The 70,927-nt window shown below is 50.6% G+C and overlaps 1 protein-coding gene across 1 annotated transcript; it reads left to right on the forward strand.

The window, feature by feature from the left end:
• The first annotated feature begins 13,850 nt into the window (after positions 1-13,850).
• On the forward strand, positions 13,851-34,135 carry SPARC (secreted protein acidic and cysteine rich). The gene is made up of 10 exons (XM_070414558.1): positions 13,851-13,952; positions 23,442-23,511; positions 24,926-24,988; positions 25,592-25,679; positions 27,055-27,176; positions 27,837-27,957; positions 29,657-29,790; positions 30,381-30,529; positions 32,483-32,631; positions 33,073-34,135. Exons 2-10 carry the CDS (start codon positions 23,455-23,457, stop codon positions 33,099-33,101), a joined length of 912 nt encoding a protein of 303 aa, XP_070270659.1. The 5' UTR covers positions 13,851-13,952; positions 23,442-23,454; the 3' UTR covers positions 33,102-34,135.
• The last annotated feature ends 36,792 nt before the right edge of the window (positions 34,136-70,927 follow it).

Genomic DNA, 70,927 nt, shown 5'->3' on the forward strand with positions numbered 1-70,927 from the left:
ATTTAGAACTTAGTAGCATACTTTGATTAGCACTGTGTCAATTCCTTTCTATTTGTGACAAGTATATCGGTCAAGGTCCTGGCTGGAAGCAGATGGCATTTTCAAAATGGGCAACCTAAGAATTCAATCAAGGGGCTGTTTACGCAGACGTGGCCCCATGTGGGGAAGCCAGAGGAAGGGCGCAGTCCTCAGGGCCGGCACTGCAAGGGGCCTGAGGGGCATGGAAGCTGTGGTACTAGAACCAGAGAGGGCCTGGGGAGTAAATACTCCAACCTCGCTCTTCTTCCCCCTCTTCCCAATCTCCTACTGATGCGCCCACTGCCAATCCCAATGGAAACAGAGGCTGAAGGTCAGCCCTGGTGCCCAGAACAGATGGGGAGGGTGGAGAGTGGATCCCAGGGGCCAAAAAGACACACTGGCATGGCAAGGGATGTTCTTTTTCATGTACTAGTGACCTATGTTTTCCTTTAAATTAAATGTACTTATGTTTTAGCCCAGCCCTTATGGCTCCATGGATTGAGCGTTGTCCCATGCACCAACAGGTCACCAGCCCGGGTAGTGGGCTGGTCCCCAGTAGGGGCATGCGGGAGGCAGGCCATTCATCTCATCCATGTTTCTATCTCTCCCTCTCTCTTCCTCTTTCTAAAAAATCAAGAAGGACATATTCTAAAAGCTGTATTTATGTCTTAAAAAATAAGTTTATATAGTACTAGGGATATGAGGATATGACGAAATGGAGAGGGTGGTGTGAGATGAGTGAGGCCTGGAGGCCCCCGAGCAGGACCACACTGCCGCCTTGTCTTTAGGTAATGGGCTCTCCCGCCGGCCCCTCTGGACCCGGGAGAGTCGCTAAGAACCATTAGGCAAATGGTTTAATTGGAAAGAGCAGGAGAGGCCCTGGCAAGTCGCTGTGGGAAGGGGTTGGAGAGCCCCTGAAATGGAACCATCTCTCCTGGGGCACCTCTCCCCACCCAGACCACTGCCTTGGCCTCCCTCCCGGGGAGCACAGGGCCCTCTTTCTTAGTCCTTGGCCAGCTGAGCAGCGGAGGGAAGCTGGACACTGCCTGTCCTTAGGGCTGAAAGTCTGGGTTGGAAACTAGAGAAGGACCTTAAGGGGTGGAAGGACCCCAGGCCTGTATTCCATCCAAGACCCACCTGGCCCCGGCTCACAGCCAGCCATTCCTAAGGGCGAGGTTATGACCTCCAGATGCTCCCCTTTCTCTCCGAGGACCCGGGACCTGGGGAGTCAGGAAGCTGTGCGACTGGGAGGTGAGTGGAATAAAGGAGACAGTTTTAGCAGGAGGCATCCCTTCTGCCTTTCCTTGCCTCCATCTCTCGAGCTAATGGCTCACTGGGCTGAGTGATTGAGCCCCTCCTCTGGGCTGGGCCCTGTGCAAACACTAGAGCAGGGGTGGGCAACCTTTTTGTGAGTGTGTGCCAAAACCAGCAAAATCTCTGACTCAAAATTCTTCTGCATGCCAACCCTAATTTTTTGAGAACATGTTACGCCTACTTGATATCTCTTAAGGTGTACGTATGTGAAGAACCTTGAAGAAATAATAAAATTCATCCGAGCGACAAAAACACAGTATATGATGATGAAAAATACATTTATTTTTGAATGTATACATGTACACTGATAGTCCGACAGAAAACTTTATGACTCTGTTTGATATTATCAGTGGGACTTTTGCTGCTGCATCACTGATGACAGAGATTTTACATCAGGTTTATATTTCGTGACCTTCAGAGATATGCACGAGCTACTACTTTCATCCGTCAGGCTACTCCTATTACGAGACTAAACAAAATTCATCACTGAGAACAAAGATTCACAAGTGTATGTGAATGAAACCAAAACACTGGTCGGATCTAGGAAGGCAGGGAGAGTTAAGGCAGAGGCATAGAAATTGCTCTTCCCCTCTCTCATCAATCCATGTCTATGGTCTTTAAGATAACTTGTTATGTAAAATTATTTATTTATCTAAGATGCACCTACACTGAATTTATCTGAAAAATAAAAAAGTCAATATTAAGAAAAAAATTGTAAATGGAAGATTATAAGAGAGGGTTTCGTGTGCCAGCAAAAGTTACTGGCGTGCCATGTTTGGCACGCGTGCCAGGGGTTGCTCACCCCTGCACTAGGGACACAAGGGAGACAGGTACCACTTCTCCTTGCACGACACTCCCAGTGCAGTGAAGACAGATGAGAAAACAGTGTGGGGCCTCCAGGGCAGGTACCTAACCCAGAGCTGGAGTCAGAGAAGCTTTCCAAAGGAAGTGATGTCTCGGCCGAGAACGGAAGGATGGTAGGAGAGAGCAGTTTAAGTCCCCAGGGGAACTGCTTTCAGGCAGGGAAAACAAAGGTAGCGGGAGCATCCCCAACTGGCGTGGCTCAGTGGTTGAGCATCGACCTATGAACCAAGAGGTCACGGTTCAATTCTCGGTCAGGACACATGTCAGGGCTGTAGGCTCAATCTCCAGTGTGGGGTGTGCAGGAGGCAGCCAATCAATGATTCTCTCTCATCATTGATGTTTCTCTCTCTTCCCTTCTCCCTTCCTCTCTGAAATCAATAAAAATATATTTTTTAAAAACCAAGGTAACAGGAAGGTCAAGAGATTCTGGTCTGACAGAGCAATTACAAGTGGGTCAGGTTAATAGAATGTGTTGGTGGGGGGAGGGGGAGGCAAGGGTTGGGGGAGTGGCGAGGAGGCTGGAGGGGTTGGCAGAGGCCAGGCTATGCAGGGACTCCTAAGCCACCTGAAGGAGCTTGGAGGGTATGAGGCTAAGGAACCAGAGGTTGTTGCCTGTGGGCCTAGCAGTTTTCAGAGCTGGAGAAACCCTTCAAGACATGGACCCACAACCCGTGGTGCCCAGAACATGGAGGGCGGTTTCAGACATCAACATGCCCCCAGTCCCCAAATGTCTATGAGTGGCTCCCCTGCCCTCTATCCTTGACCCCACATCTGTGAAAGGCACCGGCCTCAGGCCCGAGAGCTCAGGTGGGAAGGAGGGAGAAGGCCCATCCCGGCTCCTGGCTCTGTTCCTGCTGTCTTCCCCCCACTTGTTCCCTCAATGTTTGCCTCCTCTCTGTTCCTCCTGCTCCACGTGAACAGTTCCTGGTCCCTGCCCTCCAGGGCCTGCCTTCCGAATCTTGCTTTCTCTGCACGGCGCTCCTGATCCATCTTTCTTTGGTGGTTTCCTCGCGCCCAATCTCTCTTTTCCTTACACTCTATATCTGCTTCTCTGTTAGAAAAGCATAGACGGCCAGGTGGTTATATGCTCATAAGAAATTCAATAGAGAAGTATAAAGAAGTAAATATAAAGGTCCTCACTCCATTTCCACCCCACTCCACCCCCTCTCCAGCAGCTTCCACTGTTTATGCTTTTGTATGTATGTATGGCTCACGCTGGTCTCTACTTCGAGCTCTCTCTCTCTCTCTCTCCCTCTCTCATTTGACTGGGTCTCAGTCCCTCTGCCTTCATCTCTTTCTGTTTCTCTGTGTCTCTTTCTTCTGCCTCTCTCTCTCAATGTCTCTATCTCTTTCCCTTTCTCTCTCTGTCTCTGCCTCTCACCCACTTCCTCTATCTCATCCCTGTCTCATTCTATTTCTGCCTCTTGTCAAAATACAGTTCTTTAGAAGTTAAAATCACCCTGGCCGGGTAGCTCAGTTGGTTAGAGCATCGCCCCGATATACCAAGGTTTCAGGTTCAATCCCTAGTCAGGGCACATACAAGAATTAACCAATGAATGCGTAAGTAAGTGGAACAACAAATCAATGTTTTTCTCATTCTCCCTTCCTCTCTCTTTCAAATCAATTGAGAAAACATTTAAAGTTAAAATCACAGCTCTCATACAAATAAAACATGAGTGCATGTCAGTCAGTGATTTCTTTACGCCATGAGGAATTGAGCAGAATGGTAAAACTGATTCAGAGAAGTCAAAGAGAGATCGTATATAATAGGGTGTCCCCCCAAATATATATACACACCTTCAATAATTATAAAGACAGTGTTTATTAAAATACATTTCATTTTAAAAATTAAGCTATGAGCTGTTAGAGTGTGTATACATTTTTTGGGGCAAGCTGTAAAGAGGCTGAAAGAATGCTGGGGAAAGACTGCAAGGTCAAATGCAAACCTGGTTAATGTCCTACACAGCATTACAACTAACCTCTGGGGTTCTTCTTCAACTGGACAGAAACCTATGAGTTAATGTGTGCTAATAACTTTAGCTTCAGTTCCCTAATCAACAGTAAGCAGAAGCCAAACAAGAATAAGAATGCATCCCTAGAGAAGAAGCTCATCCTCAGATGGGCCTGTAGGCCAGGCTCTAGGCTGATGTCGGAGGACAGGCAACTTTTGTCCGATTGCTAAGATCTGGGAACGTTCTCTCCATATCTGATTCTGTGTGTCTGTCTCTTCCTTTCGGTATCTCCTCACCTGTCTCTCTCTTGACCATGCCGGGCTGTCAGTGTCTCTGTCTTGATTTGACAAATGCACTTTAGTACCTTTTCCTGGGAGTCAACCGTGTGCCAGGACGTGGGCTCGGAGCTATGGGAAAAAGACAGCCTGATCCGACATGCCCTTGCCACTCTGTCTGCATTTCTTTCCAGGACTGGAAGGAATTCAGATGGAAATTCTGAGCCCTTGGAGGAGAGGAGCTGAGGGTGTGGACGTGGCAGGGTGAGGGAGGGCCAGCAGCTGCTGCTCCCGAGCTCCTGAGCTCCCGGCTTCAGCTGGCTGGGGCGGAGGTGACTTCACACCACAAGAATGTCTGAATCAGGAGTGTAACTCAACTTAGAATGGGGCTGGGAAGCAGGCAGCCTAGTGGGGGAGGGGAGAATTGGAGATCTGTGTTGGGACCAGGGACCAAGATGGCTGGCTGGCTATGATCTATTGTGGCTCTTGGGTATCCCTCTCTGTTCTTGGATTTCGGGAAAGAAAGTTTTCTCCTCCTATGTTGCAAGTGAAAGGGCAGAGCCCGGCGGGATAGCAGGACAGGCTCAGGACTCATAAGGCTCCGCTGGCAAACCTGAGGATCGGAGTGGGGAATCCGAGGGAGGGAGAGAAGCAGGAGACAGAGAGGAAGAAAGAGGAAACCCTGGATTTGAAGGCTTTAAGTTAAATGACTTAGTGGTTTGGAAGTGGTTTGTTATTAGCGGCAGAACCCTTTGTTTACATGGGAGAGACCATTATTATTAAAATAGCCAAACAGCTGCCTCTGAGGGTCCAAGGGGCACCCTGAGCCCTCTCATCTCGGTCCTTGGGAATTATGACCTAACCCAACACCCTCATCTTACAAATGAGCAGAGGCCCAGAGAGGGGAAGCAATTTGCCCAAGTCACTTATGGGGTGGGTGTGGAGCCCAGGTCTCGTCCAGTGTTCTTTTCAAAAGGATGGGGAAGACAGAAAGAACAGGTTCCAAGCAAAAAGGATGGAGAGAAGAGAAATGAGAAGATGGAGAAGGAGAGGAAAGATTAGGAGAGAGAAGGAAGCAAGGGACTGTGTCTCAAGGGGCTGTGTGTCTTTAAAGTTTTCTAAACTGGGAGGTTGGACATTAGCCTTTCTTTCAGAAGAATACAGAAGAGAGAGGGTCAGTGCCTTTAAAGAAAGATGACTCCAACCCCTATCAGTAAAGGTACCAAACTGGTGGCTTGAGGAGAGATTTCCCCAGCAGGTGGGTTTTGTGTAGAGAAGGGACCCAAGCCTCAGGTGGGCACGCCCTCCCCAGCTTGGCACAGGCCCCATGAGTCCTCGTGTATCGCCTTCTGTCACCTGCCGGCCCCTGAAGACGCTGAGTTTGCCTCCCTGGGAACCCTGGTCTCTCCTCCAGGGATGTACCAGGCTGGTGGTGCAGCCCCTTCCTTTGGCCTGGGGAGGAAGCAGGGACTGCTGGCTGCTGGCCAGGCTGAGCAGACTGCACGCTCCCAAGGAGTGGGCCTCACATCCTCCGAGACTCCCACTTGGTTCCTTCCCCTTTCCCATGGTGCCCGAGACGGTTTTCAAGTCTGTGATACTCCATGTCCTTGAACAGATCGCCCTCCCTCTCCAGGGTCATTTTGTTTCACTAGTAAAGCCAGTGGCCTGAACATAACTTTGTGCACTTAAAAAAAAAAACAGTCATTTTTAAAAGTAGTAAAACCATTGTAATAAACAAAATCTTGCCCGGCAGGTGTGGCTCAGGGGTTGAGCATCAACCTATGAACCAGGAGGTCACAGTTTGATTTCCGGTCAGGTCACGTGCCTGGATTGTGGGTTTGATCCCCAGTAGGGGGCTTGTAGTAGGCGGTCAATCAATGATTCTCTCTCATCATTGATGTTTCTATCTCTCCTTCTCCCTTCCTTTCTGAAATCAATAAAAATATATTTTAAAAACATTTACAAAAAAAAAGAAACGAAATCTTCAGCAAAGCCCAATATGTCAGACAGATAAATGTAGTTCTGCTCTGGTTGAAGGAGATGTGGGCTGGGGGCCTGGAGACTGCCCTCTTGGCCTTCCTGCTGCCCCCTCAGGGCTCCTACAAGGAACTCCTAGAACTCGAGAGGGCCGCCTACAAACCACTGACATGAAGAATCTCAAAGATTCATTACAAGAAGCTCCTGTCTTCATTCTCTTATCATTAATGTTTCTCTTTCTCTCTCCTTCTCCCTCCTCTCTGAAATAAAAATATCCTATATAATAAAAGCCTAATATGCTAAGTGTCTGACCGTTCAACCGTTCGACCAGACACTATGATGCACACTGACCACCAGGGGGCAGACGCTCTACCAGTAGGTTAGTTTGCTGCTGGGGTATGGCCATTTGGGACTGGGCGAGAAGTCCTGGACACACCCTGGAGCCCTCCCGCAGTCCCTCCCTGGCCCGATCGTACACTGGTGGGGTCCCTCAGCCTGGCCTGTGCCCTCTCACAATCCAGGACCTCTCAGGGAGGAGGCCCTATCCCCACAGGCCAGGCTGAGGGACCCCACTGGTGCACGAATCCATGCACCGGGTCTCTAGTATATATATAAAAAGAAGAGGGCATTGAGGCCTGGCTTGTCTAAGAAATGGTGCAGAAAAAGACTTGGGTTGGAGAAGGAGGTAGAGGATCAGCTGTTTAATCCAGGTCTCCCTTCTCATTCCCCACCTACCCCAGCCTGGGGACCTGGAGGAGACCAATGGACTGTCCAGGCTGCCTCCCAGATCGGCTCAGTCACAGCGCCAGCTGCCACGTCGCTGGACTGGCAGGCTGTCATGATTTCTGGTTCCACAGCTGCTAAAACTGAAGAGAGGTTTGGTTTGTGGGCCACGTCAGGGGACAAGTAAGAGCTGCCACATCGTAGGGGTGGGTCATTGGGCTTTCCCCTCCTTCAGAGAAGATATCCGGGCGTGTGGGGTTTCAGAAGAAAATTGGTGCCTGCGCGTGAGTGTTCCCTGGACCAGGACCAGCAGCTGCAGTATTACAGAGCCAGGATGAGAGGAGACAGAACCAATCCATCGCTGAGCTCCTCCAACCCTGCCCAGGGCTGCGAGAGACAGCTCAGGCCAGGGCGGAGGGAGCGCTGCACCCTCAGTCAGAGATATAGAACCCCAGAGAAAGGCTAAAGGCTATGAAGCCTGCAATATAAACCTTCAACACTTAGGAGTGTGTTTCCACACCAACAGCAGAAGGTGTTTTCTCAGAGCAATAGGCCAAAGAATTCATTATCTTGGTCAAATCTCAGCTCTGCCACTAAGGTCCCAGGTGACCCAGGACAAGTCACCTCACCTTCCTAGACAAGGGAGTTGGATCAAGTAAACATTTCCCAAAGAGTTTTTCACGGAATGCAGGTTATGTAGGATGAATGCAGAAGCTCATAAAATGGAGGGTCGGTAACAGTTAATTGGGGTTAATCAAGTCTCTTTTCTACAGAACTTCTCTGAGCCTTTAGTGTTTTCATATCCCTCAGGAATATATATCCATGAGGAAGGTGATGAACGCCACATTAACCGGACTCACTTGAACCTAGGGTCCCCCTTTTTTTCTGAGGACTCATATTTGTGGAATACGCTTTGAGAAACATCCAATGATTTAATGATCTAATGATAAGATAGCTAACATTGATAGATTATGTCATAATATGCAACAGTAAGCCAAATGCATTATACGTATGATCTCATTTAATCCTCTCAAGAACCTAAAGTGGAAGGTTACACTTTATACTTGAGGAAACTGAGGCTGGAGGTTCAATGAGATGCCCCGAGTTTTCCAGAATTAAATAACTCGCTGCAGGACCCATTCCCAGAAATCAGATTCCAAAGCTGAGCCTTTGAACTTTGGTCTTGTGTTTACTGATTCTCTAAAACGCATGCTCACTTGAATTTTACACTGGCTTTATACCCAGGAGGGTCAAGTATGATAATCATGCTCATTATATAGATAAGGAAGCAGGTGGAAGGGAGAGGTGAGCTGCTAACAACAGACTATAGGCAGGGCCTATGTGCACAGACCCTACTGAGGGCAGAACTGAACTCAGAACTCAAACCAAAGCATCGCTTTGGGTAGGTTTGTGTCAACACGAGAAAGAGCGACCAACACATTATAAACCAATCGCCACCTCAGTGCAGAAGGGGGCTCCGTGAGAAGACGCCTTGGCGAACTCTCACTGGAACCTGGATGGAGGAAGCGAATACAGTGGGAAGAGTCTTGGACTAAATGTTGAGTTTGGACTTTCCATTTCCGATCCACGTGGGCCAGCTGGGTGACCTTGGGCAAGTTCCCCGGGGACACTGTCGACTCAGCCCAAAATGCACTCGGTGAATCCTGACTTTTCTACCTGATGGACTAACTGTGCCATTCAATAAGATTATGGGTCTAAAAGTCCTTTGTGAACTGTAACAAGCTGAGGGCACAATCTGAAGCTACTCAATGGGAGAACTGCGAGTGGGAGGGAACTGCAGTGAAATTTCATCCTCCTCTCTGTTTGGCCTTGCCCTGGTCAGTGGCCACTCTGCCCAGGGGACCAACGGCCAGAAGACAATGAGGTCTTTGTGCCCTTCAGCGAATGGGAGGGCCCCCCTGGGGAAAGATACAGTAATAAGACAACAGGCTGAGCCAGTCTCTATACCCCAGCCTTCTTAGCTTGGCAGCCTTGACTTTGAGCCAGATATACAAAGGGTACATTTCAGAGTTTTGATACATAATCGTCAGCCTAAAGGGACCAGCCAGTCCAGTTCCTGCCTCCACAGGCTAGGGGAAGCTAGAGCTGGAGCTGGGAGACCAGGGCTCCAGGCCTAGCTGTCCACACTGTGACCTTGGCTCTAAGATCCTCAATTTTCCCAGCCATACAAAAAAGGTGTATAACTGGGTAGGGCCCAAGGGCCCTATCAGCTCTAAGCTTTGAGAGGATAGAAATTCAGCCTGGATTGAAGGATGGGTAGAGTTGGGGCCTTATCAAGAGTGTGGCAGAAGCAGAGGTATGCACAGGGAAGCAATAGAGAGTGTGTGTGGGGGTGTGTGTGTGTGGAGCTGAGCTACTCGTGTGGATTCCTGGCTTCACCAATACGGGACTTTGAGCAAGTTATTTAGTTCTCTGAACCTCTGTATTCTCTTTAAAATGGGAATGGGACTCAGCTGGTATGACTCAGTGGTTAAGCATCGACCTATGAACCAGAAGGTCATGGTTTGATTCCTGGTCACGGCATGTGCCTGGGTTGCGGGCTTGATCCTTAGTGTGGGGCATACAGGAAGCAACCGATCAATGATTCTCTCTCATCATTGATCTCTCTCTCTCTCTCTCTCTCTCTCTCTCTCTCTCTCTTTTCCTCTGTGAAATCAATAAAAATATATTTAAAAAAATAATAAAATGGGCTCTAACCCATTTTGGCTCAGTGGATAGAGTGTCAGCCTGTGGACTCAAGGGTCCCAGATTCGATTCCAGCCAAGGGCATGTACCTTCCTCTCTGTAAAAAATCAATAAAAAAAATATATTTTTTAAAATAATAATAATAAAATGGGAATGGGCCCGGCCGGCATGACTCAGTGATTGAGCATCGACCTATGAACCAGGAGGTCACAGTTTGATTCCCATTTAGGGTATATGCCCTGGTTGTGGGCTCGATCCCCAGTGTGAGACATTCAGGAGGCAGCCGATCAATGATTCTCTCTCATCATTGATGTTTCTGTCGCTCTCTCTCCCTTCCTCTCTGAAATCAATAAAAATATTTTAAAAAAATTTTTAATGGGAATGGGAATTGTACCTACCTATGGTAGACCCAAAAAAGCCACCCCCCCCCCCCACCAAGATGTCTGCATCCTAAACCCTCATAACCACAAATATATTACCTTAGATGGCAAAGAGAACTTTGCAGATTAAGTTAAGGAATCTTTTTTTTTTTTTTTTTAATCCTCACCCAAGGATATTTGTCCATTGATTTTTAGATAGTGGAAGGGAGGGGGAGAGACACAGAGAGAGAAACATCAATGTGAGAGAGACACATCAATTGGTTGCCTCCCATGGAATTGAGCTTGCAAGCGAGGTACATGCCCTTGACCGGAATTAAACCTGGAACCCTTCAGTCTGCAGTGAGATGCTCTATCCACTGAGCCAAACTGGCCGGGGCAAGTTAAGGATTTTGAGATGGGAAGATTCCCCCAGATTATCCAGATGGGTCCGTATACAAGAGTATAAGAGGGAGGCAAGAGGGTAAAGTGGACAAGATGTGATGATGGAAGCAGAGGCTGGAGTGACGTGCTTAGAAGACGGAGGAAGAGGCCGTGAACCAAGGAATACAGGTGGCCTCGGAAAGCAAAAAAAAAAAGGCCAGGAAACCGATTCTCCCTTCAAGCCTCCTGAAGGAGCACAGTCTGCCAACACCTTCATGTGCGGACGTCTGACCTCCAGAACTAAAGGAATAAATGTCCACTTTCAGTCACCAAGTTTGTGGTAATTTATTATAGCAATAATGGGAAGCTAACATACTATCTACGTTTACATAGTAAGTGAAGATTAATTAAGATAATAAGTATACTGTGTTTTGCCCAGTGTCTGCTCAATAATATTGGATATTATTTCTCTTCCCAGCTTAGTCATAATCCGTTTCAACAGGCCATCAAGTTTCCACATGCAAAATTTGTTGTTGTTTTTAACCTGTGAGGCCCACTCAGGATTTATGGCCTGGAGAGCTGCACCAATGAGCTCATGACAGTTTCTAATGTATGGCCTTAGGGGATGGTTCCTGGCACTGCTTTATTTATTTAACTTTCTGCCTGGTTGCTTTCTTTTTTGCCAGAAGCCAAATCAACAGCTTTCCAGAGTTCAGATGTCTCGCTCCCTGTCCAGGTATTCCTGCTCTCACAGGGAAACTGGTGGCCCACCTGGCCCCAGTCCAGCTCCCAGAGACGGTCCTCCATCTCTCTGGGGGTCCAGGTGACAGACTCGAGTCACCCAGCAGAAAGACAAGCAGGTTCCCAGTGGGGTTGAGACTCTGCCTCTTAGCCAGAAGTGAGGAGATCTGGTGTTGTACCCTGGATGATTGGGGCCTCAGTTTCCCCATATCTACAATAGAGGTTCTAAGCCCCACCCTGGCTCCCTCACAGACTGCTCTGTCATTCACTGAGACAGTAGACAAGGAAGCACTTTGGGATGGCCAAAGGGTGTAAAAATGGTAGGACTAAAGAGGAAGGAGAAAAGGAAGAGGAGAGGCAGGAGTCGCCATGTCCCTTCCCGGGTTAAAGTCGCCCATGCTTCAGAGGCTCCTGTTCCCCCAGGGGTGCTCTGACCCCGAGATATAAACCTACCAGGTTTTCCTCTGAGGGATCCCGGCCCAGGTGTCCCCACAGGGGCCTGGAAGTGGTCCCAGATGGGATCACTGTCCCAGAGCTTTAGCTTAGCCCCAACCAGCTTTCCAATTCCTGAACCAAAGGCCCCCTCGGCACTCCAGCCACACATTAGAAATAGTTCTGTCGGCTCATTTTCAACAGAATCATTATCTTAGTTTATGCAGAAAACACAAAGTTTCAGTTAATTTTAGTCCCCGCGATGCCTGGAAGCTATAGCAACCAATCCTATAAAAATATAAATCTGTTCAGATGGCAAAACAGATCTCTGAGGAATCTGCCAGCACCCTGTGTGGACAGCCGAGCAGAGCATCATTAGCTCTGGCTTTGGACCAGGGAGGGGCCTTGGTGGTCACCCAGAGCAGATCCTTCCTGGGATTTCTGACTAGTCCCTTTGAGGACCTGGAAAAAGCCAGGGACCTTCTCTGCAGAAAAACGCACAGATGCCCAAAATTTCCATCCAATTTTTGTAGGTTTGAGGATCTCTGAAGACCAGCGTTCAGCACGATTCCAGGCTGGAGCCTTATCAGAAGACAATGCCCTCATTGATTCGAGCCAACCTTGTGTCGGCCACTGTTCTGGACACCGGAGCACTGCTGTGAGCAAGGCACGTGTAGCCCCTGCTCTCATGGAGCTTCCGTCTCTCGGGGAGCGTTTCTCATCGGGACAAGTTCGAGGAAGCAGATAAAACAGTGTCAGGTGATGCACTGTGCCAGTGAGAGAGGGAAGGAGGCTGATTTAAGTTGGGTGGTCAGGAAGGCCCTCTCTTAGATGATATCAGGACAGAGGCTGGAAGGATGAGAAAACTGGAGGCACAGGAAAGTCAGATGGAAGAATGCTCTTGCTAGAGGTGAGAGCAAGTGCAAAGATCCTGGGGTGGGAGTAACGTTGGGGCTGCTGAGGAACTAAAAGGAAGCTAGTGGGACTGAAGTAGAGTGAGCAAGGAGGACAGTGAGGAGGCGAGGAGTCTCTTATGAGAATGTTCTCCGCCTTCTCCCTTTGTATGTTATTCAAACCCAGTCCATGATTCAAGATCCACCTCTTCCAGGAAGCCTTCTCTGCCTGCTCCTCCCTGGCATCCTTGCCATGAGCCCCATGGATCCGCCTCAGAGTCTGTCCCACTCATGTATCCATAGGGCATGTCCTCTCAGCAAGACCCAAAGCATCTGGAGGACAAGGACCAGATAGTAAATCTGGTTCTTCCACCCAGGACCGAAAGCACTGAGAAGTTCATGGAGCATCAGTCTGAATCACGCTGAATGTGGAACCAGCCTGCCAGGTGGTCTTGGGCAAGTGACCTACCCTCTTTGAGCCTCTGTTTCCTTATCAGTAAAACAGGCATCATCACAATATCCAGGTCAAAGAGTTGCTGTGAAGATCATTCAGGCCTCAGAGAACCTTGGCTACTGTTACTTCTCTGGTTATTTTCAATACCATTGATCACCTTACCTGTTCTATACTGATGACACAGATCTCCCAGCTAGAAAGCCAACCTCTCATGTGTCTATTTGTGATGTAACTAGAGTTAACAGTGATTTTTTTTTTAGACCATATACCAAATCCTCAGCGAGGATGCCATCAGTGGCAGCTTCTCTTGTCAGTACAGAGGCCAGTCCTCCTGGCCTTGCCTTTGTCGCAGATACAAGGCCTTTAAATCGCTTTGCCCTTCTCGGCATGGCCTGATGTTGGGCTTATGTGAACATTATTGTCATAAAATCAAGACACTTGGCCTTGGCTCTGCCCCTGGGGGCCCTTGGGCAATCCCTTGCCCCCTCCCGGCCTCGGTTCCCCTTTGAACAACGGGGAGGCTGTTCTGGGTGACTCCTGAGGCCCTTCCAGCCCTGGCACTCGGTGAGTCGAGTCCGTTTAGGCAGCAGCCCCAGAACCCAGGAGGCAGGCGGCGGCGTTGGGAAGTCTGGCCAGGACAGCCCACCACAAGGAGAGGAAGAGAGAAATGGGAGACAGAGACAGCTTTGGCTGGGGGTGGGGGTAGGGGCGGGGGAAGGAGGAGACAGAGGAGGGGGAGGGACCTCCCCAGCCCCGAGCTCTGAGTGGTTTCCTGTTGCCCCGCTCTAAACCCCTCCACATTCCCGCAGACCTTCAGACTGCCGGAGCGCACTCAGCCTGCTGCCTGCCTGCCTGCCACTGAGGTATGCACGACCCTGCCCGGCCTCTCCCTTCTACATCCGACACCCCGTTCACCCCTCCAGTGTCTGCACAGGGAGGGGAAGCGGGTGCGCATCTCCTTTGGGCTTCCCTGAGGGCAGGGGCTACACGGACTCCCTGAAAAGCCTGTTGCTTTCCAGGTGCAATCAGTGTAACTTCCAGGTTTGCAGGAAATAACCTCACTGTCCTGGGGGGGGGGTCGCCACTCTGCGTGGCTCTGGTTTGAGAAGCTGCCTGCCCGTCCCCTTTGCTCCCTTTGCAAATGTGGCAGCCGCCTCCTTCCCTGGGAATCTGATCTGGTCGCAGCTGCAGAGGGGACCGGCCGGCAGCCAGGGTCTGCCCGGCTCCCCGTTCCAGGGGAAGAAACTTCCTGGACTTGGGTCTTGGTCAGGGGCTCTGCTTTCTAAAAGGGACTTTGCATGAACAATAAACTAATCTCCAGAAGGCTAAGGGTGGGGGTGGGGGGGGGGGGGATTACCTTTAATTAGCACCTTCCGGAAGGCTCCCGTTTCCTTGAATTCTCCCTTATCCACATCCCCACCCCCAGACACAGACACTGATTCCAGAGGCCCCGTGTCTTGGGCTGGGCATTGCTCCCACCCTGGGTTCCTGGGGTGTAAACACAGACAACCACTAGCAGTGGCGCTTAGAGAGTCTAGATCTGAAGACTCAGGCATCTGATATGGTCCAGCCAGGGTGCTGGGCCTAAGGTAGGCTGCTGGGTGTGTGTGTGGGTGAGGGGGTGGGGGGATGTGCTGAGAAGGGGAAAGGGAAAAGGCAAGACCGAGAAGGTTCCAGGGCAGTTTTTCCACACCTCCCGGCTTTGAGAAGTCCAAACCCTACAGAGGACCAGTGCTTCGCCTTCAGGGTGTTAGGTCTGGCCCCGCTGGCTGGTTGAGGGGTGGGCTTCCTGAGTCCTGGGGGCACCGAGAGAAAAGGGGCCCTGGCCTGAGGCAGGTCTTCCAGGAAGCCCAGTCTGCCCAGAAGCGCACAGAGAGGCACACATTTCCCCCGGAGAGGACAGTATTCTGCACAGAACACAGAGAGACAATGTTCTCATCAGCCACACTCTAGGGCTGAGTGTCTATACAACCCAAGTGCTGATGGTAGCGTGAGAAGCTCATCGGAAGCAGAATGGCAGACGTTAGGCACACATTCTGTGTGTGGTCGTGGGTAAGTGACTCCTCTGGACTTAGTGTCCCTGTCTGTAAAGTAAGGGTTGGCCTTGAGGGGCACCTGACATCCTGTGAGACTCTCAAAGGAAGGTCTCTTACACCGGGATCCACAGAGTCGCCTGTGAATGGGCTTCAAGGCATCTGCAAGCCCCTTAAAACACTGGGCAGCAGAGAGAGAGAGTGTGTGTGTGTGTGTGTTAGAGAGAAATAGAGAGAGCACAAGAGGATGTTCGCAGCCTGAAAATATTGTCAGATGGACGCACGGCCTCCAAAATAGCCAGAGGGCATGGTGTGGGAGGTGGAGTGGATGGAGACTGGGAGCTCATCTATATTTGCAGGAGGATGAAACAGTTTGAAATAGAAATGGTTGGGGGAAGAGAGAGTTAACTCAGCCATCAGCTGCCACATCGACAAAGCCTGGAGCAGAGGGAGGGAGGGTGGGGTGGAAGGGGGGGCGGGGTGCTTGGAGAAGGAATCAACTTTTGAAACTTTCTCCAAGTCCCACCCACTGAAAGGCTCTTCTCTGCCTGACTCACTGTGGGAGGAATGCGAGTTGCCACGGCAACCTCCTTCAGGGTCTCTGCCTGCTGGCTGGGAGGGGATGCTGGGAACACTCAAGAGTACATCAGGCTCAGTCTGAACGTCCCGCACTCCACTGCGACCCCAAAAGTAGGCTGAGGCCCTGCCCTGCTGCTCTCCCAGGACCCCAGGGTAGCTATGGGGCTGTGATACGCTTCCCAGACAGGGTCTTGAAGACCTGAGTTTTAGTTCCACCTTTGCCCAGAAGATGCCATTTGACCTTGAACTAATAATAACTTCTCCTTTCTGAGCCCCCGTTTCCTCCTCGGTTAAAGAGCAGTAGCAACAGCCACCTGACAGGGAAATTATGTGGGCGAAACGGGATACGGCTCAGGGAAGCACTTGCTAAAATGTGGCCCTCCCACCTACTGCATGGGTTTTTAGAACTGATGGATTTATGGCATCCAAAGGGTTGGTGAAATCGTCCCCAGCTTTTATTTTTGTGTGTGGCAGCTCCATCATCCTGGTGGTTGTATATAACTTCTCTTTACTAAAAGTGCAGACAGTCATATTAAAAATACACTAGATTCATTTTGATTTGGGCCTCTTCTTGAGTATTTCCCAAGAGTACTGTATCCTCCAGTGCTGACCGAGCATTGGTCCAGGCACCAGCAGGGGTGGGTCCTAACTCACAGCGAGTGACATTGGGAAAGATCCTTCCCATCCCTTGGCCTCCGTTTCTCAATCTGTTAAATGGGAAATCTAGTCTAGATGGTCTCTAGTAGCCCTTCCTGCTCTGAAGTCCTGCAAAACAAAATCCAAGATGCTGCCTTCATTAGAAGGAAGAGCTGGCCTACATTTTTAACACCCCCTGTTCCCAAAGTTGAAAAGGAAACAACAGAGGAGGGGCCATAGCATCTTGGGTTGCATAGCAATCCTGATAAAATCTCTATCCATCTGTAGAGACTTGTCAGCCAATAGTATGACTGGGGCTCGCTGTTCACAAGAGCAGCTTTTCTTGCTGAAAACAAGCTATAAATAGGAAAGATGGTGGGAGAAAGGCAGGAGCTGAGGATATGACATAAATAGGAAAATGTTTGTTTTTGGGTGTTATTTAGATAGGTAGCTAAGTATGCAGAGATAAACAGGGACAGACACACGCACACAAGGATGCAGAGTATGCCGATTATTTCATCAATAGGCACCTATTGGCACAGCTAAAAATAAATGCCGGTCAATACATGAGCAGACCCAGAGATCATGCACCCAAATCCCTGATACCTTGACTCACGGACAAGTTCCAGGTAAATATCCTGATGCATATGCAAACTCTACCCTCACCTGGACAGGCCGAAACAGACAGACGCTGAGTCAGGTAGACACACACACACAGGCACACAGGGTCAGCTTCACACACAAGTCCCCAGACCATAGGAAACCTACACAGACACGCTGGCAGGCGTGCAAACACAACTGCCATTTGCAGCCACATACAGATGTGCGCAGCCAGACACAACTATAGGGCATGATGGGAAGATAGACACGTTACATACATACATACAGCACCAGATCACTGTTATATTTCCCAGGTAGAGAAACTGAGACTCAGCAAGGGAAATAACTCACTCAAGGTCACACAGCAAAGTGTCTGAGCCAACCTTCCAGATGTTTGGAAATATCCAGATGTTCACCTTGCTTTTTTTCTGTTTTTCATCTGATCAGTGTTATCACGTCTACACACCTCCCTCTAGGCAACAAGCCCCATGGATAATGAGCAGTATCTCCTCTCCTTTGCTGCCTGCCATGGCCTATCCCAGCCCCCACGGCGTTGTCGCTGGGGCAGCCTGGCGATGTGGCTAATCGGCAGCTGCTCTTTGCTTCCTGCTGACTCCTCCCCAGCCTCTGTCTTTAAAGGAGGGAGGGAGGGAGGCTGGAGCTACTGAGCTTTCACTGACCAGGGGGATTCAGGAAGCTACCTTTTCTCTACATGACAGAGCCTGACTCCCAACCCCAGTCCTGAATCAGGGACGGCCGGGCTGAGCAGGGCCAGAGTCAGCAAGCAGTGACTTGACACAATTATTTAGAAAAGCAGCCTCCTCTTCACCCAGGAGGAGGTGTCTTAGACAGGAATTTAACTCTGCTCTCACTCTTCAAGCCATAGAGCCTGGAGTCTGGAGGGGCAATATGGATGGGATACAAACTCCCTCTGGACCTGGGTCCTTTCAGAAGCTTGGTATTAACCTCCCTCATCAGGAGATCCCTCTGAATCATCTTGTGTTAGTTGTGGCATCAGGATTCCAGACTGACCAGATGAAAAAAGAAACAAAACCAAACAAGGTTAACATCTGGAAGTTTAGCTCAGCCACCCGCTTGCTATATGACCTGGAGTGAGCTGTTTTCCCTCTCTGATCCTCAAGGTTTCTGTTGCTAAAACCAGAAACATGACAAAGAGGTTTCATCACAGGGCTTATGAAATTCGCAAGCCATGGACAGTGGCTGCCAGAAAACGGTTCAGGATTCAGATGCCACTCTGGACTTCAGGGGGAAAGGTCATATCATTGATTAGTAATGTCTGCCACATGCACAGGAGGAGCAGGTGGAGGCATATATGCCACGTATTTGCCATCTTTAGGACTGGACATTTGGATGTTATTTCTCATCCCCTCCAGTTGTGGTCACAGGGATACAGCAGTGGCCCCTAGGGGGAGCCAAGGAGCAGAGCCTGAAGCTCCACCCCTGGGCTCCTCCTAACCACGGTGAAACGTGGCATGGTAGACGCCTGGTTTCCAGGCTCAAACTCCGGGCCTATTTCTGAGTTGCCCCAGAACCTCTTCAATCCTAAGCTTGAGCACCCATCACACCCTAAAAATTCCCCTGCCTTCTTCCCTTCCAGCAAGAAATATTAGGAGTGGAAGCAGAGTTGAGGGCAAGGCGGGAGAGGTGATATTCCTAACCTGCTGCCTGAGTTGACTCAGAAGTCAAGCACCTTAGGGACCACCTTGCCCAGGGTGTTCAAACTGTGTTCATAGGCACCCAGAGAGGCTCCAAGGCACCTCAGGCGTGTCCGAGTGTGCAGGGCTTCTGGCCCTGTCTCCACTCCACTTTTACTGGCTTTTGTTTTCTAATTTCAAGCCGATTTAGTGAATAGATAATAACACATTCACATGTTTCAACAAATGCAAAAGGGTTTTAGCTGTTTCCTATGTTGGACTTCAGCAGAAGATGTCACTGAGAGGAAGGGCTCCCTGGCAACCATAATTCTGAACACCACTGATCTAAACAACCTCCTCATTGTGCAGATGAGTGGGTAGGTGAGGTCCAGAGCATAGAGCACCTTCCCTAAGTTTGCTGGGCCACATCACCAAGACTCGATCTCAGGACTCCCGGCTTTCACGTCGCCTCCAGTGGCTGTGCGGCTCCCTGGCCTGTGAGTGCCAGTGTGGCCTCACGGGCCGCTGTGGCGCCTCTCTGGCGTGGCTCGGCTCTCTTTCCAAGTCCCAGCTCCCTGGCAGGCCTGGCTCACGGGTTCCTTTTTAGCCTCTCGACTTGTTTTCCTCTCTTTGGGGTTGTTTACCATGAACGTGCGTTTTCGGAAACCTTGTTTCCAAGCCAAACAGTGGGAGCGAGATGCTCGTTTTGCGTCAGCAGCCCAACTAAGAGGCCAGCCTGGAGGCGGGGCTGGTTTCCCCTGGACCCCGAGGAGCAATGTCTCCTTTGTTCCACCCTGACTGCCTTTCTCCCTGGGCCACAAAGAGCTGGGATTCCTGCCCTGGATTCTTGAGGGGGATGGAGATTCTGGGATCCTTGGGCTTTAAGATGCTCTTCCAGATGACATTAAGCAATGGACTCCCTCATGTGTATCACCCGGGAGTTTTCCAAGGTAGGTGAGTTACTTCCGTTCTACGGATGGAGAAGTGAATTGAGGCCCAGAGAGTGAAGGTCACTCTTTGAAGGTCACGCAGCTGCTAAGTAGCAGAGCCAGGATTTGAACCTGTACATTCCATCTCCAAAATCCTCTGATTCTGAGATTTCCCCCAGTTCTGACGTTCAGCAACTCTTCGGTGTCCAGGGAGACCCGGAGGAAGCCCTTTATGTGCGAGGGAGATGAACTGGGGGGCTGGCTGTACTTTTCCATCCCCAGAGTCCTTTCAAAGAGAGAAGTGACCTCAGCCTCAGGTCCTGCTGGCAGCCAGGGTCGGGTTCTCAGCCATCTCCAGAGCAAATAAAGGCAAAGGAAGGGACTTGATGTACCGAACAGGAGGTGGCGGCCGCGGTGGGGTGGGGGGAGCGGTGTCTGCATTTGGTGACCACCCGGCCAAGGGAAACACACCTCCTCTGCCTCTCCTGGCCTGGGCCGCCTTTCCTCCTTGCACCTCGGCCAGTGCACAGCCCAGCTGGGCCCCATTCAGGTGATCACCCGGGAGGGAGCGGCCGCCAAGGGAAACTGAGGTGGAGAGCAGCCAGTGGTGCAGTGGGGCCGTGGGGGCTCATTCAGCCCTGCCACTCACTACCAGGGGCTCTTGGCAGGTCCTTCCCGCCCTGGGCCTCAGTTCCCTCCCCTGGGCTATAGGGTAGAAAGACAGGCCATGAGGCCCCAGTGGGATGCTGGATTGTGAAAAGATGAACAGAGGCATCATCACAAACTCAAGAGACGCACAGAAGGGAGTTTTCATTGACTGCTGGCCATTTATATGAAGGTGTTTACGTTTTCACCAGGCCTCGGTTTGATTAGCAAAGGAGGTGTGCACAGCTGAGAAGCTGAATGTTGGGGTTGGACCCTGTGTCCTGACCTTGCTGAGGTTACTGTGGCACCCCATGAGCTCTGCGGGATGGGCGCCTGGCCTCGTTGGCCAGCGGTGCCTTAGAGAACCTCGGAGGTGGACTGCATGGCTCTGCAGGGGGTGCGGCTGTGCATTAACAAGAACAGCCCGACTGCTCCCCTTCCCTCGGTCCCATCGCCTGGGACTGGTGATGTGGCGCAGGGCGGGACCCAACATTTAGAAAACAACTCGCCCTCCAAGATTGTGGGTCCTTTTCTTTTTTTAAATATATTTTTATTGATTTCAGAGAGGAAGAGAGAGAGAGAGAGAGAGAGAGAGAAACATCCATGATGAGAGAGAATCATTGATCGGCTGCCTCCTGCACACCCCCTACTGGGGACTGAACCGGTGACCTCATGGTTCATAGGTCGACGCTCAACCACTGAGCCACTGTGGCCAGGCTGGGTCCTTTTCTTAATGCTTTCACTGTCTGAATTCCTCCCCCACCTTTACGCCAGTCTTGGAACATCACCCCTATTAGGCCCATCCAATTCCATGACCTGGATGTTACATGACTTCCTCTCTCTCAACCGCAGACTCCCCACTGGGAAAGTGGGCCTAGGACCCTCCCATACCTGTCTGCCTGCCGTGTGTCGGAGGCTCTGAGGGGACAGCGTGTAAGTGAGGCCTTTACTATAAAGCACGGTAGGATTTAGAATCCTTTTCTCTTCTGGCTGCGAAGCCGGGGACGGAGGAGGCAGAAAGGGTGAGCGTGCCGCTGGGAAAGTGCAGGAGGTGATGAGGCAGGACAGGTCCCATAGCCTTCCTCTGGTCGGAGAGGCAGCAGGGTTCCTCCGCTCAGATGAAGGACACGGACCCTGGAGACCAGTCTTCCTGCCTCTCCAACCCGAGCTTGTTCCATTTCCAGCCCTGGCTGAGCTGTCTCCAGTGACCGCACCCCTCTGTCACTGGAGCCCAGACACGGTGCCTTTTTTGCCCTAGCCACAGTCTCACGGTGGCCTTCAACTTCAGACAGCTCAGACAAGTCCCTCATTGACACTTTCTCTCCTGCTCCGTCCGTCAGAAGCCACATGCAGGAGGTGTTTGACTTGTGTCTTCCAAATGGGGAGGCAAGAAGGGAGATTTTCCACCTCTAGGCCTGGAGGAACAAGCCTACACTGTGTGCCGGGGGAACGCTCCCAAAACTGCCTGGAAAGGGAAGATGGGACTTCCCTGGGAGTCGGGGCCATGGGGAAGCAGAGCCAAGGTCCCAGGTCGATGCCTTTACGTTTCTGTTAGTTTTCTATTACGCACACCACAGGAAATAGGAGGTGAGATTTGTGTTTATTTTAATCCAACGAAGGAGCGTTAGGGACTCTGCTCTCTCCTGCCTGCTTCTGCGACTCACATACTGCTGTCCTGGAGTCCAAGTGAAGATGCTGGTGCCGGAGCTGATGCTGAGTACCACGCCAGCGTGTGCCTGTCGCATTGTAAGGGCCTAGATGCCACCTCCAAGCTCACCTAGTCCAACTCTCTCAGTTAAAGGAAGGGAGCAACAAGGCCGAGAGAGGATGAAGGACTTTGCCAACTCACCAAAACACCATTGGGGTAGAATAAGAACCCCTGGAATTTCATTCCAAGCCGAGTGGTTTTTCCACACCTCCAAGGTGCTTGGCCAGCTGAGAGGCCTTGGAAGGAACCAGGGATGATCAGCCTGATCTGGAGGTTTGTGGGGACGGCAGAGGGAAGACAGGGCAACTGCTCCCCTTGCCCGAGAGCGGCTTGGGGGCTGAGGGGCTGTGCTTGCTCTGTTTGGCCACAGGAGGGGGAAGAAAGTAGACCAGGCGAAGCCTGGCGGAGGCGAATTTAGATCAGTCTAAGGAAGAGTTTGAAAATGGAAGCACGTTTAGTGAGAACAAGAAACAAAATGTCTTCACCACGGACTCGCTGTTAGGGGTGGCACAGTTGGCACGGAATCGCCGAAGGGGGTCCTGCTTCCAGATCCTAACAGTCACGGGAATCAAGAGTTCAGCATCGAAGGGGTGAGGCCTTAGCAGAGACCAGGGCAGGAGAGCTTCCCAGATCCAAAGCACACCCTTCAGCTGTGAAGGGGGAAGAGACACGCAGCACATGTTCGCATTTGGTCAGCTTCCCTCCAGGATCCAGAGACAAGCTGCCCGTTCTGGGGAGAACAGAGAAGAGTGGGGCCACCCTCACATTCCACAGGCCCAAGACTATTGTTCTTTGTTTTACAGTTTAGATCTCATTGTCTCAACTTGGCAAGAGGTTGCTGCCTGCTAACTTCTCCCATTGCAGAGGGAAAGGGAGGGAGGGGGGGGGGAGGAAGTGAAGGGAGAGGAAGAGGGAGAGGAGGAGGAGGAGACAGGAGACTAACTCTAGAACTGCGGGACTGAAGGTCCCTTGGACAGGATCTGGCTCAGCATTGTTCAAACTGGCCAATCATCTTCCTGATCACCTTTTAAAAACTTAAAATAAATGTATTGAGAAGGGAGACTTTGTATCATTACTATAAATGGAAAAATCTGTGTACCGTTGTCACCAGTAGAAGGAAGCTATAAAAATAAATACAAAGAAGACAAAACGACTTTGTTGAATTCTAGCTGGAAATAGTTTCCTGTGTAGGCTCTGAGCCAGGGCCTGCTCTCTGGTCAAAAGGAAGGTAGACGAGTGTTAGGTGCTAAAGGTGCCTCAGCATCAACCAAGACGTTCCCATGTAATCAGCGTGGAAAGAGAACTGAATAGAAGCAGCTTTCTCCACGTCTTTCGCTATCATATAACATGTACATCCAAAATTATCTCGTAGGCCTGGCCGGGTAGCTCAGTTGGTTAGAGCGTCGGCCTGTGTTTCTCTCTCTCCTCTCTCTCTTCCTCTCTCTAAAAATCAATAAATAAAGACTTAAAAAAAAATAATAACAAATTATCTTGTATGTCACTGGAATTCAGCAACAGAAAGACCCTCCATCAGAAGCCTCCTCCTCACTGACATCTCTCTCCGCAGGGTTCCCAGCACCATGAAGGCGTGGGTCTTCTTTCTCCTCTGCCTGGCCGGCCGGGCCTTGGCAGCCCCTGTAAGTAACTAAAGATCATCTCTGCTTGGTCTCACCTCCCGCCACCAGCTCAGGGCCATCGAACCTGCCAGCCTGGATGCTCAGAGGGCACAGGGACTTCCCCATCTCAAGTTATTTGTTTTATATTTTAAAAAGATTTTTTAAATAGGCTCAGGATAAAACTTGCAATGAGGACCACTAGTGGAGATTCCGGAGAAAAGAGATTTCCGTGTGATGAGATGAGCTTTTTAGCGGTCAGTTTCTCAGAAGCAGACAGGATTGCTTTAAAAGGTGGAGACCGCTGTGCCACATGAGCAATTCCAGCTGAGGGGAGCAGTGCTGAGGGGATGATTTAGAAGAGAGTGGAGCCACAAGGAGGGGGTGGGTCAGTTTCCGAATCAGTGAGAGCTCTTTGGTTGCAAGCAACAGACTGCAATCTGACTAAATTAGGGGGAGAAAGGATACAGAAGTAGATTATAAAGTCAAAGGCCTTGGGGAGGAGTAGAAAAAGGAAGTTCCAGGACCTGGGAGGTAAGAACTAATGGACAGTCTTGGAGAGGCTGCCATCTGAGATCTGCTCCAACATTTTTCACTTTTTGAGAGAATGTGCCAAGAAGATTATGAATAAAAAAAAAAAAAAGAGGAGCGCCAGTCTGGCCGAGCTCGGGTCCTGGGCCTGTCCTGGCCAGGGGGCTGCGGGGCCCCTTGACTGACACGGTCCCTTCGAGAACTTCATGCGGAGGGCCAGGGTGGTTGTCTAAAGCTACAGGGTAAGCCTTGGCCAGGGGAGGGACGGAGAAAGGTGGGCAGGCAGAAAGAACAGCTTCTTTCAACCCGGGACTCCCTTATCCTCTCGTCATGAGTGAGGGCAGACCCTGGCGATCCTGATCGGGCGGGTAGATTTTGGCAAACATTTTGACAAGGTTAACATTCTTTTTAGAAGCAGCCCCAGCCAGCTGGCGGTCTCCAAGTCATGTTATCTTGTTTCTGCCTACTCCAAGCTGACATGGCAAGAAGGAATTGCCTAATAATCATCACATCATATCACACTTGTGGGGAAGAGAGTGACATCTGTGCAGATCCACAGTGCCCTCCATCCCCTCGGGGTCTGCTTCCCCATCTGCCATGAGAGGCGGTGCTCTGCCCCTGTGGTTTGCAGACTTTATTGGAGTCGAAGCAGTGGGAATGCGTTCCAAACCAAAGCTATACAGAGACTTCAGATAGCTGGCATGACCAGGAGGCGCTCGGTGTGCCATGGGGTCCGTGTCTGGCTTCTCCTTTGCCAGGTTGTCCTACCCGGGGCGGTCTCTGAGGCACGGCCTTGGAAATCTCCAATGAGCTGCTCCCAGCTTCAGTGCTCCAGGCCAGAGGCAGTGCAGAGGGGAAGCTGGCCTTGGCCTTGACCTCTCTGAACCCCATTTTCTCTTCCCAACAGCAGCAGGAAGCCCTGCCTGATGAGACAGAGGTGGTGGAGGAAACGGTGGCTGAGGTGTCCGAGGTAGGTGGGTGGGGCCCCCGCCCCTCCCTGCTCCACGTGCTTCCCCTGAGGAACCCAGACGGGCTCTGTGGGTCTCCTGCTGGATCAGAACATTTGTCCCCGCTGTGCACACAGCGCAGATGGAAACCCTATACATCCTCCAATCTCGAAGCCTCCCGGGTGCTTCCCAAACCTTCAGTGGAACCCTGCAGGGGGAGCTATAATTTCGAAAGCTTTTATTTCTGAAGCTGTGGGACCATGTTTCTTAGATGATCACCCAATCTCTCCGTACATCCAGCTTTTGAAAGGGGAGCTGCCCATGTTGCTGGCAGGGGTAGAGGGCTTGGCACTGCCTCTTGCCCTAACACTCCAGTGGCCCCAGATGCCTCTGGATAGAATCCAGGGCACAGCCAGCACAGTGGGGCGGTAAGGTTGGGTCTAAATTCTGGAGCTGGCGTTGGTGCTCTGGGTGACCTGGGCCCAGCACAGCTCTCCGGCTTGTCATCTCACCATCCCCTGTGGGAACCTAAAGCTTCAGCCAAGTCCCCTCTAGCCTTCAGCCCTTTCTTCCAGGTCTGGGGTGGGGGTGGGACCAATGGTCTCATTCTTCTCCCTCCAACCCAGGTACCCGTGGGAGCCAACCCCGTCCAGGTGGAAGTAGGAGAATTTGAGGAAGGTGCTGTGGAAGCTGAGGAGGAGGTGGTGGCTGAAAGTAGGTCCCTTCCCCATTTTTGTCACATCCAGTGTTTGTCCTCTGCCGCCTGGGTGTGGGGACAGCCCACATGAGGGTCCTTCCCAGGGAAATGCAGGGGGGGGGGCGTCCTCCCTCCAGGGTGGGCTGTGGAGGAGAAAGGGCTTGGACTTGAAGGTTGGGAATATTCTCTGGAATCTGGGAAAGGTCTGTGCAGCCAGGCTGTCCATGCTGGGAGCGGCAGGAAGGGAGGTTCCTCGGCTGGAAACGGCCGCTCCCTGCTCAGCTCTTCTCCTTGATTCCAAAGGGGGGTTCGCATTCTCACGGGGTCACTGGTCCACCAGCTCCACGATGGCCTCTATCTGAGCCCAGGCCCCACACAGGAGCAGACCTGAGCACACCTTCCATACTCCTTAGCTTACGTGATTTTCACGCAGGCACGAGGCCTGGATCCCTGGCATAACATATCTGGAGAGAGGGAGAGAGAGAGAGAGAGAGAGAGAGAGAGAGAGAGAGAGAGAGAGAGAGAGAGAGAGACCTAGGGCCCCTGGCTCCAGGCCACCGAACTGGCATCTCCATCTCCAGCGTGGACTTGGCAGACAAAACCACCCACGTGTGCATTTCGACTTGTGGGCCCCTCTGCGAGCACCTGGGGCTGCTTGCTTAGCTTCTGGCCCAGCTTCGCCAGCCCCCACAGGAAATGATGCAGACGGCAGCCCCTGGCCCCGGGGCTGTGGAGGATGGGAGATAAAGCATAAGAGCACTTGGCCCCGTGCCCCGCAGAGCAGGCGTCTAATAAAATGACTAAAATCCCCAAGTCAAGCGTCAGGAGGAAAGGCTAGATGAGTTCTCATCCTGAGGACACAGAGCTTTGCTGGGCGCAGGGGCGTCCACTGAATCCTGTTCCTTCCCCTCCGCATCCACCTCCTCCGGTGTTTACCAGGCACCGGGGCCCCATTGTTCCCTGTGGCCTTGGGGCCCTTCTCCCTTTTCCTCTGCGGCCTCTCCCAGCCGTTTTTGTTGGGCCTCGCAGCTTCCTGGCTCCATGATGGTTGACTTTCCCCATCGTTCTAGAGAGTCTATTCTAGAATCCAAAAATGCCTCACTGTGATCGATCACCCGAGAGCTCAGAACACACTGCTTGCTTCGGTCCTCAGGGGAGCCATATGGCATCCCGGGGTCCTAGACTGAGCCTACAGCACCCCCAGACTGTGCCTGAACATGATCTCAGACTGACTCTCTAATCCCAAGACTGAGCTAACTGCTCCCCTAAATGCCAATCCTGGGCTCAGCAGAAGAGAGGGGAGGGCTCCGCTTCCCAAAGCCCAGGGTGGGGGGCACAGTTGGGGAGAATGTGCTAGGCCGGATGGTGTGACTACATGCCCTGCACTCCCAGACCCCTGCCAGAATCACCACTGCAAGCACGGCAAGGTGTGCGAGCTGGACGAGAGCAACACCCCCATGTGCGTGTGCCAGGACCCCACCAGCTGCCCTGCCCCCATTGGCGAGTTTGAAAAGGTGAGCAGTGAGGGGTGAGGCGGGGCCGGGGGATTGGGCCCTTCCCAACACACAGTGTCTGCCCAGCAACCTGTTGGCTTGGTGGTTCTACTGAGCAGCTCCAGTCTCAAAAGCCTCCCGGGTTAACTCTTCTGCACACTCTGCCTTTTTGCCATCTCCAGCTTTACTCCACCCCATCCACATCCTCCAGTTTTCCCATATCTCAGCCCTGACTCAGTCGTGCCTCTGCTCAGGGACCAACCATGGCTCTCAGCATGGCCTGAACATTGGCCTGGAGGCCAAAGACTGGGTTCTTTTTTAAATATACATATATAATTTTTATTGATTTCAGAGAGGAAGGGACAGGGAGAGATAGAAACACCAATGATGAATCATTGACTAGCTGCCTCTTGCATACCCCACACTGGGGATCAAGTCCGCAATCCGGGCATGTGCCCTGACTGGGAATCGAACCGTGACCTCCTAGTTCACAGATCGACGCTCAACCACTCAGCCACGCCAACTGGGCAAGACTGAATTCTTGTCGCAGCCCCACCATTAACTAATCGCCAAGGTTCCTAGCGTGGCCTTCAGTGGCCCCATCTCTGAGATAGGCGAGGAGGGTGGTACCAGCAAAGGGCTTTGGGGGTGAAGGTGAGGTGCTCTATGCTTTGCCAACAGGTGTGCAGCAACGACAACAAGACCTTCGACTCTTCCTGCCACTTCTTTGCCACCAAGTGCACCCTGGAGGGCACCAAGAAGGGCCACAAACTCCACCTGGACTACATTGGACCCTGCAAATGTGAGTCTCCTTGGGCCCTCCAGCCTCCATTTGGGGAGAGAGCACTGAACTGGCATTGGTGTTGACTCTGCCACCTCTGTGCTGTGAGATCTCAGGCAAATCTCCTCCCCTCTCCGAGCCTTGGAGTTTCCGTTTATAAAATGAGATGATTGTCCATGAGCAGGTTCCTCTCAGCTCTGCATTCAGGACATCACCCGGGAACGACTGGGCAGTTGTGAAAGCACAAGAGCAGGGAGAATATTTTTTCTCCAATGATGAGGAAGTTCTTCTGTAGGGCTAACCCGAGTCTTTCCTGCTTCAACATTGTAAAGCAAAGATGATGTCCCACCTGGTTCTATAACGTGTTTTTAAAATATTGAGTGCTTACAGAGGTATGCCTGTCAATTCCCCTTAGTCCCCTGCTACTCAGTATTGTCAGACCCTTGGCCCTCTTTCTCCATTATATTCCTATCGGCCCGCTTAAGAGACATAACTACCTACCTGATTCTAGAAACCTGGGAATCAGGTGTTTGGGGGAAGAAATGCCAGGGAGGTGTCTGGCTTTCTGTCAGTGATGCCAGGTGCAGATTCAGCTGGCTCAGGTGCCTCCTTCAGTGTTGGCAGCTTCCCTATCATTTGAAACACCCAAGGCCACTCTGCTCCCCGGCCAAGACAACATCCACGCTGTGTGTCTGTACATTCTGGCCCCAGATGGCCCTGGAGAGAGCCATGCACCTGCCGCAGGTGTGCAGAATGCAGACAGGCTGAGGGAGACCCAGGCTCTCCCGTGGTCAGCCCCCCTCCCCAGTTATGGGGCCCAGGGTGAGACATGAGAAGGCACAGGCCCGGACAAGGGGGAACGTTGGTAGGAGTTTTGGGCAGTGAGACCGAGGAGTGTGCCAAGGAGCCTTTTACCAAGTGGCTCCTGCTGTCCTCTGGGGCCTGCCGCTCACTCTCTCCAACTCCCAGTGTTCCCATCACCGAGCTGCTCTTCCATCCCCAGCTGCGGGTGAGGAGACAGTGGTCCTAACCACCGAGGGGCTCTCCAAAGGCCCAAGGATGAGGGAAAGACAGGCCCCTGAGCCCCAGGCCACCACATGCCCTGGATGCTGGATGAGGCTCTGATAACGTGGCCTTGAGCAAGTCCCTTCTCTCCATGCTCACCACTAATAAGTCGTGGAAGAGGGGAGACTTTGATGAACTCTCCAGGTGCCACATTCTGGGATTCTAAGTTCCGAAGACCAGGACGGAATAATTATCACTAAGAATGTTCTGGTGGTTAAACATCCCTGACACCCCACTCCCCCCACCGCCGCTAAGCATAGCCTGTGGACAGAGTTATTCCTCAGCCTCCAGCTTCAAACACCTCCCAATGGTTGTCATCACCAGCCTGGGTCCTAGGCCCATCACTCAGCAAGGTGCAGGAGCCACTGGAGTGAGCCATTACCCTCAGAAAGGTCAAGGCCAAGGTCCAAACCAAGGGAGCAGCAGACATGCCTTTGAGCTTTTCGGTTTGCAGAGCGTTCTTCCCCACACCTGGTCCTTGCTTGTGTGGTGTGAAGAAACTGACCCAGAGAGGCCGAGCCACCGTGCCAAGGTCACTGATAGAAGCAGCTGTAGGATGAAGGCATGAGGTGGGGAGAGCGGCCCAGCCAGCCTGTTGGCCCCAGGCAGGGAGGGTTGGAGTCTGTGCTGACCACCCTGGTATTCTGGACCCTAGACATCCCCCCCTGCCTGGACTCCGAGCTGACCGAGTTCCCCCTGCGCATGCGGGACTGGCTCAAGAACGTCCTGGTCACACTGTACGAAAGGGATGAGGACAACAACCTCCTGACCGAGAAGCAGAAGCTGCGGGTAAGTGGTCTCTTTCCAGGGTGCCTGCCTGGCCCTGAGCTGGCCCCAGCCTGTCTGAGATCCACAGTCCCAGTGCCAGAGCTAGGTCACCAGGTGCAGGCCTACATCCCTGCTCTGACAGGTGCCTTATCCTGGGCGCTAACGCAGACTTTTCCTCGCTGCCTGTGGAGGTTCATGTGCACAGTCCCACCTTAAAGGCTCTGGGAAGTCCTGTAATGAAGAGACCTGCTGCTCACTTGGCTTAGCTCACTGTTAAACAAGAGACACAAACAACCCTGGTACATTTCCCTCTGGTCTGTGGCTCTTGAACTTTAATGGACTTTAATGGACACATCAAGCATGTGGAGTATTGACAAAATGCAGATTCCCAGGCCTCCTGGATCAGTGTCTCTGTGAAGGACCCTTGGGGATCACCCAGGCCCCCACCTTCGTGGATGAGATGCTGATACCCCGTCTATGCCACTCCCTTCATTTTGACCCTTGGGCTTGGCTGGTCTCTGCCTGCTCTGGCCTCCTGTCAGGGTGGGGGACCCTGCCTGGCCCGGACAGTGTCGCTAGGCCCTCTGTCACACAGTGTCTCTGCCCCGCAGGTGAAGAAGATCCATGAGAACGAGAAGCGCCTGGAGGCTGGAGACCACCCCGTGGAGCTGCTGGCCCGGGACTTCGAGAAGAACTACAACATGTACATCTTCCCTGTGCACTGGCAGTTCGGCCAGCTGGACCAGCACCCCATTGACGGGTAAGGCCAGGCCCCGGAGCACAGAGGGCTGGCTGCCCTGGCCCCGGAGCGCACAGGCATGGGTCAGAGCTGGCAGGAGCACTAGGTATGGGCAACGACCCTCTCAGCCTCCTCTGATGCTCCCAGCCCTGGAGCCCACAGTGTGCCCTGGGGCTGGGGCAGGAAGGAGAGGCGTCCTGAGAAAGGATGCAGAACTGGGGGGAAGAAAGCAATAGACATCCCGTAAACCTGGAGAGGCGGAAGTCAGCGGAGCCTGACAGTCCTTCCTCAGCCCTGTGAGTGCTGGCCTTGGGCGTCCATTCCTCCAGGGAAGGAGTGCCAGACTCCAGAAGGGTGGCGCGGGCTGAGGTGGGGCAACCTGCACGCCCGCAGTCCTTCAGCAAGACCCTGAGACCCAGCCCCACAGCGCAAACTGGCCCTGGGGTTCGTAACAATTCACAAAGCCAATCCCATCACATCGCAGCCTGTGGTTTGACTGTTCTTGCCTCTCCTCCCAATGAGTTATGAAGGCTGTGCCCGCAGAATAGGCAGGCAATGGGCCAGTGAACAGCTGCTCCTGGGGGTCCATGTGCCCCAGTCTAGGCGGGGGCCTTAACAGTAATCGGACTGACAATGGCCCTGCCCCCAGGAGCACACACTCTGGGTAATGGACCTCACAATGGAAGGGAAAAGGTAAAGACGGTCCGGAAGGTGCAGGCGGGGGCTTGACCACCTGCGGCCGAGCAGGGGTTGTCACCCTCACCGAAGCTCCTGGCCCTCCCTTGCTGTGTTCCTGGAGAAACACGTGGGCTGGGGAGCTCGCTGTGCCCTGGGATGCTCGACTCCGGGAGGCTCATCTCTCACTCAGGCACCAGCCCCTGTGTCCGGAGCCTGCCCGCCCTGTCGGTGATTTCCGTGGCTGGGGTCTCCTGAGCTCTGGGAACTCCCTGCTGCTTCTCTCCCAGGCTCTTCCCGTGGCTGGGATCCAACTGTGTCACTCCCCGGGGGAGGGAGGGGAAAAGTGAGGGGAACATCTGGAGCTGGGGCAGAGTGACCGGATCCCACCACAGGGAAGGGGCCGGGAAGGAGGTTTCTGGGTGGGGCTGCAAGGACTTGCATCTGGAAAAGCAGTTCAGCCTGGGCCGGGGCCCAGCCTCCCCTCTTCCTGTCCCGGAGCTGCGGGGTGACTTGCCCGGGACCCTACCCTTCCCTGGGCCTCGGTTTTCCTGCAGATACACAACCAAGAGGAGGGGGTGTTCCTTCCAGATCAGATGCTGTGGTTCCTTCAGCTGTGGTTCCCTGAGTTGGGTAGGGTACCGAGGGTCTGGGGACTGGAGAGAAAACCTGAGTCATGTTGTAGCCCCTTGGGAAGAGTGTTCTGAGGACAACCAGTTGAGGGCTCTGAGAACGAGGGAAAATCCTACATGAGATCTGGAGTCAAGGCCAGCGGGAGGAAGAGGGACGGGACAGGGGTGAGAAACAGAAGGCCTCCCTCTCAGTTACATCCTATATAAACAACGCTCTGTGGGGAAGGTTAGAGGCCCTTGGCCCTCCCTGCCAGTCCCAGTCCCTTCCCACGCTCCTCCCCAGAAGTCAGCACTGTCATCTGTTTGATGTCTCTTTTTAGACTCTTTCTGTGCATTTGCTGTAGAAATGTGTGTCCCTAGAAAACAGGCGTGGCTTCATAGCAGACTTTGATCTACCAATAGCAGAGGTGCTGAAATTTTCATCTGAAGTTCCTGTGCCCCCGATTCTTAGCCAATTAGGAGACAAACGCACCAAGAGACCTTGGCTATGAGCCCATGGGACCTCAGAACTGGAAGGGCCTTAGACATTGTGGTCAACGCCTCCCCTTCTGATGGAGGGGGAAACTGAGGCTCAGGTGGGGCAGTGCTACTCTGCAAGTCCCACAGCAGACCAGTGGTTTCTCACGCCTAAGGCCCTCCCCACCTTCCTCCTCCTCACCCCCTGCAGGTACCTGTCCCACACCGAGCTGGCCCCCCTGCGTGCCCCCCTCATCCCCATGGAGCACTGCACCACCCGCTTTTTCGAGACCTGTGACCTGGACAACGACAAGTACATCGCTCTGGATGAGTGGGCCGGCTGCTTCGGCATCAAGGAGAGTGAGTGTCTGAGCAGAGGGGCTTCTGTCCTCCGCCTCCCTCCCCTCTTCTGTCATCTGTGTGTCTGTCCTCTGCCCAGCTCTGCTCTCTGCTGAGTGAACTCCTGTCTGCTCTTCCTGTGGGGTGAGCCTCGCTCTCTCAGGGCTTCCTGTCTACTGGGCCGTCTCTTTCTCTCTCCCTTCCTCGAGTATTAGCATTAGCGCTCACTCTGCCTCGATTAGGGAACTGGCAGGTCCCTAGAGAGGAAAGAGGAAACATAACGTGGCATGTGTGTAAGTGACAGGGACAGGGAGACTACAGTGCTCAGTCACCGACTTCCTGGGTGACCTTGGAAGGTCACCTGGCCCCTGGTCCTGGGGGTGGGGGATCCCCGACTCCTCGGGAAATGCGCCTTGTGCACACGGCCTGGTGTCTAACTCTGCTCTCTCTTCTCGTTTGCAGAGGATATCGACAAGGATCTGGTGATCTAAGTCCACACCTCCGTCCGCAGTACCGGATCCTCTCTCTTTAACCTTCCCCTCCCTGTTTCCCCCCAAATTTAAAATGTTTGGATGGTTTATTGTTCTGCCTGGGGACAAGGTGCTAATATAGACGTAACTGAACACATTAACGGTGCTAAAGATGGAAATTGTAACCCAAATCATGACATTCTTAGCGGTAACTCTGCCTCTTGCTTACCCACTAACGGTCCCATTTTTCTCCCCCCATCGTCTTAGTGGCAAATGGGTGGGGACTTTGACCTGTTCACATCTGCCTTCAACACATATTGCATCTTCAGATTTGCTCTGAGTTCTCTGTTTCAAACTCATGCTCACCAATCAGATTCTGTGTCAATTTTATTTCGGGGTGTTGGCTGCCGGTGGGGTGGGTGGGGGTCTTCCCCACGTGGCCTGAAGGTGGCAAAGGGAAGTAACAGACACGTGACGTCGGCAGGAATGTTTCTGGGACTAGAGGACCAGGGGTGGGGGAAGTCCTGGAAACCACCTAGGGAACAGCAGATAACCAGTCTTGCTTGCCCGGGGCTGTGCAGGGAGAGCTCGGGCTGTGTTTGGACCACCAGTTCTCTGGATCCACCCAGCCTCCGGGGGTGAATCACCGCATGCTACAGGGCCTCTCCGCTCCTAGCGGTCTGGGAGAGGCAGGACTGGGATGCTGTTCAGCCAGGAAAGCCAAAATCAGGAGTGAAGTGTAGAAAGTTGGAAAATAGAAAAAGTGGAGTTAGTGAATTGGTTTTGTTTTCTGAGTTTTTTTCTTCTTTTCATTTTTGAATGAGGGGTCTTTCCCTTGGTTTCTAGCATGTTTCTCCTTTTCTCCCCTCCCCCGTTTTCCATCTACTAACCAAGAGAAACTTCAAAGTCAATGGATGGTCAGATCTCACAGGCTGAGAACTCGTTCACCTCCAAGCATTTCATGAAAAAGCTGCTTCTTATTAATCATGCAGACTCTTGCCCTGATGCGGAGTTTGACAAATCTTTCAAAATAAAAGTAACGACTTAGAAACTGCCTTCCGGAGTGATTGTGTATGTGTCTCAGGCACCTTGCTACCCTGACATGCAGACCCGTGGACATGCGTGTGTGTACACACGGCTACACAAATGCAAACTTTTGCAAACACACATGCTTTTGAACACACACCTGCACACATACAGAGGCTTATTTATGCACAGGAAATGTATGGCTCCTATAAGCACGAATTTGTCTTATTTTTATGACTTGTGGCTAACTCTTTTCATTATTGCACTTCATTATCAGGAACACCAGGCTATGCAACTATCTCCTTTCACTAATTAGTTATTCATCCATCCATTTATTCAACAAATGTTGATGATGAACCTGCTAGGTACCAGGTCCCATGCCAGGTGCTGGAGATATCTGTGGGTGATGCAGACAAAGCATTTGTCTGGAACACACAGTTTATCGAGGAATAGATTAAACAACTGCACAACTAAATATAAATTACAAGCTGTGGTAGGTGCCGTGAAGGAATATAAGAAACCATGAGTGTAACAGGAGAGCACAGAATTATTCTGGAGTCACGCTGTCCCATTTGGTGGCCACTACCCATGCGTGGCTATTTACATTGAAATTTGAATTAATTAAAAATTCAACTTCTCGGTCACACTAGACACTTCAAGTGCCAATAGCCACAGGTGGTCAGTGGTTGCCTTACTGAGCAGGGCAGATCTTGACTTTTCATCACTGCAGGAAATTCTATTGGATATGCTGTTCTTAGGGCATCTGGGAAGATTCCTTGAGAAAATTTGAGTTGCGTCACAAAAGAAGGGATTGAGTCCAGGCAGAGGGAACAGCATGTGCACAGGCTTTGAGGTAGAAGTGGAGTGCGATGAGTCTCAAGCCAGCGTGGCTGGTGCACAAAATAGGAGGAGTAGGTCATACCGGGTGAAGCAAGAGGTGGGCAGAGGCCAAACCAGGCAGCCGCGTAGGCCGTGGTAAGGAGTTTGGATTTTATTTTTTGTGCAATGGAAGTCTTTGGAGGCTTTTAAGCCAGAGAGGGGTGGGTATTAAAATTTGCTTTAAGAAAACACCGATTCTGGAAAGATAATGGCATAAATCTGCAGAGCACTTCGTAAAGCTCATGCGTGCCATGATGTGATTTTTCAGGGTGGTGTCCCAAGACTCCCCTTAGAGAGACAGGCCCAAGATGTGTGCTCCACTGCAGGGGTCACACAGTGGGTCTTTAGGTGCCCAGCTCAGAGTTGTTTCTCCCCACCTCTTATTTTAAATTGTTTTCAAATTACTAAAATAATACAAACTCATAAAAATCAGACTGTTTTCTGGTGTTCTTTTTTCTGCATAACAGGAGAGAGAGGAATGAGAGGGACTGGCCAGTTGGGTCTTGGCCATTTGTGGAATGCAAACCAGTCTCATAATCTCTAGGATTATCTCTCTCTCGAGGCAATTTCAGTGTTAGTTTAGCACTCATGCTATGACGTTTATGAGGTGCCTGCAGTATGCTAGACATGGCCTGTGTTCTCGTCAGCAAGCCGGGCCGTGGTCCCTGCTGCCCCGGAGTTGCCATAACAACCCCTTCAGGTAGAAAACATCATAATAATAAAAGCTTAATATGCTAATTAGACCTGACGACATTCCAGATGAAGCCGGGGCTGCGAAGGAAGCCTGGGTTCCAGGTGCCTGCCAGCAGCTGGAGGGAAGCCTGGGTCCCGGGTGCCAGAGGGAAGCCGGTGCCGGCAGCTGGGGGAAGGGAGGCCTCCTCTTGCACGAATTTTGTGCATCGGGCCTCTAGTAGAAACATAAAGCACAGAGCTATCGGGGAACAAGGACTGAACAGGTATCCCCTCAGGTCAGGAGGGAGATGTGACATTTGCCCTGCGGACTTTAGGATGCAGTCCCGGGCAGATCACCCCTGCGATGCCCAGCACCCACTATCCAACAGCTTTGCCACCACCTTACATTTACAGATGAGGAAAAAGGTTCAGGGAGGTTGAGTGACTTGGTTAGGCAATGGGGCAATAAAAATGGGGAAGGGGGGAACTAGAACCCAGAGCTTCCCCTCTCCTTCCCTGCCCCCCCTCCACCCCCTACCCCCTATATCTGGATGCCTCCTTTTAAGGAGCTCCTCAGAGTTTGCAAGGAAAAAGGCAGCATCAAAGAAAGGCATGAAGCATGAATCAGCCCAGGGCTCTGGGAGCTGGGGGTCGGGGTGGGGGCAGGGGAGAGCTGCACCCGTGCTGGCTGTGGCCAAACTGATCAGCGGAATTAGTAGGGGCCCTCAGAACCCAGAATCCTCCTATCTGTGCTTTCCCTCCCTTTAAATCAAATCACTTATTTGAAAAAAATTAAAGGAAACTGCATCATTACTTTAAGTGGAAAATCAGTATCATTTACCACAAATCGAGAAAACCTTAAAGATAAATACAATAAGCCCTGACCGGTTTGGCTCAGTGGATAGAGCGTCCGCCTGTGGACTGAAGGGTCCTGGGTTCGGTTCTGGTCAAGGGCATGTACCTTGGTCGCGGGCACATCCCCAGTAGGGGGTGTGCAGGAGGCAGCCAATCGATGTCTCTCTCTCATCGATGTTTCTAACTCTCTATCCCTCTCCCTTCCTCTCTGTAAAAAATCAATAAAATATATTTTTTAAAAAAGATAAATACAATAAAAAGACAATGTTATGCAATTATGAATGTGCCCTGTGCCTGAAGGATGCTCTGTTTCTTATTTAAAGGAGAAATCTAAGAGACTTTCTCTTTGATAATCAGATGGTCCAAAACAGAATTGAATTATGATGAATTCAATGCTAATTCATGCCTAATCTAACTCTCCCCAAAACATCCCTGCTTCTGGGCAATTCCTCTTCACCGCAAAGGGGGTGAGGGTCCTTTGGAGACCATCTAGATCAGTGATGGCGAACCTATGACACGCGTGTCAGAGGTGACACGTGAACTCATTTTTTTGCTTGATTTTTCTTTTTAAATGGCATTTAAATATATAAAATAAATATCAAAAATATAAGTCTTTGTTTTACTATGGTTGCAAATATCAAAAAATTTCTATATGTGACACGGCACCAGAGTTAAGTTAGGGTTTTTCAAAATGCTGACACGCCGAGCTCAAAAGGTTCGCCATCACTGGTCTAGGTCCTGGTAACAGGAGCCTCCCTCCTTCCCAACATCTGCGGCAGAACGGGATTGAACCCCGTTAGTTTCCTCATCTATAAAATCCTGATGACAGTGGTCCCTGCCTCACGGGTTGTTGTGTCTAGCATAGAGGGAGATCATCATCACCATCATCATCATCATCCCAACTTAAATGTGAAGGGCCTGCTCTTCCCCCAGTGCCTAGGCTGGTCCTTCACCCCTGTCCTCTCGGCTGTAAGGTTGTGAGGCCACACTCCCTTTGTGAAGGGCCTCAGGCGCATCTCAGCCTTAGGCTGTGCAGGGCCGCCTGGTGTCTGCACTGCTTACGGGACTGCAGGGGTTAAATATGTCCGGCAGGAAACAGAACAACAGGGCCCCCTACGGCAGTCTAGGCCCTGGACAATGACTCGGGAGTCCAGTTTCCAGGACAGTGTGTGAGCCTGAACAAGCGCCTTACCTCCCCAGGGGCCCAGTCTCCCTTCTAAATGATGGTAGAGGAGGAGCTGGGTGAGATGGTCCCTCTTCAGAGACCCTAGGAGAGCTCCCCTTCTCTCCTTCTGAATAGGTGGTCCTAGGAGTGAGTAAGACCTGGGGCCATGCAGGCCTCATAACCTGGTTTCCCGATGGCCCCCGGGAGCCAGAGGGACCAGCTTCCTCCCCAGCCACTGCCTGCGAGGCCGTGGAGGAGGGTCAGGACACCCCCTGGTGGGGACGGGGAGAAAGGCTCCGGAACTGTGGGATGCCTCTGAACTGACTTCTAGACCCACAGGCCCCAGAAAGTCGTCTAGGCCTCCGCATTTCCCAAGTGGGGAAACTGAGTTCACAGGAGGGGAAGGTACCCCTGTCAGCAGGAAATCAGTATTTACCACAAACCGAGAAAACCTTCAAGATACACACAATAAAAATAGAAATACAAGGAAAAGACAGTGTCATGCGATTATGGATGTGCCCTGTGCTTGAAGGATGCTCTGTTTCGTGTAGGGTTGCCAGAAACCCTACCAGGAGTCCCAGTTAAAGGTGAGTTTCAGATAAACAAGGAATGATTCATTTTTTTTTAGTACAAGTATGTTTCGTGACCATTTACAACACACCTCTATTAGAAAATTATTCGTTAAGTATCTGAAATTCAAGTTTAACCAGGTGTCCTGTCTTTTTCTTTGCTATATCTGGCGACTGTACTTTCAAGCTAACCCTCTGAGTTAAGGTCTGAGCTCGGACTGCAGCCCAGACAGGGGTCAGGGCTTCTTAAACTTCGTGAATCCTTTTCTTTTCTTCTATAAAAAATTTTTTTTTTTTACTGATTTCAGAGAGGAAGGAAGAGGGAGAGAGAGATGGAAACATTAATGATTAGAGAGAATCATTGATCAGCTGCCTCCTGCATGCCCCCTACTGGGAACTGAGCCCACAACCCCGGCATGTGCCCTGATGGGGAATCCAACCGTGACCTCCTAGTTCATAGGTCAAAGCTCAACCACTGAGCCACACAGGCTGGGCTTGATCAATCCTTTTCACTCAGCAGGAGCGAAGGGGAAGTTTGTGGACATTATTCTGGGAGAGAGCTCGTGGAAGGATATCTGAGTACTGACTGTGATGATCTCAGGAGTGTTTAAAAGGAAGAAGGGAGATAGGTCCCCTCCCCCCTCGGCACCATAGAGCTTGGGCACCTGCATTTCTAAAAGCCCTCCAGGTAATCCTGATGCATAGCAAAGACGGAGACCCCCTGGGTCAGCTCTGAGGAAGAACGGAAAACTGCTTGGATGGGGCAGATGTTAACTGATAGATATCAGTTACTGTGGGTCTTCACTATGCATAGGAATTGGTGGGTGAGGGAGGAGGGCAGAGGGTGATTGTTAAAATGCACACCCAGCTCTAGTTCTAGGGGTTCTGATTGAGTAGATCCAGCCTGGGGTCCTGGAATCAGCACTTTGGATAAGCACACAGGCTTCACCTTTCTTTCCCTCCCTCCCTCCCACTCTTTCTTTCTTTCTTCCTTTCTTTCTTTCTCCTCTTCTGAGGATATTTCTTCCATTAACTCTTAGAGAGAGTGGAAGGGAGGAGAGGAGAGGAGAAGAGAAGAGAGGAGAGGAGAGGAGAGGAGAGGAGGAGGAGAAGGAGGAGAGAGCAGGAGGAAGAGAGAGGAGGAGGAAGAGGAGGCGAGAGAGGCATCAATTGGTTGCCTCCTGCACATGCCCTGACCTGTGCCTGGAATCGAACCTGAAACCGAAGTCCATACCCTTGACCGGGAATCTAACCTGCAACCCTTTGGTCCTTGGGCTGATGCTCCAACCACAGAGGAAAACCGGCTAGTGCTGTAACATGTTTTATTTCTTAAAAAACAAAACCAGAACTGAAACAAATAAGGACATATGGTAAAGTTCTTAAAAATAGACAGTGAGGATACATCATTCTATTTGTGCAAGTTAAATATTTCACTAAAATATTTTTAATTTTGAGGAGCATTTTTGAGGACTGTGATGCAGGTGGTCCGAAGGCCATTCCTTGAGAAGCACTGGCTTAGGAGGCAAGAGAATGGACAGAGCTGCCCACTTCCAAATACGTACCCACGCCCTTCATGTCTAAGAGCTGAGAGAGTCAGGGAAGTTTCTAGGAGTTGGGCAGGAGGACCTGGTCTTCAAGGGCAGGGGAGGTTCAGAGAAGTGGAGGGAAGTAGCATGGTAAGGAAGCAAGCAGTCTGAGCAAACGGGAAAGTAAAACACTAGGCTGTGTGTGTATGTGCATACATACGCACACACGCACACACACGCACACAATGAAATATTCAGCCATAACAAGAAGGAAATGCTGCCTTTTGTGACAACATGGACGGACCTTGAGGGCATTACGCTAAGTGAGATCCATCGACAGAGAAAGATAAATACTGTATGTTCTCACTTATATCTTTTTAAAATATATATTTTTTAATTGATTTCAGAGAGGAAGGGAGAGGGAGAGAGAGAGATAGAAACATCAGTGATAAGAGAGAATCATTGATGGGCTGCCTCCTGCATGCCCACACTGGGGACCAAGCCTGCAACCCAGGCATGTGCTGACCGGGAATCGAACCGTTGACCTCCTGGTTCATAGGTCAATGCTCAACCACCGAGCCACGCTGGCCAGGCTTGTTTTTTTGTTTTGTTTTGTTTTTAAAAATATACATTTTTATTTATTTCAGAGAGGAAGGGAGAGAGATAGAAGCATCAATGATGAGAGAGAATAATTGATTGGCTGTCTGCTGTATGCCCCCCACTGGGGATTGAGCCTGAAACCTGGCATGTGTCCTTGATGGAATCAAACCTGGGACCCCTCAGTCTGCAGGCCAACGCTGTATCTACTGAGCCAAACCAGCTAGGACTGGAAAAAAATTTTTAAATAAAATCTCTGTCTTTCACATATCTCTGATAATTTAGTAATGTTTAGCTCTCCATTTGTTAAAAGAAGTCTCAGGTCTTTTTGGTTACATATTTGCCAGGGGATAGGGCTACAAACGTGAGCGATTTAAGCAGATAAAAATGGGGACTGCACAACCACTCTCACGAGATGGTGAACACCTTGGTAAAGGTGTAGACAAAGCAAAGTGCAAGCATCAGCAATTACTGGTTCGCTGCAGTCCAGTATATCTCGAAGCAGTGCAACACAACAACAAAACCCAAAACCCAAACAACTTTGTTAATGTTTGTGAAGTTCCATTCCAGGCTCAGGTCATTATAAACAGGATTTCTTTTCCTTTTAAAAACTATACTTATTGTTTTACATATTGTTATTGATTTTAGAGAGAGGAAGGGAGAGGAATAGAGAGAGAAACATAGATAGAAACATCGATCAGCTGCTTCCTGCACGCCCCCTACTGGGGATTGAGCCCGCAGCCAAGGTACTCAAGGTCCATGACCTTGACCAGAACTAAGCCTGGGACTCTTCAGTCCTTGGGCCTACACTCTATCCTCCGAGTCAACCCGGGAAGGGCTAATCAGGATTTCTTCATTTGTTCATTCAAGAGTCATGTGGGAGGTGAGACAGTTCCTCACTGTGCAGGTCTGTCTCGTGTACTGCAGGACTTCTAGTCCCTCAGTCCCTACCCACTCACTAAATGCCAGCTGTGTCCCCACAGCCCCAAACAACTCCACATGTCTCCAAAATGACCCCTAGGGGGCGCCACCGCGCCACTGAGAACCCCTTTCTGAGACGCTTACTGAGTGCTACCTGAGAGACCAGCAGGGGGCAGCCTGACGCAAGAAATGGGAACTCCTAGGCCTGTGCACCCCAACTCTGGAGATTGGCCAGGCGTGGCCCTTCCGTTCCAGAACATTGAGGGGTCATGGGCCTCCACTACACTCCTCCCACATACACCATTTACAAGTGGGGGAAACAGTCTTGGAGGAAAGGGGATGTGAGATTTGTTCCATATCTACTGAGTGGCAGTCAGAAGAGGCATTCAGGAAGCAGAAGGCCGGAGTCGTACAATCCCTGTGCCCTGAGAAACATCATCATCGGATCCCCAGTTCTCAGCCAGAGGACAGACAGACAGGGGCCAGGGCCCTCGCATGCCCCGGGGCTGCCGCTGGGCTTGGAGAGAAGGCGGGGTGCTGGAGCAGGGAGAGACCAGCAGCCTGGTCCTGGTCCCTGCCCTGGTGGTAACTGGAAGACTACCCCTTCCCAGCCGAGGCCTTCCCATCTGGAGCCCCCGAGTTCCTTTCAATGAAAATAATACACACGAGGTAAAAACTATCTAACAAAAACCTTTAGCTGTGCAGAGGGCATAAAATGAAGCTAACATGTCTCCTCTTCAGCTCCTATTTCATTTCCTAAAGTAAACTGGTAATATTCCTTATGTCTTTCTGGAACTATATTACACAGATTGGATTATATTATAAATTTTATGTGCTGTTTTTTTAAATATATATATATATATATTTTATTGATTTCAGAGAGGAAGGGAGAGGGAGAGTGAGGTAGAAACATCAATGATGAGAGAGAATCATTGGTGGGTTGCCTCCTGCATGCCCCACACTGGGGATCGAGCCTGCAATCTGGGCATGTGCCCTGACTGGGAATCGACCTGTGACCTCCTGGGTCATAGGTCAATGCTCAACCACTGAGCCAGGCTGGCCAGGCTATGTGTTGTTTTTAATTAAAAATATTGCAAGTAATCTTTCCATAACAATGATATATATTTGCCTCCTTCCTTCTGGTGCTTGCACAGCAAGAATTCCATAATTCAAATGCCCCTGTGTCATGCTGCACCTACTGCTAACCATGCCCTAGGCTTTCTTGTGAAGTGCCTTGCGTGACAGCACGGTATGGGAACAGCCTTGTACACAGATCTGTGCACATGTACAAGGATTTCTGTAGGAGGAATTCCAGGAAGTGGAATGCTGAGTCAAAAAATATGTGTGTTTAAAACATTGACAGCTGTGAGCAAGGTGTCCTCCAAATGCATCCGTTTCCCGTTTCAGCTTTGTCCTCAGGCATAGGATATGGCCACCTCTCCTCCAGGCCAGCAAGGGGAGGGAATCACCTTTGGGGCCTTGATCTTTTCATCCATGTAATAAGAGGCTTGGGCTGGGTGATACCCAGGGTCCCTTGCAGCCCTAACTTTCCAGGTCTGTGACTTGTTCCTCTAATGTCCAGCTTGGGAGTGGAACCGGGTCTCAAATTTGAGTAGCTCGTGCAAAGGCCCTGCGATCTCTCTTCTTCATCCCTCCCTTGCATCCTTTCCTTTCCCTTTTCCTCTCCTCATCCAGTCCCAGGAAGGGTGGAAAACCAACGATGAAGATCAATAATGATTTCTTGTTACACTCATGAGCCACCTGTTAGCAGACCCAGTTCTGAATTGCTATGGGAACCTTGCAGGTCCTTCCCACCTGCCCATCCATTTTCCCACCTGGTTTAGAAACCTCAGCCTTCCCTCCCAGGGCTCCCATGCAGGTCTCTTGAGATAACATCTTACAAAGTCCTTTGCCAAAAGCATGCCTTTTTCTGCCCCTGGAAGGAATTATTTTCACTTGTTCTGAAGAAGAGTCTCTGCATGTACTTGTAACTCCTGCCAAGAAACCTGAGAGGCCCCGAATTCCTCAGCGCCTGGATTCCAGAATCGCTTAATCTGCTGGCTGCTCCCTTCCAAGGGGCGCTGAGATGATGGAGTTATGAGCTGCTTAAAGGCTTAGAGAGTGTCAGTTTGAAGGGAGGAGAGAGTGAGGGAGCGTCTGCTGCCACTTGGCTCGACCTCTCAGATGAAAGAGTTTGGGAGAAGGGCGTGTTTACAGGGATCACAGCAGACACCCTGGAGGGGCCAGAGTTCCCCTGGGACTTCTCAAAGATGACAGAGGATTGACATCATCAAACCCCCCCACCCCACCCCCAAGATTCGAACTTGGGATCCTCAGAGCCTGAAGGCTCATGGGGATTGGGGAGGATGATGGGGGCTGCTTTGTGTTGCACAACTCCAGGGGGCTCCATTTACATTGGCTACACAGTAAATGGTGCCCCGGAGAGGTACAAAGTATTGCTGATGACAATAACACAGCAGCCAGCATGATCTTTTTTAAAATGCAAAAACAAAACCCCTAATGACTTCTTGTTACAGTCAAAATAAAACCCATAAATCTCTCGGCATGATCTAGCCCCATTTTCTTCTCCAACCTGTTGTCCTACCATCACCCTGGCTTACTAAGTTCCAAACACATTAACCTTCTTTCTCTGGACTCCAAACAGGTGGGCAGGCGGGGCACAGTGGCCTAGTTAGTTCCTGCCTCAGGGCCTTTGCACAAGCTGCCACCAGACCTTCCCAAGGCTGGCTGATTCTTGTTATTGAATGCTCATCCTACTTTCAGAGCTGGGCTCTTTCTATTCACTTCCAACTTCCATTCAAAGTCCCATCTACAAGGAGCTGGGCCAGTGGACCCCAGTGTCTGTTGTATCGACAATGAACAGAGCGGGGAGCGTACTTTGAGGGGCAGCCTGAACTGCCCTGACAGACCTGTCACGGTGCCTGAAATTCCCAACCATTTTTCTTTCATCTGAGTCCGGGTATTGTGTCTCCAGAAGACTCCTATTATTAACACAGAAATACTTCATCAAAATCTCACCCTTTAGGAGAGATTTGTTTCTCAGATAAGCTGAGGTGAAACAGCAAAGAATGGGACCCCGAGGGAGGAGGAACTTCCCAGGGTAGCAGTGGTAGTACATTATAAAGGGGGAAGGTTGGGGGGCGAGGCTTGGGGGCAGCAGAGTGGAAGAGAGGCGTGGCCCCATGCCAACCTCTGCCAATCTCATTTTGCCTCCGGGCTGGCCTCAAACCTGAACCACAGAGAGCCATTCAAATGCCAACAAACAAACATGACAGCAAACAAAGAGCTGTTTGTGTTGGGATCACCAGTCCCACGGGTGGTTTGGGTGTAGTGGAGAGCAAGACCCAGGGTTTGGAACAGATGGCATTTAGAAAGATGGCATTTAGGGGAAAGAGGGCCATCCCCTACCTCCCTGTACCCCTGCCCACTGCCCCTGTGGTGAGGACTCCACATCAGAGGCACTCCTGGGGGCTGGACCACACAATCGGAGCCCCTGTTCACTGGTCCGCCCTCCTGGGTGGGGGCCCCGGGGGCTGTGTGCAGTGCTTGGACAGCTGGAATGGGCAGAACACAAGCAAGTCCAGCAAGACTCTGACAGTCTAGCTGGACTATCGGTTTCTATTGGATCAGCAAACTGCAGCCTGCTTGTGCAAAGAAAGCAGGGTGCCCACACCCTGTTCCTGCAGTCAGCTAGGAACACCCACAGGAAACTTAACAGAACGACCAACAGTGTCGCCAGCGGAACTATTCCTGAGCACCCCATGGTTCTGTCGGCAAGGTTTGTTCCATCCATCCTCTGTTACTCTGGGGGGCAGGGGATTGGGGTGGGGGTAGGGGCAGAAAGCCAGGGGCTGCTGCCAGAGCTTAGTTCCAAGGCTGATGAGCAGGCCTCCAACGTGCAATAGTTTCCCTTTCTCTCCCTATTCAAAGCCTATCTGTTCTCCCCCCTCCCCCTTTATTTTTATTGATTTCAGAGAGGAAGAGAGAGGGAGAGGGAGACAGAGATGAAAATATCAATGATGAGAGAGAATCATTGATTGGCTGCCTCCCGCACACCCCGTACTTGTGATCGAGCCCGAAACCCAGGCATGTGCCCTGACCAGGAATCAAACCGTGATCTCCTGGTTCATAGGTCAACGCTTAACCACTGAGCCACGCCAGCCGGACTAAAGTCTATCTGTTCTTAAAGGCTCAGCTCAAGTCCTGTCGAGTCCACAGCAGCTTTCTTTCCTTTGAGCTCCATTCGCCATTTGCTTCACCGGGTCCTTTGCACAGGCAGCCCCATGTCACTCCTGTTTATCGGATGCCTAACATCTCTCCCCAACTCATCCTCAGCTCCTCGAAGGCACAATGCTGAGCGCACAGTATCAGCAGGAGGGGGGCGGGGGGGAGGCGAGAAACATGACCACGCCTGCTCGCCACACTTCAGTTTATTGGTTTATAACAGGATCAGCAAACTGGAGCCTGCTTGTGCAAATAAAGTTTTATTGGAATACAGCCACTCCTGTGTGGTTATAGGTGCTGTCTATGGCTGTTTTCGTGGCACAACAGCAAAATGGGGCAGTTGTGACAGAGACCGGATGGCCCACAGAGTCTAAAGTATTTACCATTTCTGTCCCTTCACAGAAAAAGTTTGCTGACTCCTGGTTTAAATCCTGGGTCACCTCCAGCAGTCCCTCGGGGCCTGACCTTGAGCAAGGCCCTTTGTTCAGAAGCCTCTGCTTCCTCTTTTGTAAAGTGATGAGTTTGGGCTGCGCAGTCTCCACCTCTTCCCAGCTGACTCCATTTGGCCAAGTTGTTCTACAATTAAGTTGGTACAAAAGTTTGCTAATAAATAGTCTTAATTCACACCCACTAGGGTGGTTATTATCGGAAAAAAGCAGAAAATAATAAGTGTCAGTGAGGCTGAGGAGAAATTGGAACCCTTGCGTACTGTTGGTGAGAATGTAATATGGTGTAGCCACTGTGGAAAACAGTATAGAGATTCCTCAAAGAATTAGAATTATCAAGTGATCCAATTCCACTTCTGGGTATACACCTCAAAGAAGTGAAAGCAAGGTCTCAAAGAGATATGTGTACATCCATATTCATGGAAGCGCTACTCACAATAGCCAAAGGCAGAGGCAATCCAAACGCCCGTTGACAGGTGAACAGATAAATAAAATGTGGTATATACTGCAACGGACCATCACTCAGCCTCCAAAAGGAAGGGAATTCTGACACGCGCTCCATCCTGGATGAACCCTGATGATATTCGCTAAGTGAAATAACCAGTCCCCAAACCATAAACACTGTACGATTCCACTTCCATGAGGTACCCAGAGAAGTCAAACTGATAAAGTAGCTGGTGATTGCCAGCCGGAGGGTGTGGCAAAGGGGAGTTGATGGTTAGTGGGTACAGAGTTTCAGTTCTGCAAGGTGACATTGACTGGCTGCTCAACAGTCTAAACATCCTTAACACCACTGAACTGCACACCCCCGAATGGTTACAATGGTAAATTTTATGGTCTAGACCAGTGGTTCTCAACCGTGGCTGCACATTAGAATCACCTGGGAATCTTTTTTAAATCCTGATTTCTGGGCCTCATCCTCCGGAAATTCTGTTTCTTTGTTATGGGGTGGGGCCACAACATTAGTCACAAAGAAACAGAATTTCCGGAGGATGAGGCCCAGAAATCAGGATTTTAAAAAGATTCCCAGGTGATTCTAATGTGCAGCCAAGGTTGAGAACCACTGTTCTAGACCTAAGTTTTTGGTTTTTTTAAAAATAACTCTTTAAAGCTGTTGTGTGACTTAGTGACTGTGGAGGCCTCCAAGGGCAGCGTTTGTCTGTCTACCTGCTGCGTCCCTCGCCCCTAGAACAGTGCCTGGCGTAGAGCAGGTGCCCGGTACTCGTCCAGGGCGTGAGTGAACCCCAGTCCCTGCAGTGCTATTTTATGCACAACCCCTTTCAGTGTGAGGGTGACATCACAACCACTGTTTGAAGGCCAAGCCAAACCCCGAGGGTCCTTCTGGAACTTACTCTTTCACCTACTTTGTGCCGCCAGATGAATTGGCACAGCTGGCACTAGGGCAGGGAGCTAACTGTGCGTGGGCTGTGACATCCCCACACCTACCCAGCGCCAGGCCTCGCCAGCATGCTTACAGGGAACTTAAATAAACAGCCGTGTCTCAAAGCACTCTTAGCGGATTTGCTCTACCAGACGTGAATACGTCAAACGAGATCTGAAGTTTAACGACGCCCGAGACATGCACTTCTCCTCGTTTCTGTTCCAATCACAACTGTTCTGGCCATGCTGGGTCGGTTCCGTTTCTTCTCTGACATGATCGACTCCAGAAGGGGGGAGCTAAGCTAAGACTTGCCTTTAACCTTTCTTCTGCCTTCTTACACAATGGTGGGAGCTGCTCAAATGGGAGGATTTTAGAGAAAGAGGAGCTCTTATGTCAACATTCGCTGTGGAAAATTGGAAGCATACGCAGAGGCATACAGGAGGCCATCAGGAGCCTGCCATACCATACCCTCAGCTTCAGCAATGATCAATTCACATCCAATTTAGTTTCCTCTCTACTCACCCCGTCCGCCCTCCTAGCTCTCTTAGGGTTTAAGTACATGTTTTTATTGGAGCAAAATATACATTCAGAAAAGTGCAGAGGTCGTAAATGTACAACTCAACGAGTTTTCACAAATGGAGCACATCCGTGGACACTACCCCGTTCGAGAGCTAGAGCGCTCATCACCAGCTCCCCAAGGGCCCCGCGTATCCACTGGGAAGATTCTTACTGATTTCTGGTCCAATATCTTCATTTTGCAGAGGAGAAAACAAAGGCCCAACAGGGAGAATGACTGTCCGAAGATGACAAAGTTCAAGATGCTGCTACTACTTTGTAGACTTGGAAATGCGATGCCTCCCGCACAGAACACATCCCTCCGGGCTGTGGCCACAGTACCTGGGGAGCAGAGGGCTCAGGGCACCTAAGTCCCCTGGACCTGGAGGACGCTGGCATCAGGGCGTGGTGCACCTGCCTTTGTGGGCAGTTCCCACACCCTGGCTGTTCCCAGAGTTCTGCAATGACCTCTTCCCTGATCACACGCTCCCAAGAGGCTTAAGAGACTGTGCCAGAGGGGCCCTTTGAGATATGATCATTTTACAGTTTGCTGAAAGAAAGAAAGGAGGAAAGAAAGGAAGGAAGAAAGAAAGCTATAAAGCTTTATTTTTAAAATTCCCTAAATTAGTGGCTTGTTATTGAAAAAGAATAATAATTCTAAAAATAGAGAAACATACCAAGCAAGCATACACTATTCCCTTGCCTGAATAGTGAATTAGTCAGGGGTACAGGTGGCTACATGGTAGATGGGCTTTATACGTGTGTAATTTAACAGCTAGAGGAGAGAGCTGCCCTTTCCCCTTCCCTCCTCCTTGGCTTTCTCTCAAAGTCATATTTCTGCTGCCACAAGCAGGGTGAGAAGGAGATGAGAAGGGGGTAGAGAGACTGCCCCTGGCCATGTACCACAGAAGCCCAGCTATTTCTTTTGGGTTTAGTGCTGTGCCTCTGTGTGTGATAGAAGCACGGAGCAGTGGAGTATTCTCAGCACCAAGGTCTCTGTGACAGGATCAGTTCCTAGAGACATGGAAGGTTAGAGCGGGACGCAGCCCATGTTCAGCCACGTCGTCCTGTGTATGCATGACAGTGGGGAAGGCCAGAGAAGCTGTGTGGTTTCCTGGGGTCTCCCCACCAGCGTGTGGATTAAACCCAAGTCTCCTGACTCCCAGGGCAGAGCTCTTTGGACTCTTCCACTTGTACCCCAAACATACACATGTGCTCCCTGGGCTGAGTGTCGACTCTGGGTTTGTAAAACAAGGTCATCGTGGCAACAACTCAAAGAGCCTGCCCTTGGAGAGCTAAATAGGCTAGGAACATCCTGGCCAGTAGGTGGGTGTAGCACTCAGAACCAATTAGGCTGCAAGGGACAGAAACCGAGATGAAATGCGCTTTAGCACAAAGGGAATTCTTTGGCTCATATAACCAAGAGACTTCAGGCATGGCTGGACCAAAGGCTCTCTTCTCTCCACCTCTCGGCTCGCTCTGCCTGTTGGCCTCTCCCTTGGGCTGCAGCTGAGCTTCCTCTGCATGGATGGGGGTGGTGGGCTGGACAAGGGCCCCCAAAGGTGTCCATGTCCTAATGCTGAGTCATGCATACGTAAATGTACTCGGTCCAAGTGGTTTTACATGGGGATTAAGTTGAGGATCTTGAGATGGAGAAATGATCCTGGATGAGCCCAATGTCATCATAAGGGTCCTGAGGGTGGTCAGAGTAGATGTGAGGACAGAAGCAGAAGTGGAAGAGGAAGGGGTGGAGAGAGAGAGAGAACACTTTGAAGATGCTGCCTGCTGGCCTGAAGATGGAAGAAGAGGCATGAGCCACGGGATGAGATGGCCCCTGGGAGCTGGAAAAGCCACGGAAACATGTTCTCCTGAAGTTCTCAGCCAAGGAAGAAAGAATGTGACTCAGCCAACACCTTGATTTCAGGACCTCTGACCTCCAGAGCTAACTGGTTACCACAGCAATAGGGAACCCATACAATGGGCTACGTCCCTAGGGTTATACCTCCTCACTACTAATCCAGTGGTGCATGGAGGGAAGGCTCTTTCTCCCCAAGTCCCCACTGGATCCCATAGGAAGATTTCCACGGGACTGTCTGCTGTGATACCAATCACGGTGGCTGGAAAGGGAAGTGAGAAAGGCGGCCCAGCCTGGGTCATGTGCCTGCCACAGCGGTTACCATGGGGACAGTGCAATCAGTGGGCCCCTCGGAGTCACATGGAATGGAGAGAGGAAGGCCTGCTGGCCAAATAAAAAAAATAACACCAGTTTCCTACAGTCAGGACTATTTGGAGAGCCACATGAGGAGCAGAAACCAAAGACTGGAGGGAGTAGGAGAGAGCTGACCAGAGGAAGGGCTCACAGAATTGCCTGAAAGGTTCTAGGCAGCCGTGGGCAAACTATGGCCCTTGGGCCGGATCCGGCCCGTTTGAAATGAATAAAACTAAAAAAAAAAAAAGACCGTACCCTTTTATGTAATGATGTTTACTTTGAATTTATATTAGTTCACACAAACACTCCATCCATGCTTTTGTTCTGGCCCTCCGGTCCAGTTTAAGAACCCATTGTGGCCCTTGAGTCAAAAAGTTTGCCCACCCCTGTAGACCCTCTGGGAATTTTTGTTGCTACATTGCAGGGTTGTCAGTGTGGATATTGCTAGAGAAGAAAAGATTAGGGGTGTGGGGGTGTGGGTGTGTGGGTGTGTGTGTGTGTGTGTGTGTGTGTGTGCAGGTGGGGGATGGTATACACAGGAGGTAGCAGAGTGCAGTGGTTAAGCTCTGAAAAGCTTGGGTTCCTTCACTCAGCTCGGCCACTTCCTAGCTGAGCAACCCTAGGTGAGGTTCTTTATTTCTCCCAACGCTCGGACTCCTCAGCTGTAAAACGGGAACAATAGTAATCCCTACCTCGTGGGGCCTTTGTGAGGAAATGAGATCAGGAATGTAATGTGCTTAGTTAGCATAGTGTCCAGCAGAGTAAATACCACATGCATGGTAGCTATCATTATTATTATTATTATTATTATTACTTTAATTAAGGAGAAACACTTTCGAAGAATGAAAGATGGTGAGGGGACCACTTGCTTGTGTGGTCCTGGAGGGCAAAACCAGGGCCAGAGGGTGGAAGCCAGCGTTCAACAGAAGGAAGGACTTTCTCTGGATCCTTTGGGGAAGGGCCAGGCTGCGGGGAGGTAGTGAGCACCGTCACTGAGATGCCCAGGTAGAAAGTGGGGATCCCTGGGAGAGATGCCAAGGAGGGGGAGACATTAAATTGGGGGATGCAGTGGTTGCCTTTAAGTTCTCTCCTTGCTCTGAGAGCCCGTGGCTCTTGCCGCTCAGGGGAGCCTTCCCCACGTGAGTTGGGCAGCTGTGGTTTCAGAAATGCTCCAGGCTCCATCAAGTCCGCACACATTTGGGCTCTGACATGCCCGGCCTGGGCCTTCTTCCAGGATTCCCGCTTGCAGCCCCAGAGCTGACTCTGTCCCTAACTTGTTCAGCTGGAGTTTAGGAAGCACAGCAATTGGTCTGTGTTCAGAACCACTCCAGGGCTCCCACTGGGGAGGCTTGGGAATGTGGCTTCTGCTTCAGGGATAAATCCCGCACCCCATCGGAGAACTGAAATTATCAGCTCCGTCTCTGACCCCTCCTAAGTATCTGGCTCTGTGTCAAGCTCTGGCATCACCTAGAATTCAGCTAAAATGCACAGCAAAAAGCCAAATAACTGTAGTTTACACATGGAAGTTTGGTGTCTTATGCATAAAAGAAGTTTGGACATGAGCAGTTCTGGCTGACGTGACGGCACCAGACACATACCAGGGACCCAGGTCCTTCCGTCTTTTCCTCTTCAGGACAGATAAGTTTGGGACACACGACATACTATAACCTCTTTGGAAATTCGCCGGGCAGTCCAGCACACCCAGGACCTACACTGCATCCTTGGCACTTTTTATGGATAATTTTTTAAAAGTATTTGCTTTTTCACTCAAATAGTTCATATTTGCTATATTAAAAATAATTATGTACAGAGCAGAATAAAAGAAGATAATGTCCTCATCTTTGTTCCCAGAGAGCACCCTTACTAGGAAGCTGGTATGTTCTTTCAGACTAGATGTGGATAAGGCTTGAATCCTTTCTCTCCCACCCCTACCTCCTGCTCAGTGCCCCTCCCCACGGCCTTTCCACCCAGGCATCGCCAGACCAGACCGAACAGGGTGTGCTGCACAGGGCACTTCGGCTCTCGTCCCTGAGCAGGGAGCGCAGGGCAGTGCAGCCTTTGCTCCAGCACGCCCGGGAGGAGAGGTGGGTGGGAGGTCCCAGGGGGCCCATTCCCAGCGCTCCGTAATGCCCACTGGCGTGCTCTGTCCCAAGGGACAAGAGGGGCACAGCACTCTGGCTGTGCTGACGAGCTCAAACCCTACCTAGTTCTAGAGACAAAACCTACTGCCACACAAAATCCACAAGCCCCCACACTCCTGGAGAGGCAGTCACTGCAGGTTCAGTCTGCTGCTGGTTGAAGTGTGGGACGAAGGGAAAAGACAAGCAAAAGCACAGGCGTCTGTAAGCTCGCTGCCCGAACGCCGGCACCGGCTGAACAGGCACAGGCTGTCAGAGAGGAGGAGACCCCACTGACTGTCCAGCTGTGGACCGAGGCTGGGGTGGGATGGGGCGTGATGTGCTCACCCTCCCAGAGAGGCCCCGGTGGCAGGGGCAGGCTTGGAGATGATGTGTCATGAATTTCAGAGCAGCCTGATATTGGTTTTCCAAATATGATGCTAATTGGTTTAATTCTGTAAGAAATAGGTAACATTTAAAGACAGAAAAGTCTGAGACGCCACATCTGGTGGATTTGCTTGCTGCTTTTCCTGCTCTGAGAATCTCCAGGGTCCAGGTGGCACTCTCCTCTCTGCTGCACACCTGGCCCTTCCTGTCCTGCAGCAGCCTGGGCCAGGCCGGGTGGGGGCAGGGCAGGCAGCACAGGGCAGGCAGGCGGCACAGGGCAGGGCGGGCAGGACAGGGCAGGGGGGAGCTGGGTTCTGTTCCTCAGAAGGTGTTAGATGACAATCAGCAAAACGCCCAGGCCCTGAGCTTCCCTGATGGCTCTTTCTGTTCCCTCCACGTTGGGAAGTTGGGTTGGGTCCAGTCCAAGGACTGGAGGTTACGTTTGCCACTAGTGGAGCCTGGCTTTCGGGGCCCAGGATGATTACCCACTTGTGCATCAACATGTCACAGTTTGTGCTTCATTCCTTTGACTTAAGCTTGGGCCACGTTTCTCGGGTAGCCATGCCCACCTCTACAGTTCAGCAGAAGATTGGGGTCGTTCTGTTTGTGGGAAGGGGGGAGGGGCCTTCCTGCTTTTCTTTGTCTCACTCCCCAGAACCCCTTTGTTGCTTTTGTCAAGTGCACAACTGAGTTCTCCTCGGGGCTGTCCCTGATGGGCCTTACGGTGATCATAAGGTGGGGCAAAGTAAGAACCTCCGAGGGCAGATACATTTAAGTTGTTTTACCAACTAGAACAGAAATAGCGAGGAGCCTAATGCTTACTGAGCTGTTCGGGGGCTGGGCATTCTGCTAAGTGCTTGGCATGCGTGACTGCTTTTACTACTGCTGTTACTGCTCACGATGACCCTGAGAGGCGTGTGTTTCCTTCTCCCTGGTTTATTCCTGCAGAAGACCTGGCTAGAGGGCTTAGATTACATGCAGTGGAAAAGGGGGGGGGGGGTGGCGGGGGGAAGGGCCAGGGATACAGACCCAGGTCTGGCTCTGCAGGGAGGAAGTCACCGTTGCTTCTGGAGATTGGACACCCACCAGCTCCTAGACCTTCTCTCGCACTGTGTCTCGCATTGGGCAAAGGCTTTGGCTCCATCGCTCCTCCAGCCCCCGAGCCCCACTCCCCGCTCAGACTGCTGCCAGGAGAGGCTTGGAATAGCCCCCAGAGATGATCACCACTAACCTCTGTCTTCACTTGCTCGGCTGAGGGAACTGATCAGAGGTAGGGACGCCAGGTTGCACAACTTTGGCGCATCATTTCTTGTATTCCCTGTGAGCGACTCTACTTCCTGCAGTTATGAAAGGCAGGGTCTGTGAGAAACAGGCAGGGACTAGCCCAAGTCACAAGGCCACTAGGAGAGCCAGCACTTGAACCCAGAGTAAGGCAGCCCTGTCGGTCGGTGTGCTTTGGAGAATGGGGAGGAGGGTAAGTCTCGCTGGATGGATACCCAGGAGGCTTGGTGTCCACTCCAGCCATTCCTTGGGGCAGCGATTTTCAACTCATGCCACAAGAATTTTTAAAACGTGCAATTCCTGATTATTTAGTCAGGAGGCATTGACCTCTTTTCCCTTAGAGTTGGAAAAAAAAAAAAAGACAAAAGCCAATACAATGATAGCCATCTGGTGTGAATGAATCAAAGTTATACCTATTTTTGTGTGTCAGATCGGGGGAAAAAATGTTTTTGGTGTGCTGCAGAATTTTAGTAATTAATGTATGTGTGCCATGAGATAAAAAAGGTTGAAAATCGCTGCCTTAGGGGGAGGCCTTCCATGCAGGATCCACAGCCTCCTACACCTGGCCCCAGAGCACAGCTGCACAACCTGACTGGAAGCCCCAGTGCCCAGGCCCAGACAGCAATCAGGAAGGCTCAGCAAGCAGCAGGCAATGAGGGCCTCCTTCCAGAGCCCGGTCCTTTCCCATGCCGCCAGCCAGCACGGCAGAGCAGGTCACTTCTCCCTTACAAAACCTGCCATGGCGCCCACGGCCCGCAAGATGGAAGAACCCAGACGCCTCTGCCCGACTTTCAAGGTCTTCCTTCCACAGCCAGCCTCTGCATTTGCAGCTGCATCTTGGGCCACAGCCCTCTTTGTGCCCACCAACCCCAGACCACTCACAACTGTTACCAAGCTCAGGTTGTCCAAACAAACACTCCTCCTTTCTAACTTCTTCTTCTTTCCCTGCTGAAATCCTGCCCACCCTTAAAAGGCTCAGTCCAAACCTATCCGCTCTAAGAAGTGTTATCTTAGCCTGGCCGGCATGGCTCAGTGGTTGAGCTTCCACCTATGAACCAGGAGGTCATGGTTTGATTCTTGGTCAGGGCACATGCTCGGGTTGTGGGCTCGATCTCCAGTAGGGGGTGTGCAGGAGGCAGCCAATCAATGATTCTCTCTCATCATTGATGTTTCTATCTCTCTCTCTCCCTCTACCTTCCTCTCTGAAATCAATTATATATATACTAGAGGCCTGATGCACGAAATCTGTGCATGAGTAGGCCTTCCTTCCCCCCGGCTGCCGGCACCGGCTTCCCTCTGGCACCCGGGACCCAGGCTTCCCTCACAGAGGGAGGCCCCACCCACCCACCGAAGCCCGCCGGTCAGTGGCCTGGGCCTCCCTCTGCAGGGCGATCACGGGGCGTTGGCTGGGTCCTCGACCAATCACATCGCACCCGTCTTGGCTGGCCTGGCGCCAGTGGGTGTCATAGTGTGGTTGTCTGGAAGGTCGTCCAGAACGTCGTTTGGTCTAAGTAGCATATTACACTTTTAATATTATAGATCTTAGAATCAGATGATAGATAACAGAATGATCTTTTCTCTGGGTTCTGAAAGTATACAGCTGTCCATCCACCTATCCATCCATCCACCCATTCATCCATCCATCACTACCACTGTGTCTTAGGTTAAAGGATTAAATGATGCATACTGCTTGGTCAGTGCCCTCGATTAGTGGTCAGTGAGGGAGGCAGACAACTAAGCAAGGAGGGTGTTAAGTGCTGCCCTGGGGGAAGCGAAGTCTGTAAAAGCCTCAGGAGACAGGACAGGTAATTCCCCTTTAATTAGTAAGGGAGACCTCCCTGGATCCAGCCCCACACCACATTGGACTTGCTGGTGACAGGCAAGTTGTCTAGCATGCACTGTTTGTCACCAGCACTGCTGTGTGCCCTTGATTCCCCATATTAATATTTCCCTTTATTTTGCAGCATGATTTCTTATGAACTCTCCGGTGGGTCCCACAATTATGCTGCTGTTTATAGATGAAGACACTGAGGGTCAGAGAGGTGAAGTGACCTGCCCACACCACATAGCTAGCAAGAGGCAGAGCTGAGACTAGAACTCAGGTCCCTTGATTTCTAATACACTGGCCTTTCATCTGTATCTCAGCTGTCTCCTTTTGCGCTTCTAGCTATACCCACTGCCTCCCTCTACCCCACAGCTGCTGAGGGACCGCCTCCCCACAGAACCTAATCTTGTGATGGCTTATTTCCTCCTACCCCAATCAAAATGGCCAATTTCTATTGCCTTCCATCCTTATTGGGGAGTTGGAGGCAGAAGGAAATCATGACAATTCTCAAGGCAAGTGGATCATTAAAAAATGTCCTCAACCTTCATGTCCAGTCTCCTTAGAACACCTTATGGGTCCAGTTTAAGTAAGTCCCTCTCCATCTCTGGCTTCAATTTCCCCGTCTGGCCTAGCTGGTTACAAAGCCCTTTCTGGGGGTGATCACTGGTCAGCGTTGTTATTCCTCATTCCTCTCTTCCTTCCAAATTTTCCAGGTGTTCAGCATGACCAGACACAGGCCAGGAACTAGGGAAGAAGTCAACAGGACGGACATGGTCTCTACCTTTATGGAGTGGGAATTACAGTCTTCTACCTCTAGCTTTTGAGGAGCAGTCTTTCCTTTTTATATATAATATATACTAGAGGCCCGGTGCATGACATTCATGCACTGGGGGGTGGGGGGGGGGAGGTCCCTCAGCCCGGCCTGCACCCTCTTGCAGTCCAAGACCCCTCGGGGGACATCCCCTGAGGGGTCCTTAGCACTGCCTCGGAGGGAAGTGGAAGAGGCTGTGAGCCTGGCTTCTGCCTGAGTTGCCTCCCCCTGTGGGACCGCACTGAGCACCAGGGAGCAGCTCCTGCATTGAGCGTCTGCCCCCTGGTGGTCAGTGCATGTCATAGAGACCGGTTGTTCTGCCGTTCGGTAGATTTGCATATTAGGGTTTTATTATATAGGCTATTTTTAAATATATGTTTTTTTTTATTGATTTCAGAGAGGAAGGGAGAGGGAGAGAGAGATAGAAACATTAATGATAAGAGAGAAGCATTGATTGGCCGCCTCCTGCATGCCTTCCATTTGGGATCGAGCCCGCAACCCAGGCATGTACCCTAACTGGGAATCCATATGTGACCTCCTGATTCATAGGTGGATGCTCAACTACTGAGCCACACCAGCCAGGCGAAACAGTCTCTTCTACTGGGAATTTGGAACTATAGGCCCCAGTGTTTGTTCATCCTTTCTAAGGATTCTCTTTCTGGTTGGTCATGCTTTGGCTGTGTGACCTTAGGCAAGTAACTTAACCTCTCTGAGCTTCTATTTCCTTTATTATAAAGAAGGAAAAAAATCATAACTTACTCCAAAGGGAGTTGGGCGTTTTAAATAAATATTTTTATTTAAGTGATTCATTTAATGATTGCTTTAAATTTCTTATTTTCATCAATTTAAATGAATATATACACAAAAAATACACTGATTTAGAGTTTGGGTTCTGGAATCACACAGATGTAGGTTCAAATCCCAGCTCTGCCACTAACCAGCTCTGTGACTCAGAGAAAATCACATAACCTTTCTGTGACTCTGTTTTCATGTCAACAATGTAGGGGTAATAATAGTAACCACCTCACAGGGATCTTGACAAGATTAAAGGAGATAATGCTCATAAAAAATTTAGCTCAGGGCCTGACATTTTATAAGCCCTCAAGCTTTCTGGTCCTTATCTCCTTGCCCTTCTCACAGGCTCCCACCTGCCCCCTTTCTTCTTCTATTAAATTTTAATTGTATTCTATGGACCATATGAGTAGTTAACACAAAAGCACATATGAATTCCCCACTACAGACATTTCAATCTCCATGTTACTGGTTCTTTATCTCTCAAATGTGTGTGTGTGTGTGTGTGTGTACATAGAGGAATTTGTTCCCACATTCTCTCTTTTATTTTTACACAACTGAATAGCTTTCTATAACATATATTGTTTTGCACTTTGCTTTTTAGTATTTAATACTGCAATATGGAGACCATTGCATAGTGTATATAAAAAGCTTTTTTTTCCTCCCATAAAAAGCTGCATAATGTTCCATCGGTGGACACCGCACTGTTGTTCTAACCAGTCCAGCAGTGGTGGACATATAGGCCACTCCCAGTCTTTCCCAGTTACCTATAAAGAGTGCTGTCCTTTTGAAATTCCTTCAAGCCTCTCAGCCATGATCACCCTGAGAGAAGGGACGTGCAGACTGCTGGACACAGGCAGCACAGCCTGAGCTTAGGCGGGACCCAAGAGCAGTCAGAACAGCATCTGAGTCCTGGATCTGCCACCTGCCGCTCTGGCACCTAGGGCCCAGTTCTCATTCTCTCTAAAGCCATGGAGCCTGGGAATTAGCATCTCTAACAAATTTACATGCGATGCTGCTGCTGGTGTGGGAACTGCACTTCGATAGGGGGCTGCTTAAGCCACCCAAATGGGGAATCTGATAATTCCCATCGCATAGGCTTATTGTGGGGATTAAGGTATATAGGCCCCTCAGCGCTGTGCTAACACCAGACTAAGAACTTAATACGTCTTAGCAATTATGACTATATCTGCTGCTCACCGCAGAGAGAAGAGCGAAGTAGACACAGGGATGGTGCAGAGCAATCCGCAGAGCCCTGGATTAGGGGAATGCTAGAGCTTCTCCCCAAATCTCCTCTAAGCCCCGAGTCTGGAATGCCGGGGAACTCTGCCGAGCTGCCAGAAACCTTATTTTTGCCAGGCTGGTGTGGCTCAGCGGTTGCGCATCGACCTATGAACCAGGAGGTAACGGTTTGATTCCCGGTCAGGGCACATTCCCAGGTTGCAGGCTCAATCCCCAGTAGGGACATGCAGGAGGCAGCCATCAGTGATTCTCTCTAACCATTGGTGTTTCTATCTCTTTCTTCCTCTCCGAAATCGATAAAAAAAATGTATTTTTAAGAAATCTTCATTTTTATGGCAGCTGGGAATGGAGAACTGGGGGTCAGAAGCCCAACCCAAAGCCCCAGGGTTGACCATGGTGATGGATGCGTCTGTGGGCACCATCCTGTACCAGCTTGTTCCTCGGCGAAGGGGGTTGCACAAGAGGACAGAGAAGGGCCCCATCCCAGCCCAGCCCCAACCCCGTGGCCATCAAAGGCCCCTTCCATCCTCAGAGCCCTTGTAATTTGCTCTCATTAACCACGCTTTGTTGGGGGGCGGGCAGTGGAGAATCCCAGGCGGCCACTGCAGGCCTGGTCATGCCCCCACTGCTCTCTCCTTCCTGCCCTGGGATGGGAAGCCTGGAGTGAAGGCACTGCCTTGCTGCTTCCCACGCCACCCTCTCTGCACGGAGCCAGGGACTCAGAGAGCCAGCCATGGCAGAAGTGTGTGAGTCTGTTAGTCAAAGCAGGGCACTACGTGGAGCACCAACATGACTGGGTTGGGAGCCGGAGCTGGGCCGGGCGGGGCTCTAACTTGCCGAGTGACCTTGGGTAAAGCCTTTTCCCTCTCTGAGCCTCGCTGTTCCCTTCTGTGAAATGAGGTGCCCTGAGTCAGTGTTGGGTCCCAGAAATAAGAAGCCAGCAGCATTTTCCTTTGGCTCACCTCCGCCCAGTCCCTTAGACATCGAACTTCTAGCACTTGGGCCTCCTCTGCTGCCTGGCACCCCAACCTGCTGCCCTCCCATCCCAGCTCCTTCACGCTCCCCGGTTTGCATTCTATTTCCCAGGACTTTGGAGACACAGCACCAATGCTGTGCCACTTGCTGGCTGTGGGGCCTCAGACGAGTCACCCCGCTCAGAGTCCCCACGTGTGAAATGGAAATAACACCATTATCTGCTGACACGGGGTGTGAGCATTCAAAGAGATGTACATGCAGAATGCTTAGCATGGTGCCAGGCATGTGGTAAGCTCTCATTTATACCAGGGAATGCTATGCAGCTATACAAAAGAAGGATCTCTTACCCTGAGAGACAGCATGGAGGGACCTGGAGAGGATCATGCTAAGTGAAATAAGTCAGAGAAAGACAAGGATCACACGATCGCACTCATATGTGGAATCTAAGTGACAAAATAAACTGATGAACGAAGTGGGTCCAGAGACATGGAAGCAGGAACAGAGTGCGGAATCTCAGAGGAAAGTGGGGGAGGATGGGAGGGGGGGAGGGTGGGAGGTAATCAACCAAAGTCCTTGTATACATATATGCATAACCCATGGACACAGACAACAGGGTGCTGAAGGCCAGGGTGCGGGTGGGGGGCTGGAGGGAGTCAATGGGGGCAAAAGGGGGACATATGTAATACTTTCAACAATAAAGAATTATTTAAACAATAAAATCTCTTCAGTACTAAAATATATATATATGAGCCCCCTTGTGATCATTATCCCCATGATTCCTTTCAAAGTTAAGCAGACCCAGGGCTCTGGGGGGACAGCACCCTAACTCTTGAGACCATATGCCCCTGCCTGATTTTCTGTTTTAACATTTTGCCATTCTCTTCTCCTCTCTCCCTAACATCTAATTATCTAGAAGAGCTGTCCAAGTTATCTCTTTTTTTTTGTCAATAAAAAGATATAATTTTATTTCTTTTTTCCCTCAACAAACGACCAAATGCTTATACAGCCCCCTACCACATCCCAGGCACGGCGGCCATCAAAACAAAAAAGACCAAGAGGGCCCCTCAAATAAGTGAATGTGTAATTTTACAATCTAGAAGTGCTCCCTGGATGGCACGTTAGAGGGAGGAGAGCGCTCAGATAGCTTCACAGAGGTCCGCTGCAGCCATGGTTTGGCCCACGAGACTGCAGATATGGTACATGTCACAGGAGGACAACGTCAGATACTGCAAGGATCTCCACCCCACGCGTGCTTGGTGAATTTGGATGCAGCTGAGTGTGGGAGTGGAGGAGGACGGAGGTCAGCTACTGCAAGCAAGCAGGGTTTGCGGAGCGCCTTGGAGGAGTCACTCGGCCGCTCTGATCTCTTTAGCTTATTTAACAGGGGCAAGAAACCCGACTTTACTGGAAGGGCTGCAGAGTGCTCTCACCTGAGAATTGTTTGGTGTGCCTTCACTTATTTGTGAAAGATTCCTCGAGTGCCCGCTCGGTGCTCTGTGCTGGGGGAGAGATGGATCCATGGGTACTCTTTTTTTTTTTTTAATATATTTTATTGATTTTTTTATAGAGAGGAAGGGAGAGGAATAGAGAGTCAGAAACATCGATGAGAGAGAAACATCGATCAGCTGCCTCCTGCACACTCCCCACTGGGGACGTGCCCGCAACCAAGGTACATGCCCTTGACCGGAATCGAACCCGGGACCCTTCAGTCTGCAGGCCGACGCTCTATCCACTGAGCCAAACTGGTTAGGCCATGGGTACTCTTTTTTTTTTAAATTTTTTTTTTTTTATTGCTTAAAGTATTACAAAGGGTATTACACATGTCTCCTTTTTTCCACCCCCGCCCTTGACAATCCAGCCATGGGTACTCTTAAAGGCTCATAGGAGCTGCCAGGATTTATTGAGCTGTCACTACGTTTCAGGCACTTTACCCACATTAAGTCATTTCATTGTCATAAGAGTCTTATGACAAGTTATTACTATCCGTATTTTATAGGCAGGAAAAGGGAGGCACAAAGAGATCGACTGACTTGCCCAAAGTTCCCCCCAGTTTGGCTTCAGTCACTGCACACTGGTCTCCCTGGGTGGTCTGGGGACCAGGGGAGGCGCACCCTTGTCTGTGGTGCACAGGTCAAAACAATTTTCATGGTCACTAAGAACTCCCTTGCCTCGCTCACTCTCATTCGCTCACGTATGCACAATGGGGTTTTTCTAAAGCCACATGCCTTGTGACAGCACAACAAGCAGCTCAGAGAATCAGATATTCGTACAGAAGGAGAACAGTGCCACTCTTTGCGCTAGTTTTTCATTCTGATACTATTTTTTCATAAGAATATTTTATGGGACTATGTGGTAGGCTTATGATTATTTTTAAATGATCACATAACTATTTAGAAGGTTCATCTCATTTTAATTTCTAATAAAATAATGTGTAAGAGCTTGACAAACACTGTACAACACCAAGCAGAAATGCTCCCCAGTTGCTATAACCCGGGTCCGATTCTCCAGGAGGGGCCTGTAGGGGGGTGTGGCCTGGGTGCTGCTTGCCGGCACCATTAGCGTTATTAAGAAAGAGATCCCTGGATCACGCCACATGGAGTGGCCCCTGGGAGAACCAGCCCCACCACAAGTCAACGCCTGTGATTCAGAGTGTCTGCCCCGTGACCTGCGATATGGGACTCAGATTTTAAATCCTCCTCGTGTCCTTTTCCTACAGCTTTCTGAGAGCTATGGCGTCTTCTCTCCATCAGGCACCCCCTGCAAAATAAATTTTGTTTCCTACACAGCCTATGTTTCACACAAGATGCTCACAAACAGACTCTCCAAATTTGGCAACAATCCATCCAGCCGCTTTCATCTGATGTGGTGACCGATAGAAACTGAACAATGAAAATGACAATAATAATGTCGGGAATTTGGTCAAAATGGGTGGCATGGAGGTGAATTGCAAACCATGGCACGTCTGGAGGAAATGTTGTTTACGTGTCCGTTTAGGGGAGTCTGGTCTTCTGGACGGCATTCTCGAGTTCAGCGTTCACATTCTTTTTCCAGGTTGTTCTCTTCATCTGGAGCTCTGTGGGAAGCTTCTTGGAGGAATTCCAAAGGGGATATATATATATATATATATATATATATATATATATATATAATTTATTTGAGAAGAATTTCATTCCGGAAATATTAAGTTACCATCTGACACAAACATGCTTCTAACTTTCAGTGTTTCTATAAAGGTTTCTTCAAAAGATGAAAATGACGTTTCTCTGCTGTATGGTTAAATGACCACAGCCATGGGTTGAGGGGCGGGGCTGTGTTAATTCTCTATACAGACCCACAGAGCACTCTAGCCTATAGCATGCTTGGCAACTTGGCTCCGCTTGGCCCGCTTTGCACTCTGCACCCCATTCCGAGGCTTGCCTGAGAGCTGGTCTTGTTTTGGAAGCTCATGCTGGCATGGGGTCAAAAGGAATGAGCTTCAGATCTGACCTGAAAGGGTGGTGCGGGCCACAGATTTCTGCTCCTGAATCAGGATATTCCTGTGTGATCCTGGCTGAACTGTTGGACATTCTAGAGCTTCAGGTCCTCGGCTGTAAAATGGAAAAAGAAATCTACCCTCTTGTCTTTACAGCTTTGTTCTGAGGATCAGATAAGGTGAAATACTTTGAAAAACAGAAAGAGCTTGTCTCTCGCCTGAGGCCTTTGCGCATGCTGTTCTCCCTACCTGGAACCCTCGCTGACCTTTCCCTGTAGCTGGGTAACCCCAAATGGTCCTAAGACATAGCTCGCTCTGCTCCAGCCACGCTGGCCTACCCCTGCAAGCCCGTCTCAGGGCCTTTGCACTTGCCATGCTCTTTGCATGGAACACTCATCCCTCAGATAGCTCCATGGCTGACTCCCCAGTTTCCTTCAGGTCCATGCTAATCAGAGGCCTTCTCTGGGCACACTATATGAATTGACATCCAACCCCCCAGGAGCTCTCCATTCCCTTTACCCCACGTCAATGTTTTTCATAGCAAGTATGCATTTTATAGTTATCCATTCACCTGTTGATTATCTGACTGAAATGTCAGTTCCACGAGAGCAGGGACTTTGCTTTGTTCTGCTGCAATCCTAACGCTCAGAACCTAGCAGGCATGCCCCCCTCCACCCAAAATAAAAGACAATCAGCAGAGTATGGGGCAGGGCGGCAAGGGCGTAGAGAATGAAGAGGAAGAGACCCCGTGCTCTTCCTGCCCCCACTCCCAGCTCCAGGCTTAGATGTATGAGAGTGAAGCCTCAGTATAATTACGGGCATTTGGATGGTTTGCTCCTTGTTAACCATCCTCTTTGCTCATTTAATTGGTCCAAAGCCTGTGGCATGAGCAGCTAACTGTGCGGCGATTTGGCGTGTGTGAGCCGGCGGCAGCGGCATGATTGCAGAGTGCTGCGCTTGCAGGAACCATGCTCTGGGCAATCCTCACGAGTAAGGAGCTCAGCCGGCTGCCGCTGCCCACAGCACCTTTGATGTTCTGGCAAACGCACCCGTGGGACTTGCTCAACCCCGGCATCTTCGCTCTGGGCTTCTCACGGTGCCTCATTGGTCTCCATGCTTTCTATGCATTCTACCCAAGTGGGCAGAGCTTCACATCGTGGCTCCAGGAAGAATAAAACCCTAGCTGCGGAGGCAAGGTCTGGCCTCTGCCTCCCTGGCCCCGTCACCTCACATGCCTCTCCTTCCGGGTTTGCTTTAGTCCTGCTCATCTCCTCCCTGCTTTCTGGTACAGGTTCTGCCCCAGGCCTTTTGCACTAGCTTTTCCTCTCATATACTCACATGGCTACCTCTTCTTATCTATGCATCGGTTTACATGAATGACTAATAGTACTGTAGGACTTGATGCAAATCTCTCTCTTGATATCCATTTTCCATCAGATAAATAAAATGGATTCAAGCTCTGCGGTCCTCTCCAAAATGCATGTCTTAGCATTGTGCCCACCATTCAGTGAGGCCACAGCAATTTTGGAGACACTACTGAGCCCTGGGTTCTAGGGACAAGGTAGATAGTGGTAAAAATAATAAGCTAGACGGAGCATTTGAGGTCTTGCTCCCTTGCATGTGTTGCTAACTTGGCTCAAATAAACTCCTATGACATTTTTAAAAAGTCCCACACACAAAGAAAATAAGATAGAAACCCTTCCCTCAAGGGGTGCACATACATTCTAGAGGGAGGACACTGACAGACAATAAACATAGAAACAGGTAAACAAAATAATTTCAGTTACCGGTAAGTGCTGGGACAATAAAAACAAAGGCATGTGATGGAGAGTGAGCGATGGGGAGGGGGCAGGCTTTGGTTAGAGTAGTCAAGGAAGACATCTTTGAGGAGGTGACTCCTGAATTGAGACCTGAGCGAGAGTGAGCTGGGACAAGCGTTCCAGGAAGGAGCAGCAATTGCAGGGTCCCAGGGAAAGGAACCAGCATGTCATCTTCCAGGAGTAGAAAGAAGGCCTGTGCAGAGGGGAGGATGTCGGCCGCAGGGGACAGAGGATGAAGGTTCAGGAGCCATGAACAGCATGCGTGTTTCATGCCCAGGGCCATGGATGCCCACGGAGGGTTTTAGGAGGAGAGAGACTTACGTCTTAGAGCACATCATTCTGGCTGCTCCTTGGGGAACTGACTACGGGGAAGTGAGAGAGGAGGCAGGGAGAACAGCCCCCCAGGGGAGAAAGGGTGCTCTGGGTCAAGGGCAGAGGGGCTGTGGAATTCAGGGTGGATGGTTTGGAGGCAGAGCCCAGAGCACTTGCTGATGGATGGATGTGCTCAGGAGAAAGGGAGAAGCATGCGGGGCACAGTTAATACATGTCTGATGAATAACAAACTGGCTCAGTGATCCCGGCGGGGTGCTAGTTTGCCACAGGGCTCAGCATTAGGGTTTGGGCACATGTGAAACGATAATAGAGTCATCTTGGTATTTCCCGCTTGTCATTGTTCTTGAGGGCAGGAGCCATGTGGGTTTTGTCACTTCCCTGCTGCCTAGCACTTGCCAGGTGCCCAGAGGCACTCCCAATGGTCACAAACAGTCCCTGGAGCTCGCATTTCCCCAGGGACCTCACAGGGAGGCTGGGCCAAGACAGCATTCCTGGGCTTGAGAGCCTGGTGCTATCTCATAGTCCCATCACCACAGTGAACCAATCCTGCAGGTGAGGCAGTTCCCTCTCCAGACTCTGCCCCTCGATGGCAGCAAGAGCCTAGGCTCCCAATTTATTTTTTTTAAGAAACTTTATATATATATATATATATATATTGATTTCAGAGAGGAAGGGAGAGGGAGGGAGAGAGATAGAAACATCAATGATGACAGAGAATCATTATTGGCTGCCTCCTGCACACCCCCTACTAGGGATCAAGCCCATAACCCCGGCATGTGCCCTTGACTGAAATTGAACCATGTGTTGCTAACTTGGCTCAAATAAACTCCTATAACATTTTTAAAAAGTCCCACACACAAAGAAAATAAGATAGAAACCCTTCCCTCAAGGGGTGCACATGCGTTCTAGAGGGAGGACACGGACAGACAATAAACATAGAAACAGGTAAACAAAATAATTTCAGTTACCGGTCAGTGCTGGGGGTGTGCAGGAGGCAGCCAATAATGATTCTCTATCCACTGAGCCAAATCAGCTAGGGCCAGGCTCCCAATTTGATGCAGTCTAGCTCCTTTCCCAGTTCAAAAATATGCCCACTGATGAAAATTCACCAATATTCTGGACCCCACCCCCTTCTTCCCCTGTAGGTCACAGAGGCCGTTGGGAGACCTGGGGGTGTGTTTCATACTAAGGGTGGAATGTCAGTTCCACGGAGAAGTGTTAGGGGTTGGAGGGGGTACTTCGGGGAGGAGGAGGGTGATCTGCGTTCATCCAGACTTCTGTCGGTGAGGGGCTCCCACGTGGTCTACGATTAGGGCTGGTGCAGAAAAAGATATTCCTTTTCTAGAATGTGCCACCCTTCCCCAGGACGCCCTAGAGAGGAAGTGTGTTGCCGTGGAACGAGCGTCTCAGGGAAGGGACTCCAGCCCGGCATTCTTGGCTCGCCCTGCGCCCTGCGTGATTATGCAGGCTGCACCCTGTTCCAGGGCTAATAAGAAAGCACAGCCCCAAGGCACTCGGGCTTTGCATTAAATTTTTAATAGCCCTGGTGGGTTTGATCCCACATCCCTGGGAGAATTAGTCACTGCAGGTTCAAGTGAGGAATTTCTGAACAGGCCTCAACAATCTGCTTCTAATTTGAGGATGGAAACTTTGATTTCAGAATCCTAAAAGGCAATATGGTATCGACAAGGAGGCCTTGGTTTCTGCCATTCCAGTGGCATTAATTGAGGTGTCTGTACTAGTCCAGGCTCCCTCCTGTCCGTCGAAAGCTGTGTGATCTTGGGCACTCATAACTCAGCCTCCTCCTGACTTATAAATGACAGAGTGGGGCTCCTCCCAGCTCTTCCCGGCTCCCACGCCCTGCGTCTGGGACTGTGGAGGACAAATGGCATCTCCATCTGCAGCTGCTCCCTGGGAGGCCTCCCTTATGGAAAGTTGGCTTGGAGGCAGAGCAGTTCCCTGAAGCCCTAGCAGGCCCTACCCTGGAACCCTGCTTGCCCTCTTGCTACTGGGGGAGGCCTGGAAGGGGTTAAAGTAGGCTCAGCGAGGCCAGAATAGACTAACTCAATCCCCTCCCTCCGCAGGTCCTCTGAGCTTTTGTTCTCAGGGATTTGCTCAGCCCGCTGAGGTTAGGTAAGCCTCCTCACTGGGCTGGGAGCTAGGCCCCTCGGCCTCTGCTCCCTCTGCTCGGGGAGAGCTGAATTGTAGCAACTTGCCCTTGCTCTTCCCGCAGGCCAGAAATCTGAAGCTACCGCAAGGGGTGGAGAAATCTTGGAACCTGAGACAATGAGTCTAGCTGGAGCCAGAAGTGGCTTTAGAGATTACAGAGTCCAACTAATTCCCTATGCAGAAGGGGAAACCGAGGCCCGGAGAGGAGGGGACTTTCCTTTGGGTTCACCCAGTGAGTTCGGGAGAGACTCAAATGCAGGTCCCCAGATTCCCAGGCCAGATCCCTTCATTTGGGTTGATCGCTGGAGTTTGGGGACAGTCTTTCGGGTTGGAGCTGTCAAGAATAGATAATGTTGGGGGTCCAGAAGGAAAGTGGAGGACGAATGGTTCCAGGTGTCGTGGAAGCAGGAAAAAGGGCCCAACTCTTCATGATGCCTCCTGAGCTGATGCCCATCCCTGCCTTCGCCAGGTTGCTCCAGGTGTCCCAAATGTCGACCCCCTCTGATCCTCAGATGGCAGCTGGCAGTTCTGTTTTTACTATGAATCTGATTTGGATGGAGGCAACTTCGTTTAGGGCCTAGTTTTATAAACAGACCTCTCTCAACTCCTTAGCTTCTCTTATTAGCTGTGTGATCCTGGGCAAGTTGTTTAACTTTTCTGAACCTGAGCTCCCTGTCTGTGAAGTGGTGGTGCCAATAGCACCTTCTTCCCGGCATTGTTGAGAGATGAACGAGATGATACAGAGTGGGCCCAAAGCAGCAGCGGGAGAAATGACAGCGGTGACTCGCCCCTCAGCCGTGTGCTTCCTCCTCTTTCTTACCTAGTCGGCTCTTCCCCTCCTCGGCTTCCTCCTCTTCTCTTTCAGCAGAATGGACCTATTTCTGGGCCTGCCTTCCTTACAGAGTGAAACTCTAAGAGGACAATGGAGGGATAGGAGCTTTATAAAGACCTATGTGGAACAGTGGTCTCGTGTGGTGGTCCCTGTGGCTAGTGTCCCATGGCTCCATGGCTCCTGGACAATCCCTGGGTTGACCAGTTGTCAGTCAGCTCAGGCTGTGCTGTCGAGGAAACACATGGAGCCTAGACGTGCTGGGATTCATCCTAGCCACCTGTGAGCTCGATGGCTCTAGGCAGGTCACTTTGCCTCTCTGACAGTTTTGCCCACTGCAAAATGGGGCAGAATCGCTGCTTTTCCCAATTCACATGTCTACGTTGAAAACCACGAAGCTCTATCCATTCCCCGTTCTCTGGTTCCACACTTGATTTTCATGAGGGATCCAATTCACTCTAACCTACAGTTGTAGCTAGTGGTTTGGGGGCAGCTGACCCAACCTATGCTCCAGTGGCCTGAGACCCGGCCTGCCGATCAGAGCCCTGAATTCCCTATTGTCCACTGTGGTTGGTTCAAGGATGGGCCTGTTACCCAGTCACAGACAACCAACCTTCATCCTGGGACTTTTGCTTTTAGTGACAGGGAGAAAGGGCTCACTCCCTTTTCTGCTGGACAGGAGCCTGGGAGAACGAGAGCTTGGAGAGCCTAGGCACCATCACGTGAGGAGAATCTACCTGATTATTAAGCAGATGCAAAGAAAAACAGAAAAAGGGTGGAGAAGGGCTGTCTTCTGCCAATGTTGTTTGCATATTTGGCCCTAGAATTGCCTAAAGCCAAATTATTCCTTTTATATTTCCTTTCCTTTCTACCAGATCCTCTACCTATCCAATCCTTTATTTTTGCTTAAGCCAGTCTAATTTGGGTTTCTGTCACTTGCAACCAAAATTTCCTAATTAAGACCCCCCTTAAAAAATGATGATAGTTACTGGGATAAGCAATATGAGCTGCTGACCCAATACCCATTTGCTTTCTTCCTCACTAACAGAACCCTTGATGGGAGCAGGGAGAGACAGGTAAGTCTCAGCAGAGATGTTGTGCTTGGTCTAAGCTAATCATAACACCCTGATTCTTGTTTTTCAGGATCCCTTTCACTGACAGTGGCCATTGACCTACTTCTAGACCAGGAAACAAGGAGATATGTTTGCAAAAGGAAACATAAGGGGCATCTGGGAAAGCAGACATAGCCAGCATTACCCCCACCTCCCCCTTTATGCCTTGAAAGAGGATGTGATGGCTGGAATTGCAGCAGCCAGACAGTGACCATGAGGCAGAGGCCAAAAGAATTGCAGTGACACCAGTCCAGATATCACTGAGCCACTAAGTTAATGCCAAAAGCCATCTGCCTGTATGTTTCTTATAACATAATAAAAACAAACACCTACTTGTTTAGGCCACTGTTAGTTGGATTTTCTGTTATTTGCAGCACAAAACATTCTTTACAAATGAGTCATTTCACTCGGGCAGAACTCAAATAGCTCTCCAGCAATGACCCTGATCCAAAACTCAGGCAAGAATGCTAGTTAAGAATAAAACAAACAAAATCTCCTGAGTAGTTACTAATGCCAGTCACTGTGTTAAGTGCTTTAGTTGCATATAACCTTATGTCTAGTTGCAATAACTTTGTGAGGAAGATATTATTATTAGTCCCATTTTATAGGTCAGAAAACTGAGCCACAGAAAGATGTTTTAGGATTGCATAGCTAATAAGACAACAAGGTTTATAAATAGCCACAGTGGACTCGATCCTGTATTTCACTCATAGGAGAGCCCCTTGCCCACAGATGATACCCGAATGTTCTACACAATGTGACATGTAGTTAACAGACAGATTCACCATTAGAGAGAATATAGAGAGAAGGGCTTCTGAAATAAGTGATGTGCTGTCAATGAGCAAAGATAAAACATGAAGGAAAGCCTGGTCCTTTAGTATAGGGGCAAATAGCCTAACACACCTTCCCAGGCCTTGAGAACACCATGGTATTAAAACTCAACTCACTCATTCATGCTTTCGAATGGCCCTGAGTCATCAAATAAACATGAAATCATGCTTAGCCTTGTTTGGGGAGGCAGGGAAGCATGCAGTACATCTAGGGAAGATTCCCACCTCAGATACTTTGTAAAAATTTAGCATATTCATCAGCAATACTTCTCCCTCGCTGCTCCCCAATCCAGCTCTCTGGAAAAATGAGCTCAGAATGCTTCCTCCCCCAGAGGCCCAGAGGCCAATATGTTAAAGGACTGCATTTTTTTTATCATCATTTTCCCAAGATGTTCCCTTCCTGTCTATAACTGTCAACCAGCATGTTTTTAGCAAAAGTGATCTTAACTATACTGCCTAGAGGTTACCAGTGGACACTCATGGTGGAGAACCTAGCAACAGCGTTGGGACCTCTGCTTACCTCCTGGGCTGGGATCAGGGGAAGTTGCACAGGAGCAGGAGAAGGATCTGAGAGAGGAAACTGACCCAATGTCTAAATGGGCAGGGGCCACTGGACAAAAGGCTTGAAGGCAAAAATCACATCACGCTGACTGGATGTGGCCTTGAGGTCTGTACATTCATCTGCTCTTTGAACAGATAGGAAACCGAGGCCTAGAAAGAGGAAGTGACTTACTCAAGGTCACATAGCAAGATTATGGCAGAGCTCAGGGTTTGTTTCCTGACTTTTGACCAGGACAGAGGGGACA

This window comes from Myotis yumanensis, unplaced genomic scaffold (assembly GCF_028538775.1).
Source record: "Myotis yumanensis isolate MYYU_CA2020_CCGP unplaced genomic scaffold, mMyoYum1.0.hap1 SCAF_5, whole genome shotgun sequence".
NCBI lineage: Eukaryota > Metazoa > Chordata > Mammalia > Chiroptera > Vespertilionidae > Myotis > Myotis yumanensis.

What these genes read in the sequence shown, in the direction of transcription:
- SPARC (XM_070414558.1), top strand. Translation starts at nt 23,455, where the DNA reads ATGAAGGCGTGGGTCTTCTTTCTCCTCTGCCTGGCCGGCCGGGCCTTG. An exon ending in CCATTGGCGAGTTTGAAAAG is followed by an intron (nt 27,177 to 27,836) that starts GTGAGCAGTGAG and finishes CTTTGCCAACAG; the next exon opens with GTGTGCAGCAACGACAACAA. An exon ending in CCGAGAAGCAGAAGCTGCGG is followed by an intron (nt 29,791 to 30,380) that starts GTAAGTGGTCTC and finishes TCTGCCCCGCAG; the next exon opens with GTGAAGAAGATCCATGAGAA.